The sequence below is a fragment of the Juglans regia genome, chromosome 7 (assembly GCF_001411555.2).
Source record: "Juglans regia cultivar Chandler chromosome 7, Walnut 2.0, whole genome shotgun sequence".
Taxonomy (NCBI): Eukaryota; Viridiplantae; Streptophyta; class Magnoliopsida; order Fagales; family Juglandaceae; genus Juglans; species Juglans regia.
This window is the reverse complement of record NC_049907.1, coordinates 11,578,909-11,650,997: the sequence shown is the minus strand read 5'-3', so window position 1 is coordinate 11,650,997 and position 72,089 is coordinate 11,578,909. Positions and strand designations below refer to the sequence as shown.

Here is a 72,089-nt window from a genome sequence, read left to right as displayed (position 1 = left end):
GTCTCCAATCATCTAATGCCATATCATAGGATGATGTAGGGATGATGATGAGAATTAAGATGATGAGTCGCATTACTCATTACATATATAGATTGTCATGTCTAGGGTTCAACTCTCACAATAAGAGGGTTTGAAGATAATGAACATGGTTTTATTTTTGAAATTTTAGTGTGGGGTTAAAGCAAAAGTCGTATATAAAAAATATTTAGAGTTGCTTCAGTTGACCTCAAAATCATGTAACAATGTTCTTATTCCATGTACAGTACTGGCCTCTGAGTCAATGATTTGATTTATGAACATTAATCTCTATATAATTTGATGTTATAATCTTCTTCGATGGAAATCAAAGAGTTGATGTACACCACTGAGCAATGCCAATGAATAACTAATATGCCTTTTTTTTTTTTTACAAAGAAATGTTCTTCTTTGTCCTAATTTAATCGCTTTTCTTTTGTCCAAGTTTAAATGCTCTACACAAGGATGATGAATGTATATGGATGCCATTGTAATCAATCCATGGCATTGTAATGAATGAAATCATTTGTAGTCTTTAAAAGAAAAGGTTTGCTTTTGTAGAATGTTCAAGAATAAATATTTTGGCTTTATAAAGACAAAAGTGCAAGTAAACAATTTAACATATTCTCAAACTATCCAATCTTTAAGAGAAATTAAGCAAGAATCTTGTTTAGGTCGTTACCATTCTGATATGATATTTCGCATAATCTATTACATGCACTTCATATTTGCTAATAATATACTTCTTAATCAATTTTTCATTAGTAATTATAATAGTATAAGAAATGTTATTCATAAGTCTTTTAATCATTTTTCCTTAACATTCCATGATGTCTAATTAAGTGATTGAAAGATAAGTGAAAAATAAGAATTATTTTTAAATCATTTGATCCTATCTCAACCGATGCTAAAAAAGATTCTTGTATGTAATGATTCTATTTTCTTACTGAAAAGCTACACCATAAAAGATTATTTTTCACATTCTAACTTCTTAAAAAAAGCTAATTTAAAATCCTAAAATATAAACCCTAAACTCTAAAATCCAAAACCCTGAACTATTTTCAAGATCACCAGTCAGCATTTTGACTGTCCCACATGGTGGCAGCATCCATGCATCGACTATTGGATGATGGTGACTGCTAGTTTAAAAGTGATCAGAGACCAAACCTTAAAATCCATCACTCCGGTCGTTCCTCAAGGTGGTAGCCACCACCAACCACCCTAACTAGTGGTGGCCGCCTCCCTAAGAGGTGGTCAGATATCCACCCCAACGTGAGTGGGCTAGAGACCCACCATGATTCCATTGCTTCTTGCCACCCTAACAAAGATCCATGCCGGCCTGAGGTGAGATCAGTGTAGGTGTTTATTTTACCCTTAATGTTAACTCTCTATTAAAGGGTTTAAAAGACCTAGTTTACACAAGGTCCTAGTTTTATATTTTCTTTTGGGTTAAATACTAGAATGGCTTGCAAGTTTTCAACTTTTTTAGAAGCTCCTCCTGATTTCTAAATCACGAAACAATGCATAGGTTTGCCCGGCCGCATTATCCAAAATGGTCCCTCTATTCATATTCCATTAAAAAAGTTAGTAGAAAGCACAATGCGTATCGTAGGAATTGGTTCCAATTAGTGTCCAAAATTGGCTAGGTGAGCCTTCAAGTTATCTAATAAATAAATAATCATAAAAAAAAAATAAAAATGAAAGAAAAGAAGAAATCAACATTCCATTTGTAGCATAGAGGGGTATGATGAGTGGTAGATATGGTAGTCTTCTTTCCTCCCCTCCTCTTGTGAAATGGGAGGAGGTGGAGGAAACCCTTTCCTCTATCCCTGATCGACACCCACAAAGGGGTAGAGGTGGTGATGAACCTGCTAAAGGTAGAGATTGGGAGAGCCTTGCTGGAGATCAATTCTCTCATTGAGATTGTGGAGAGTTAAAATTTAACTATTACTAATATATGTTTCAATTTATGAGTTGGTGTGTTGGCTAATAATGTTAAAGTCTTTTGAAACTATCGATGCTAAAGAATTTTTTTACTTCTCTCTTTTAAAGGATATTAATTTAGAGTAACATCCAGATGTTGATATTCAAAAGGAAACCTTTTGATATATTGTGTGACCCCTAGATTTTGCACCAACGGTCAACAATATTCGAATGGTCCGGAGAAAGTAACCACACAATCTCAAAGCAATATAAAGTAAAAGGGCCAATATTTAACGTGGTTTGGCACTAATGCCAACTCCACAAGTGTGTTTTTTTTTTAAAAAAAAAAAAATGGTGCCCCAATTTTATTAATTGTCCTTGCTTATGGTGGAAGAATACCGTGGTAACAAATCAGGACACATGGGATTTACAGATATTCAAAGAAAAACCATCGCATGCGTCAAAACTAATATAATAAAAAATAGCCTATACAATAAACTAAACCAATAAAACAACAAAACAATCTAAACAAGGCTATTATATAAATCAGAATCAACAGAACAAAAGACGAACAAAACAGAAAACCAACAAACACTAATAAAAATGTAATGAAGGTAATCCTGAATAATCCATACGAATTAAACTTCTCAACCTTCGAGGATATCTCCAAACCTATGCCATGCAAGATTTGACCTTGCCACCCCTTGTTTAGCCAACCAATTAGCCACTTGATTTCCTTCTCTGAAGATATGTTTTATGGAATAAGTCATCGAAGCCATGATTTCATTAATTTCCTCCAAGAAGTCCTCCAAGTACCACACTCCACATCTTCTTCGATTCCACCATGAAACTACAGTCAAAGAATCGAGTTCAATTTCAACAAAATTTATACCCAAAGAAATGCAAACCTTGAGACCATGAAGAAGGGCTAATAATTCAGCTTTATTGTTAGATCCAACGCCAACATGTGAAGCAAAAGCTTGAATCAGTTGGCCACGATCATCTCTAATGATACCACCAACACCAGAAGAGCCTGGATTGCCAAGACTGCTACCATCTGTATTCAATTTGAACCAACCAGTAGGAGGTCTTGTCCAAGCAACTAGTCTGCACCCGCGAACTATAGAAGTCACAGTAGAAATATGCAACCATTGAAGCACCTGCAAATCAAAATTAGACAATCTAGAAATTTTATGTGAGTCATGACATAATAAACCAATCTAATGTCTAATAGAGTGTAATAAATCAGATATTGATTCAGTAAGGCCCTCCATGCGTGCCAAACATCTTCTCTTTCGAAGTCTCTAAGTGATAATCACAGGAAGAATCCCCATAGTTAAACCCACTTGAGTGAAGGACTTAGCATGACGAAACCAAGAGGACACCGTCTCCTTCCATGTTCAGCCAATGGGAACACCGAACATAACTCCAAAAAACTCCCACACCATATATGGTATCTCACCTCCGAACAAAATATGATTTTGATCTTCATAATGCCCTACATTACAACAACAATCGCACCGTGAAACAATCGGATTACCAATTCAGGGAAGGCGATCATCAACACTTAAAGCCAAGTACCATGCCTTCCACATAACAATAGACATTTTTAGTGGAATCACTTTGTGCCACACCCAAGGATACCATTCGAATTTTGATCCCCTTATATGAATATAGTCCCAAGCCAACTTAGTAGAAAAACAACCATTATTAGATTTAGTCCAGATTAATACATCTAGACCATTCTTGCAACAAAATATCATCAATATTTTCCTAACCAACTATCCCCACAAAAAAATCAACATCCCAACTATCATTCAATTTGCACTCATTTACTCAAAGTAGAGAATGACCCACTAATTGCATATAGTCGATTAATGGCCCACGGTCTCGCCATTTATCATGCCAGAAAAAAACATTTCCTTCCTTAATCCTCCACTTTGCATTATTCATGACTACAAGAATACTTCTAACAATCATTTTTCAAAATCTAGAACCCTTAGTAGGATCAATAAGAGTCCAAGGCTTAGCTCCCATATATTTTTCTTTAAAGAAAGTTGCCCATAGAGTTACCTTGAATTAAATTCCAAGCAAACCTCATATGCAGAGCTTTTTGCATGTCATCAAGGTATCTCAAACCAAGACATCCTTCCTCTATTGGCATGCAAATGGTACGCCAAGATATCCATTTTTTTTTCCTTTACCATTTGCCTCCCCCCCAAAAAAGGTACTCATCAAACGGTGTAATTCATTGATGGTGGATTGAGGAACCTGCAAAACAACAAATAAATGGAAAGCGATACTAGATAACACATGCCTTATTTTCTTGCGCACTTTAGTCAACATTTCCTCCATGTGAATATGCTTGAGTCTACCCAATATAATAGGGAACCCCAAATATTTGAAGGGGAAAGATCCCTCTAAAAAGCTTGTTCTTCGAATAACTCCCTCTTTCGAGGCAAAGAAATATGGTTAGAAAAAAACATAGTCGTTTTTTCTTTATTGATACTTTGTCCTGACCATCTCTCATATGGATTCAGCACCACTAAAAGCTCCTGAATAGATCTCATGCTACCATTAGTGAATAAAACCACATCATTAGCATACATTAAATGTGATATAATGGTCGTACCTCTGGCCTGTGAAAATTGTTCAAACCGTTTAGCCCCTACACTCTGCTTGATTAGCCTAGAAAGCACCTTTTGTAAAATGATAAACAGGTAAGGTGAGAGAGGATTCCCCTATCGCAATCCACAACCACCATGAAAGAAGCCTTTTGTTGTACCATTCATCATAATTGAATACCATAGAGTAGATATGCATACCCGGTTAAAATTGAGGAGAGAAGCCAAAACATCGAAGAACCTCCAGCAAAAAATTCCAATCAACCCGGTCATATGCTTTAGCCATGTCAACTTTGAGCATAATATTCCCACCATGAGACTTTTTATTAATGAAATTTACCATTTCCTGAATGAGACTGATGTTCTCAAAGATACTCCTACCTAGAATAAAAGCACCTTGTTCCAACGAGATCATCCTTGGAAAAAAACCTAACAAACGGTTAACAATAATTTTGGAGCATAATTGGTAGAAAACTGAATAGAGGCTAATAGGCCCGAACTTATCAAAACCCGTTGGGGCATCTACCTTCGGGATTAAAACAAGGTATGAAGTAGAAAAAAATCTCGGAAGATGTTTATAGTTGTAGAATTCAAAAATATCATCCAAGACCTCAAATTTCACTATCTCCCAATAGCTCTTAAAAAAATCTGAACCAAAACCATCAGCCCCCAGAGCACTATTAGGCGGGATTGAGGACAATGCATCCAAAATTTCCTCCATAGTTGGAACTGAACAAGAACGGCCACATTCTTCCTCCAAAATTATCGGTGAAATTAAGTGAGACAAATTAGGAGACTCTCTGGGCGAATCCCCTTGAAGGAAATTAATAAAGAAGTCAATAACACCTTGGTGAATCTGTTTAGGCGACTCAAAAACAATCCTGGTGGGAGACCTCATTTCTAGAACTCTTTTACGCCTTTTATTTGCTAAACCTGCATAAAAATATTTGGAGTTACGATCCCCATCCACTTGCCATTTCAATTTAGCCATTTGATCTAGTCGGATTTCCTCTCTCTGTCTCCAAGATGCCAACTGAATCAATGAACTTGAAAGCTCCCTATCCGCCTCCTCATCCCAACCCATTTGATTTCATCTCATCTATGAATCGTAAAGTCTTCTCCATAGTCTCGAGATTATCATAAATAAATATCAAATAGAGTACACAAAGTCTCTATTTGGAGGAATATAAATCACATCTGATTGAAGCTGCCTACAATTGATGACTAGTGAGTCTCATGGTACTGAACAAAGCACCAAAGGACTTGACCGAAGAGCCACGCAATAATTGACGAGGCACCTAAACTTGTAGCATAAGGCCTTAACTAGAAACCCCATGTAGCTTGGAATGCATTTGCAATCTTGATTGGCAGTACATGGTACAGTTGGCTACTCATGTAAAATCTTGACTTGGAGCCTCATGTTAGGCAGAAAGGCACCTAGACTTCCATCATAAGACCTTGACAAGCAATTATAGATAATGGGCAAGGTCTTAACTTTATAGGATACAACCTTGACTAAATACCACTTGAACAAGGTGCCAATGAAAAGATCCTATTCATCAGAGAATATTGTGTTCGTGGTCTTCGAGTATACAAATAGATCCTAGCAATCAAGTACAAAGGTAAGTTTGCCATAAATTTGAAGACAAGGAAATTTGTCCCTTTGACTTTCAACACTTATATACATTGATTTATACTTGCAAATGAAAACTTTATAAGGAAAGTAGGTCTTAGGAGGTTCCCCCTACCGTGTTAACTCGAGACTAGGTCTCGTTTGGAACTTGGAATGAACTAAGATTAACTCAATTCAATCTAATTTTAAGCTGAGTCTAACATCCAAACACCCAACTCTCAAATCACTAAACTCATCTCAACTCAAAACCTCTTTACATGTGGCTCGCACAACCTTTTTCAACTCAACACTTCTTTACACGCGGGACCCACAACCTTTTTCAGCTTTCCATAAATATATTTAAACTCATCTTAAGTGGGCTCCACAAAACTCACTCCACCATCTCAACTCACTACTATTCATAAAGAACTCAACTCATCTCGACTCAGCTTAACATCCAAACAAGGCCGCCTCTAAAGCTACCTTGGCTTCATCCTTGACGCTTTCTTATTCCATTAGCTGCTGCTTACCATTTGACAATTGTTTACAATGACCTCTTTGACTACATAGCCTTCATACTTGGCCAATCAAGAGACACCTACTTAGCATCCTAAAAAAACATACAAGGTAGAATGATTCCAATTAGATCATAACCCTCAATGTTGACGATAAACATAAGGTAACCAAATAAGCTAGTAGTCCACCCTTTACACAACACATGAAAATCTTCAATAACCTACTACACAATGTGGCAACTGTTATACCTAGAAAATACCTTCTCTATCACACCAAAAAATAGCTCCTTGGATACTTGCATAAATAAATGCATGGCTTCCATCTACTACACTCAAGCTTATGCCTTACAAAAAGAAAAGGACGATAGATGATGACTATTACAATACTTACACCTTTCAATAATGAAGGAGATGAGAACAAGCAAGAGGAAGACTTTCATGATAAAGGAGGGACAAATACACAAGAGGAGAGGAGAGAGAAAATTGTAATACTTTGGAAACTTGGGGAGACCATTGCTAATAGTAGAGGTGGTGAACTCTATAAAGCTCTATATATATATTGTAATTTCCTACTTTTATAGTGAATTTATCCTCGCTTGACTTGTTATGGATTTAGGTCTTAACCTTAAACCACGCTAAATATTGTCCCCCTTATATTTGTAGCTTGAGTTTATGTGGTTTTCGCTCTCTTGTCGAATCAGACCAAACAACCACCCAGTATATAAAAGTCTACAATGTCTAAGAATGCGTAAATATTAGTGTAAATATACTTCAATATCCAAGATCAAAATAATTAAAAAAAAAAAACAATATGCTTCCTCAATTTCATCTTGTATAAAGTTGTGAATATATATATTCTTTGAATTAGAAGACGTGGTTTGTTTCTCTACAAGTGTATCGTGGACATTTCAATTTTTGGTTAAGCATCTTTGATACGTCATGGTTTAACAATATTAAGTTGAATTTCAAATATCAAAACTGATATCTTCTAAAATCAAGATGAAAATGTGAAATAATTTCCAGGGTTAAGTAAAATTTTCTAAAAATAAAATTCTTACTAGTTATAATTGTGTTAACGTTGTATTTTGTACGCCTAGACAAGGTCTTAGCAACTCGAGCTGGGGTCTTCACCTATGAACACAAGGGAGAAAATGGGCTCGGGGTGGTCTGAGGAACCTCCGATGCCTAAGTTAGTCCGTTCGTGTGTACAGTAAGGGCTGGAGCATCATTGAAATCAGAGAGTATTTTGTACTTGGGATGTAGCTTTTATACAAATCTCAAATGGAACATTTTGTCCTTTGGGTCAGGGTCAAGCCATGTTGCTTGCATTTATTTTGACAGGGGTTTTGATAAATTTATTTCATAAGTAATCCTACGAGTTTTGATAAATTCAGGTCGATCAGTCTTTGCTCTATTTTTTTATAAGATTTGTTCAAAAATATTGGTGAATCGTCTTTCACCTATTCTACATAAGATTATATCTCCAGAGCAAGGTGCGTTCGTCGCAAGACGTAGCATCTATGAAAATATTAGTTTGACTCAAGAATTAATTCATGGAATACATAAGCCATGTCATGGAGGTAATATTGTGTTGAAAATTGACATGGCAAAAGCATATGATAGTGTTTCTTGGAATTTTTTGCTGAATGTGTTGAAGGCCTTTGGTTTCTCTGATTTTTTATTATGGATTATACGGCAATGTATATCGTCATCGTGGTATTCTGTAGTGCTTAATGGAATCCCTAAAGGTTTCTTTAAAGGAGGGAGAGGATTGCGTCAAGGGGATCCAATTTCTCCTTATCTATTCATTTTGATGGAAGAGGTCTTGACAAGGTTGATAAAGCAGCAGATTGAAGTTGGTAAGATCGTTCCTTTTTCTCATCCAAGAGGCACTCCTATTATTTCTCATCTTCTTTATGCGGATGATATTGTTTTGTTTTCAAATGGAGGAAAGGCATCATTTAGGGCAATTTCAAATGTCTTTAAAGTATATGAAGGGTGGTCAGGTCAGGTTGTAAGTAAAAGTAAATCCTCTATCTTTTTTTCGAAACATATTAATGCACATTAAAAAAGAGAAGCTTGCTTAGAATCTTGGGATTCTCGGAAGGTAATTTTCCTTTTGTGTACTTGGGAGCTCTGATTGTTTCAGGAAGATTATTGGTCAGGCATTTTGATTTTATGGCTCAAAAGATCCGAGGAAGGCTGGAAGGTTGGAAGGAAAAAATGCTTTCAAGTGGGGCTAGATTACTACTTATTAAACATGTTATTCAAAGTATGCCAATTCATTTGCTTTCGATTTTGAACACTCCAAAACAGGTCATTAATAAGATTCACTCCATAATGAGCACAATTTTTTGGGGTAGCATTGACGGCAAGCCAAAGAGGAAATGGTTTGCTTGGAGGGAAATGCGTAAACCAGAATTGTTAGGAGGTTTAGGCATCCGGAATTTACATGATGTCCAACAATCTTTACATATCAAATTGGCATGGAATTTGATGTCTCAAGAATCTCTTTGGGCGGTTTTTTTTTTTTTTTTTTTAAATATGTTGCAGGTAGGCATATAACTAAAATTGATTTGAATAAAGGAACGAATTTTTGGAGAATGATTATGAGATGCATTCCATTGGTTTTGGATAAGTCTAGATGGAAGGTAAGAGATGGCAAGATCTCATTTTGGAGGGATAATTGGTCGGGTTTGGGTGCTCTGGCTGATACACAAGAAAGCTTGGAACTACCGAATTTTCAGTTGGAAGCTTGTAAGGATGAAAGAGGATGGAATATAGAATTGTTTTCCAGGTTGTTGGGAAATGAACAAGCTGCAGTGATGGTTGAGAGGCTTGGTAGAATTAAACCAGGTGTTGATGTACTTATTTGGCTCCCAAATAGATGGTAATGGTAAGTTCTCTACTAGTAGTGCATTGGAGTGCATTCATGCTCGGGTCCCAAAATTTGCATGGGCAAAATGGATTTTGCATCTGACATTACCAAAGAAAATTTCAATTTCAATGTGGAGAGCTTGGCATAATTGTTTGCCAGTTGATGAGGAGGTTCGGCGGTTAAATATCCCCATGGTATCGAAATGTAACTGTTGTGTAAATGGGCATGAGGAAAGTCTGGATCATATATTAGCTAAAGGTGAGCTGGCTGAACAGGTGTGGGCGAGTTTTGCTTCAGTTGTGGGTCTGCCTCCCATGTAAGGAAAGCTCTGGTAGGAGAGAGTTGAGTTTTTCCACAGAAGGGAGAAAATGGCTGTAAAGGGGGGTCAACTAATTGGTATTTTGCCTACCATCATTTCTTGGAGACTGTGGTGGAGAAGATGTCAAGAAAGAATGGAGAATAGAAGAGTTTCTGTTGGTTCAGTTATTGCTGCGATTAAATATTGGCTGGTTTGGGTGGCATTGAAGATTAAAGATTCTAAGAAAATAAGTGCATGTGATGAACTGGTTTTAAGGAAATTGCAAATTCCTTTTAAACCACCAACTAATAACATAGTAAAACTTGTTCAATGGAGGAGACCGGCAATAGATTTTGTGAAATTAAATATTGATGGCTATTCTATGGGGAATCTGCGTGAGGCTGGTGCTGGTGGGGTGATACAGAACTCCAATGGTAAGTTTATTTGTGGTTTTTCAAATTTCCTGGGAGAACAATCCAATAATGCTGCAGAGGTGTTAAGTATTTTGAATGGTCTTCGAACCGTTTATCTTATGGGGTTTAGAAAGGTGGAAATAGAAATGGATTCAAAATTGGTGGTGGACTAGTTGAAGAGGAAATGGTGTAGTTTATGGTATTTGGAAGATTTTTGGGAAGAGATAATGGAGAGATTGGAGGGGATTCAGTTTTCTATTAACCATATTTTCAGAGAGTCTAATGCTATCGCAGATGTGTTAGCAAAAATGGGTGCTAGAGGTTTAAATAAGTTATGGGCTGGGAATGGATTCCAGCTTCAATCAAGGGATTAATTAGACTAGACATAGGAAGTGTTCCTTATATCCGTGTTAGTTCATAATGATTCTTGTAATTTATTTCATTGGTTGTCATTGTTTATTTTTAGTAGTAATAAGTTTCAGCTAGGTTAATGGGTTTTTGTTGTTCTTATTTGTAAATTCCTAGCTTAGATGATTTTTGTATAAGGTTTTCCTTAGCCATAATTAAGGTTTTTGTTTTTAATAAACTTGGGCGGTAATCACTCATGGACATGTGGTCACTCTCTCTTAAAAAAAAAAAAAAGGGGCATTCAATGTGATGTGGTGTTTTGAGGTAGAGCTCTTAATGCGGTGTAGCCCCTGAAGTGGTACATTTAATGTGACGTGGCTTCCAGGGCGTGTCCCGATGGTGGGTGGTTGGCGTAGTCACTTCTGGTCCCCCCATCAGAGAATGGAAGGTTGCCCATGTCTTCTATTTGCCTGCTGAAATAAGTCTTTCAACACTAGGTGTAACAGGGGATGTCAAAGTCAGCACATGTGACGACCAAGACATTCTAGGCTTTTTGTGTAAATGATTTTTTTTTTAAACAGCCCATGAGAGTTTTGACCTTCATAGGGAATTAGGGTTTGAACCCCAATGGAACTAGGGCTCACGCCCAACTCAAGTTCTTGCATGGCACTAGTCATCTAATAGAGCTATGTCTAGGACTTGATGAATCGAGATGGAAATAAGGGAAGAGAGGTGAGAAGGATCTAGGGTTTGCCTTACACGCCTACCATAGGAGATCAGCTATTTTTCATGCCATGTGTCACGCATGCATAGAGGTTTGCTTGTAGGAAGAAGCTTTGTGACACTTGTCGCTATGGGAAATAGATTCTAAAAGGAAATAATTAGGTTATGGAAAAGCGAAGCCTAGGGAAGGCCAAGAGGCCTTGCACGACAACCATGGAGAAGGAAGAGTTTTTTTTTGCCATGTGTCGTACATGCAGAAAGTAGGTAAAAAGTTTGTCTTGGGAAAGAGCAAAATAAAGCTTGGGAAGAAAGGCTACACACCTAGGGTTTCTAGAAGAAAATCTTATGTAAGACACCTTAAGATGGACGGCTAGGACAAGGGATTTTGTGCAAATTTGGACCAATCACATGCTTGTCCAAAAGTTTGGTGAAATAAGATCTTCTAGGGAAGAAAGAGGTTTCGGCAGCCCGTGCACACACACACACACTCCTCAAATGCCACTTAGCAGTCATGCACATATGTAAGAGATTGAGGAAGATTTGAACTTGATAAAAGACCTTTTAGCCATGAGATTCATTGAACTAAGACATGAAATGAAGGGGCAAAAGAGGAAAGAGGCTTCGGTTTTGAGGAAGGAGGCGCCAATTGTCCAAAAGAGAATCCCATTGTGTTTCCAACACAATCAAATGATGAGATAGGGAAGGAGCCTTAGGAAGGGACACCACTTGGCATCCATGCAAGGAACATTGGCTTGTGCAGGAAGTTTTTGTGTCTATAAAAAGGAGATGAGCCGAAAACCCTAGGACTTTTAAGGCAGGTTTGGGGGTGGGATAAGATACAAAATTCTCATCTAATCTCATCTCATCATTACACCTTTTTCAAATTCTCATACAAAATATAATAAACAATTCAACTTTTTCAAATCCCAATTCAACTTTTTCAAATCCCAATACAATAATAATACTAAAACATAATATTTTAAATACTAAAAAAAAACACAAAATTCTCATCTCACCCCCCAAATCTGCCCTTAGTCACTTTGTGAATTGCTCTTGATGTATTCAACCATCACTTTCTCTCCAACTTTCTATCACTTTCTCACCGTCCAAACACTCTCCACAATACTTTCTTCTCATACAAACATCATTTGGAGGGTAATCAAAGTAAGAAACTTCCAAGAGGAGAATCATAGAATGTATGAAGCCAACATCACCATTCTAAAACACACACACGGTTTCAAGGGGATGAAGTTTCAGTTTTTAGTGAGTTCGTCTAGAACTCATGCTCACACATACACACACTTGAGCTAGAAGAGTTAGCTCATAATTTGAGAAATTTTTCATATAAACCTACGTTTTTATGCACATGGTTAGATTAGGGTTTTCAAGGAAGATGTAACCCTGTTTGCTTAAGCCTATAAGCAAGATGTTTTGAAGATAGAGGTCACGGCTCTAGTGTCTCTACGAGCTAGGGTTTTGTTGTAGTTAAGTTTCGGATTCAAGAAAGGAGGGACCTAATGTTTGCAGTCTTTTCTTGGAAAAAGATGTTAAGAGCACAACACTTAATCACATGGGTTAGGGTTTTCCTTGAATGATGAACCTAGCAAGTACTATATGTATTTTCAGCTTGCTTGCTATATATATTATAGATTTTTGTAAGTACACTTCAAACTTGTACTTAGATATTTTATGTATATGTCTTGTGAACTTGTTGGTTGCTTAGTTTTATGTGATTGTTCATGATATTGATGTTTCTTCCACGTGATATCATCTCTTCTTAACATGATTATCTAATGTATGAATAGAACAGCCAAAGGAATGTATGCATGCTATGAAAATGAAATAAGATGTCACCTTAGGGTTCGGGTTGTGCAATCTTTGTTTTGTATGTGAATATTTGTTACTTGACCGAATCTTTGTATTGGACTAAGTTCAAGAAAATGTTTGTCTATGACCACTAGAATGTTTCAACCACCCATGAGTATTCATTGAAAAAGGTTTTGTTTAACACATTAGAAGATTCTAAGTTCATGAAAGTTGGAATGCATGTTTTCAAATGTGGCACTGTACCCTGATATGTTTACCAATGGGTTGCAGCTACCTTTCTGTAGGCCAATTCACGAGATTCTTGACTTTCTTTGCTTGGCTCCTACGCAACTTCACCCCTACGTGTGGAGGATCTTGATTCCAGAATGGGAAAGTAATAGCATACGCTTCTCGGCAACTGAAGACATGTGAACAAAATTACCCAACACATGATTTGGAGTTGGCCGCCGTTGTCTTTGCACTTAAAATCTAGAGGCATTATTTATATAGTGAAAGGTGCGAAATCTACACGGATCACAAGAGTTTGAAATATTTCTTCACTCAGAAAGAACTGAATATGAGACAGAGGAGATGGCTCGAACTAGTCAAGGACTATGACTGCAACATTAACTACCATCCAGGCAAAGCTAATGTTGTAGCTGATGCACTTAGCAGGAAGCCAGTGGGACTAGTAATTGCAACTCTTACCGCTCAACCCCACTTATTAATGGACTTGGAAAGAGCCAGTATTGAAGTAGTCGTGGGTGACCAGCAGGCATTAATAGCCAGTTTAGTAGTTCAACCAGCTTTGATAGACAGAATCAGGCTCGCCCAAAAAGAAGATTCTAAGTTGGCGAGATTAATTGAAGAAGTAGAAAAAGGCGAAAAACCTGAGTTTAATGTTTCTGAAGATGGAGTATTAAGGTTTGGAAATAGATGTTGTGTGCCGGACAATGTTGTAATAAAAAGACTTATCCTTGAAGAAGCGCACCGATCCCCTTACACAGTTCACCCGGATAGTACGAAAATGTATCGAGACTTGAAAGAGTCTTTTTGGTGGGAGGGCATGAAGAGAGAGATTGCTCAATTTGTGGCTCAGTGCTTAACATGTCAACAGGTGAAAGTAGAACACCAACGACCAGCAGGGTTATTGCAACCACTCCAGATTCCAGAATGGAAATGGGAGCATATTTCTATGGACTTTGTTACAGGCCTTCCACGGGCACCGACCGGACAAGATGCAATTTGGGTGATAATAGACCGTTTGACAAAGACAGCTCATTTTGTACCTACCAAAGTTTCTTATAAGTTGGAGAAATTAACCGAGCTTTATATACAGGAAATAGTGAGGTTGCATGGGGTACCTGTGTCCATTGTGTCGGATAGGGATCCGCGTTTCACTTCGAAATTTTGGCGAAGCTTACAAGAGGCCATGGGCACTAAGTTAAATTTCAGCACGGCGTTTCACCCACAGACAGATGGTCAGTCGGAAAGGACCATTCAAATTTTGGAAGACATGTTGAGAGCTTGTATGCTGGATTTTAAGGGATCTTGGATTCGACACTTGCCTTTGGTCGAGTTTGCTTATAATAACAGTTATCAGGCTAGTATTGAGATGGCACCTTATGAAGCACTTTACGGTAGGAAGTGTATATCTCCTTTATATTGGGACGAAGTGGGTGAAAGACAAATTTTGGGTCCAGAAATCATACAAAAGACAACAGAGAAGATTGAGACCATTCGAGCTAGAATGAGAGCAGCTCAGAGTCGACAGAAGAGCTATGCAGATAACCGTCGTCGCCAATTAGAGTTTGAGGTCAGGGATAAGGTATTCTTGAGGATTGCACCCATGAGAGGGGTTATGAGGTTTGGAAAGAAGGGTAAGTTGAGCCCTAGGTACATCGGACCATTTGAGATTCTTGATCGGATTGGACCAGTGGCTTACAGAGTAGCCCTACCACCCGCACTCTCAGGTGTACACAATGTATTTCATGTATCTATGCTGAGGAAGTATGTTCCTGACCCCACTCACGTTATTGATTACGAGCCTCTTCAATTTCAGGAAGATCTGACTTATACAGAAGAGCCATTGTGGATTGTAGAGAGAAAAGAACAAGTGTTACGTAATCAGACTATTCCATTGGTTAAGGTGGTATGGAATAATCATGCTATCAGTGAAACCTCTTGGAAATTAAAAGAGGAAATGCAAGTCAAGTACCCACAGTTGTTCGACGACGATCCTAATAGCTTGTGGCAAATTCCGAGGACAGAATTTTTTTTAAGGGGGGAAGAATGTAATAACCGGGCTTAGGCCCAGCCCGTTGGAGAAGCCCAGCCGTTGGAGAAGCCCAGCTCATGAGCGGTTTTAGTGAGACCGAACGGCGTCGTTTGGGTGAAGGGATTAATTCCCTTGCACTGTTTTTCTTCTTCGCGTTGCCTTCCCCTCTGCTCTGCATTTCTGGATCTCTCTCACCCGTGCGCACCAACCCACGACTCCAGCGGTTGTTTTTCATCTCCTTTCACACTCAAGGTTCGGTTTTTACTCATTTCTTTACAGATTTCTCAATCGGGTTCTCACTGTTTTCTTCTTCTTCCGCTGATTTCCTTCGTTTTGCATTTCGGTCTGCAGTTCCTTGATATTTTCCATCTCCGTGGGTCTCGGATTTCTCTGGTTCTTCGAAGTAGTCCGTGGGCATCAAGTCTGGGCGCCGTGTTGCCTCCGTTTGAATTTATTTTTTCGGTAACTAATTTTTTTTTTTTTCCTTCCCTTCGTTTTGTCTATTTCGTGCACGCACTGGTTGGTTGACCGTGCATCACACTTAGACATTTTTCCTCTATGCGCAGACCATTAGTAATTTCAGTAGAAGAATTTTTGAGCGTTTATTTTTTTTAGTTGTTGTTTTAATTGTTGAAACAGTGAAGTGTGTTAAAATTATGGAGGTTGAGGAGTGTAATTTTGGGTGTTTTGTGAGTTGGTTTTTGAAGTATTACTTGAGACTTTTTGGTGTGAAATGACGGGTGTTTTGGAACTAGTGGTATTGAACTTTTCTGCAAGTTTTAATTGTTGAATGAGTAGAGTATTGATGCGTGCACCGAAATTGTTTTATTCGAAATTTGGAAGCGAAGTTTGGATTGGATTATGTTTTAATTATTGGAGTTGCTGTGGTTGGTTTTGGAAATGATTATAGTCGGTTGGTATTATTAGAAGGTGTGGATGTTTTGGGTTTGAATTGCGAATGGTTTGAAGAGAGTTGTTCGGATTTAATTGTTAGATAGTTATGGAGCTGTGAAGGGACTGTTTGATTTTTTTATTCATTAAATAGCAGGCTACTAGATTGGTTATTAAATATTGGATATATGTTCTTTTGTTTAGGTGGTGTTATTTTTAGAGTTCCGGTTCAAGGTGTTGATAATTCGAAGAAGTCAGGTAAGCGGGGTTTATATACTAGTTTTACATAAAATAAATTAAAGGAGGTTGGCTTTGAGAATAAATGTGTTTATTTTTTGAAAGAGATGATTTGAAAACAACCTCAAATGTTTATTCTGCATATGCATAAATTCTATATAAGGGAAAATGTTTTTCTGTCATGACTAGTGTAGACATGAGCAAGTTTTGTGTACTTTATTTCTGAACTATGTAAAAGAGCGAATATGAAAATCTGGAAGTTTTGTTATGAACAAATGAGAATATTTTGTTTATGTTTATCTCGAACATGTGAAATGATCTGAAGCCTTTCAGTGTTTTGTTTTGATATGATGTGTCATCTGAGAATCTTGGCATGATGTTCTGATTCTGTATATGATTGTAACCGGATTTTCGATGAAATCCGTTCTGTTTCTGTTAAGGCCCAGCCACGGGTATAATGGTGGTTTATAACCCTACCACGGGGGTGAAACATGGAAAATGGCCCAGCCACGGGTATAATGGTGGTTTATAACCCTACCACGGGGGTGAAACATGGAATATGGCCCAGCCACGGGTATAATGGTGGTTTATAACCCTACCACGGGGGTTAAACATGGTATTGTCCCGATGTGATATTAAATGAAGATAAGAATATAATGTTTCAGTTTAGAAATGCCAACGGATTCTATTTTTGGAATAAGTTTATTTTTCTGAAAACTTCGCTCTAATGTTTTTTGTAAAAGTTTTGTTTCTGCATTCTGAAAGTAAATGTTTTGTTCGGTTTATCAAATGTTATAAATGCTCATGTTTACATGCTAGTATATGCTCTTTGCTTGCTAAGTTGTTGATAACTCACCCCGTTAATCTTCATAATATTTCAGATGACATCGATGGTTCAGCTGAGAATCAGTATTAGAGTCTATGGAGAAGATTAGCACTGATTTGTGGTTGGGTATCTCATGTTACTAGTGTTGGTGTTAGAGACTAATTATTTTTCTTAAGTTGCTTCAATGGATTTAGACGGTTTATGGAGATTTATGTTAATGTTTTATTATTTCTAGTTGTTAATTGAGACATGAAGAAGAGTTGATGTTTTGGGTTATTTGGATTGAATATTGGATAAATGAACTTATTTGATTTATTTAATTGAAGTATTTACGTTCGATTTGAGTTTTGGGAAAATGGATATATTATTGATTTTGGGAGTACTCTTGCCTTGTTAGAGCTGATTATCAGGTTTTATGAGTTAACTCTCGGGACCCTCGGGGTCGGGGCGTTACACAAGCGGCCCTCGAACCAACCACTGGAAGGGAAAGGGAAGAAACCTGGGGTTGAGGAGCCTGCAGATAGTAGTTCCGAGTCCACTCTGTCGCCTCCTCCTGGACAACCGTCCATCCCCATCTTAGTCACTCATCCAAAGCGTTGCATCCATATTGAAGGTTGCCACTCCGGTGTTGTTGCCTTCAGTTTCTATGACCATACCACTTCCCACCCAGCCGAGGAAGGCGAGGGCTACTGATGTGCCCCAAAAATCCCATCTGGCTCCCGAGATGGCCAAGGTCCCTCAGGTCGCGGTCCCCCCTTAGGCTTATGAAGTTATGTCTTCTTCCATCCTGCTGAGGGTTTTGAGGGTAGTCGAGACCCTTAGGTAGGCCCAGGAAAGGCTTTCGCTGCACTTCTATGGGGCTCTCTTGAAACTCGCCCTGAGAGAGTCCACGGTTTGCATCTTGCTGCCTAAAGTCAACATAGAGATGGTTCCCTGCCTAGGAGTCATTGGGGTGGACGACAAGGGGTCCCCAGTTCTCAAGGAACAAGTGCAACTTAGCGAAGGTGAGGGGGTCTCAGACAACGGGGTGGGAAGAGTCTTATCCCCAGGTCCACCTTCGTGTACTCCTCAGAGCACGAAACTGCCTCAGTGGAAGTTCTCCTGGAGGGTGAAGCGAGTCGTGCTGCGGGACTTGAACCTGAAGCCTTAGTTGTTAAGTGGGGGGAAGTTTAACAGAAGGGGGGAGCTGAAGCTGAGATGGTGTCGGTGAGGGAACGAGAGCATTTGATCATCTCACCTGAGCCCTGGGCAGGGTTAATGCCAATCGGAGTCGAAGTCTTGCCTACCTTGCCAGAGGCTGAGGCTGAGATGGCCCCAGTGGCAACCAAGGAGGATTTGGTGGTTGCACCTGAGTCCGAAGCTTAGATGGGGTTAGTGGAGGTTTTCGCCCATCTCGCCAAAGATTGAGGCTGTGATGTCAGGCTCAAGCAGGAAGAAATCTCCTGCTTATGAGGACTTGGGGCGAGTGCCAATGCAAGTCCCATCTGTTAGCCTAATGGAAAAGTGAGCCTATAAGGAGCCAGCGTCTAAAGGGGCTAGGGACCAAGCCGATGAGCCTAGGCTGGAACATGGATGCGGTGTCATGGTCCTCCCTCACCCTGAAGAGTAGGGGGTTCGGTCTTGGATTCCCTTTCACCTCCCTATCAGTTTGGATTAGGGAGGGCGCGTGAAGAGTCCATCCAAGATATGGCTAGGTTACTTAGGGACCTCTTTTCTAGGTATGTTTTGTTGTGCTACTTTCTCTTTTTCTTTCTCCTTAGTACACCTTAAAAGCTCTGACTTCATTTTGCTTTGGTGATAAGCGGCAAAGCAACTAGCAACTTTCATTGTGGATGATCGAGGAGCTTTAGAGGAAGAGAGTTGGGCGCTTTGCTCTATGGCTAGCTTTGCCTTATGGCACGCCAAGTGAGAGAGGGAGGAAAATGGCATAATTTGAACGTCGGTAGAGACGGATGAGGATGGCCCAGCTTCGCCTAACAAAAGGCCTTTGCTCAAGTCCGACCTCTCTAAGTCGCGGGAAGAAGTCGGGCAACACATACTCAAGGCTACACTTCAAGGAAAGGCCCGAGACACCTTGTAAGAGTTGCTGGATGCTCGGATAGTGGAGCTAGGGAAGCTGGAGGAGGTAGTTAAGGGACTTCAGGTGGAGAACTTGAAGTTAAAGGAGTAGCGCGACTCCAGCACCCAATCATACAACTAGCTCAACAAAGCGTATGGGTCCCTCTATGACTCTTTAAAGAAGAAAAAGGAGTCCCTCAAGTCTAAGTCGCAGCAGGTAAAGGACTTAGAGCTCGAGGTCTCCCTTGCCAGCACTATAGAACTTGAACAGAAGTCCCGGGCAAATGAGGCGGTAACCAAGTTGGCTGAGGTGGAATGGCAGTTGGCCAACAACAAAGTTCTCATCAAGGATCTGAAGAGCGACTTGGGGGATGTGAATGATGTGGTTCCTCGCATGGATGCCTAAATAAAGAAGGCAACATTCGTTCGAGATCAAGCCTGGGTGTACAGTTACATCGAGGGCCTGAAGAGGATGTGGGACCATGTGCTGGAGAGCCCCTAGGGTGACTTGAGGTCCCTTGACCTAGTGAAGTTACGTCTAGACCCACAGGTGCTGAAGCACGGGACTTCCATAGGCCTATAATGGAGGCTAGACGCCTTCTTGGATGATCGTACATGCTTACTTCCCATTTTTTTTAGGTCGCGTGCTTTATATCGCATATATTCATTAATAACATACTTTTTCTTCTTCTCGAAATCTTTCTTCCTCTTTACTAGTGATCCTTTTTCTGTACTTTCTCTGTTTGGGAGTGTAAATGTGTTGAAAGTAACTTAGATCAATCGACATGAACAACCGAGCCCTAGATGCAAGATGATTAAACATCATTACGGAGGTTGAGCAGTTCGTAAGACTGGACTCACCTCATAGACTCCACCCAATAAACTAGTAAGTTTGCAGGCTTGATGGTTAGATTCTTAAGACTTGAGAAGTTTGTAGGATTTGTAAATTTGATGGCTTTGCCTTGCAAACTTGAGGTTAAGTAGTTTGTTAGACTGGAGTTACCTAGTTGACCCTAACAAGTGCGAGAGGGGTTGAGCAGTACGTTACACTGGACTCACTTTATGCCTTGTGAACTAGATGGAGGTCAAGTAGTACAACAAACTGGACTCGCCTCCTTGACCCTCGCAGGTGTGAGGAGGGTTGAGTAGTATGTTAAACAAGACTCGCCCTGTAAACTTGATCGAGGTCAAGCAGTACGATAGATTAGACTAGCCTCATTAACCCTCGCAGGCACGATGAGGTCGAGCAGTACATTAGACTGGACTCGCCTTATAAACTTGTAAACTAGATGAAGGTTGTGCAGTACGTTAGACTGGACCCACCTTATTGACCCTCGCAAGTGCGAGGGGGGTCGAGTAGTATGTTGGACTGGACTCGCCATATTCCTTTTAAATTGGATGGAGGCCGAGCAATACGTTAGATTGGACTCGCCTTGTTGACGCTCGTAGGCACGAGGGGGGTCGAGCAGTATGTTAGATTGGACTTAACTCGTTGAACCCTGCAGGCGTGAGGAGGTCAGGTAAGACATTATACTTGACTTGCCTTGTAAACTCGTAAATTGGATAGAGATCGAGCAATACGTCAGATTGGACTCCTCGTTGACCCTTATAGGTGTGAGTGGGGTCGAGCAGTACGTTAGATTGGACTCACCCTGTAAACTTGTAAACCAGATTGGACTCACCCTGTCAGACTAGAATCACTTTGTTGACCCTAGCAGGCGTGAGGGGGGTCAAGCAGTACGTTAGACTAGACTTGCCCTATGCCTAGTAAACTGGATGGAGGTCGAGTAGTATGTCAGATTGGACTCATCTGGTTGACCTTCGTTAGACTGGACCCGCCTTGTTGACCCTCGTAGGCGTGAGGGGGTCAAGTAATACGTTATACTTGACTTGCCCTGTAAACTTGTAAACTGGATAGAAGTCGAGTAGTAGGTCAGATTGGACACGCCTCGTTGACCCTCACAGGCGCGAGTGGGGTCGAGCAGTATGTTAGACTTGACACACCGTGTAAACTGGATGGAGGTCGAGCCATATGTCAAACTAGACTCACCTGGTTGACCCTAGAGGTGCGAGGAGGATCGAGTAGTACTTAGACTGGACTAGCCCTGTAAACTTGTAAACTGGATGGAGGTCGAGCAGTACATCAGACTGGACTCACCTCGTTGGTTTGGATGAGAATAAACATACTCCTAGGAGACACACAATTTCATTTATTGCTTTGACGTTATTGATCTAAAGTACATCTTACACTTTTAGCAAAAGAATTTTTGCAGGTGTTCAGCATTCCGTGTGTGGTAGGTCCTTTCCTTGTGAATCTTCGAGCCTATACGAGCCTAGGCGATTGTTGGTCGTGACTATGTAGGGACCCTCTCATCTCATCCCCAACTTTCTTTCGTCCTGAGTGGTTGTCCTTGTTTGTCTTAGCACCAAGTCTCCAACTTTGAAGGATCTCGGTCTGACTCTCTGGTTCGACCATTTCTTTTATTGATCATCATCCTTACCTCTGCTTACAACCTTCTTTCTTCCAACAAGTGAAGCTCTTCTTCCAATCTCACACTATTGGTATCTTGATTGAAGTGTTGGGTTCTGTAGGGTGGCATCCCTTCTTCAACCAGTGCCACTACCTAATATCCGTGGGTGAGGGCGAAGGGAGTTTCACCCTCTTGACCGTGGTCTGGTAAGCCCACAGAACCCCTGGGATTTCTTCCACCTATGTTCCCTTCCTGTCATCGAGCCTTTTTCATAAGGATCTCGAGTAGTATCTTGTTGTTTGCCTCAACTTGCCCATTAGACTACAGGTGTCCTAGGGAGGAATACTTAAACTTGGTCTCTAGATCCCTACACCAATCACGATAATGCTCCGAGTCAAACTGTGTTCCATTGTCCGATATGATAAGATAAGGGATACCGAATCTGGACATGACCGCCTTCCACAGGAACTGGTAAGTCACGGTAATGGTCCGAGTCATGGTAATGATCCGAGTCGCGAGGGCCTCCGCTTCAACCCTTTTAGTGAAGTAGTCTACAACCACCACTACAAATTTAACCCCTCCTTTGGCCGGAAGAAGGGGGGCCAACTAGGTTAATGCCCCATTGTACCAAGGGCCATGGTGAAGTGAATGAAGTCAACTGCTCTGGTGGGCAATGAGGTACCAGGGAGAATTTCTGGAACTTCTGACATTTCTGGATGAACACCTTTGTGTCTTTTAGAGCATGTGGCTAGTAGTATCCTGCCCTCATTACTTTGCCCACCAATGCTTTTCCTCTCGGGTGGTTACCACACACTCCTCAGTGTACCTCGACAAGACATACTGTGCTTGCTCAAGCAAAACACACCTGAGGAAGGGCATGGAATAACCCCGTTTATATAGGACCCCGTCAGTCAGGATGAAACAAGCCACCCTATTCTTGATTTTCTTCGCTTCCCACTTATCATCAAGTAACTTCTTGGCATCGAGGTACTTGATTATATCTATGGCCCATTCCAGCGCTCCCGACCTCACCTCCTAGATCTCGACCCCTATCGCGGGCATCTCTACTATCCTGACCATAGTGTACTTTGGTAGAGGTGAGTCTTCCTGCCAAGACGCATCTCGCGCCGGCTTATCGGCCTTTTGGTTCTCGACTCTTGGTATTTGCTAAATCTAAAAATATCTAAAGTGGCCGCACTTGTCTCCTACCAACACCAAGTATTTTTTCAATTTTTTGCTATTCATGATGAACTCCCCTTGGACTTGGTTGACGATTACCTGGAAGTCTCATTAGCGCCCAACGACTCAACGACCACTAAGTCGGCCAGCAGCACTTCGTACTCTGCTTCGTTGTTGGTAGTTTTGAACACCAATCTGGTAGTGTAGTTATATTCTTCTCCTCCATTAGTAACGATATGCATTCTTGCTCCCCCTTTAGCCCAACATGATGAACCATCGACGAAGACCTGCCAGGGATTCACAGGAGGTGCATCTTGAATCTCTTCTAGGAAGCCAGTAAACTCTGTGATGAAGTCTGCCAATACTTGCCCTTTGACAGAGCTTTTAGGGACATATTCGATGTCAAATTCACTCAGTTCTACTGCCCAGTTCATCAACCTCCCCGAGACGTTAGGTCCCTGTAAAATCTTCTTTAGAGGGGCTTCAGTTAGGACTCGTATCGAGTGTGCTTGGAAGTACATTCTGAGTCGGCGGGCAGTCATTATAAGGGAAAAGGCAAGTTGGTCCATGCAAGGGTATCTTGCTTCTGCTCCCTGGAAAGCACAGCTAGTGTAGTACATCAGTTTCTAGGAGTCCTTAAAATCCCACACTAGAGCAGCAAAGATTGCATATAGGGAGACTGACAAATACAGGCTCAAGATTTCTCCCGAGTCGGTTTGACTAAGTAGGGGAAGGTTGGTAAGCTATTGCTTAAGGTTCTCGAATGCCTGATCACATTCATCATTTAGAGACTGCGCCTTTCGTAGCACTTGAAAAATGGCAGGCACTTGTCCGTTGATCGGGACACAAATCAATTAAAAGCTGCCACTCGGCCGGCAAGCCTTTGCACATTATTAATGCTTCGAGGTGGGGCCATGTTGAGTATGGCCTCCACTTTTTTTTGGGTTGGCCTCTATTTCTCGTTCTGAGACTATGAAATCCAAGAACTTCTCAGACTTTGCCTTGTTAACTTTCATCTAGTAGTACCTTAGCACCATGAAGGCCTCATGCAGATTGACTAAGTGTTGTTTAGGGGCGTTGCTCTTCACAAGCAGGTCGTCCACATAACCCTCCATGCTCCCCCCTATTTGTTCCTTGAACATGCGGTTGACCAACCGCTGGTACGTGGCCCTCGTGATTTTCAAGCTGAAGGGCATGACCATGTAGCAATATAGCCCTCTATTCGTGATGAACGATGCTTTCTCCTCATGTGGATCTGGTTGTACCCTGAGTAAGCATCCATGAAACTGAGCATGCGATGTCCCGCGGTGGAGTCCACTATTAGGTCGATCTGGGGGAGAAGGAAGTTGTCTTTGGGGTAGGCCTTATTTAGATCCATGAAATCAAAGCACATTCTCCACTTACCATTGGCCTTCTTCACAAGCACAACATTGGATAGCCAGTCCGAGTTGTGTGCCTCGCGTAGGAATCCCACCGCTAAGAGGTAGTTGACCTCCTCCATGATGGGCGTGCACTTATCGACGCTAAAGCTCTGGCTTTTCTGCCTGACCTTCTGGCTTTTATGTTTAGACACAGGTGATGTTGAATGATGTCCGGGTCAATCACGGACATGTCTTTGTGGCTCCAAGCAAACACATCCTAATGCTCTGTGAGGAGTTGCATCATAACTTGCCACATGTTGGGTGCCATTCTACTGCCTAGTCTAATCATGGCCTCGGGACAGTTCGGGTCCATGGGAGCTAGCTCAAGCGGCTCATTTGGCTTTGCTTGTTGCACTTGGGATGTAGCTTTTATACAAAGCTTAGAGGGAACATTCTATCCTTCGTGTCAGGGTCAAGCCGTTCCGCCCGCATCTATTTTAATAGGGGCATTCAATGTGACATGGTGTTTTTAGGCAGAGCTTTTAATGCGACATAGCCTTGAAACAGTGCATTTAATGTGGCATGGCTTCCAAGGTGTCTTGAGGGTGGGTGGACGGCGCGGTCCTTTTTGGTCCCCCCGATTAGAAAATGGAGGGTCGCCTGCGTCTTCTGTTTGCCTGCTGACGTAAGTTTTTCAACACATGGTGTAGTGGGGGATGTTAGAGTCAACACGTCACAATTGTTCCCTTTAGGCCGGTTTCCCATACTAAGCACTTTTTGATACTATGCAACTTATGGGCGACTTTTAGGGCATTGGAGGGCAAAGCTTGGTAGAGATGGGCCTCACTACCTGGCCCAAGCTCGGCTAACATGGGTTGTGTGTAGTATAGGGATGGAAAAAAAAAAAACCGGTAAACAGACCGAACAGTGAGTTTCGGTTCTAAATCAGTTTGATTCGGTACTAGTTCTAATTTTTTCAAAACCAGTCGAAATCGATCCGGTTTTGATTTTCCTTTTTCTAACGACCGGACCGAACCAGTTCATGTAATTATACATATATTTTAATTTTTATATTATTTAAAATTTTTTTATATGATTTTTTATATTATGTATAATTTTTATATCTAATATATATAAAATAATCTTGTATTATGTGCTAAATTACTCATTAAAATAACATTAATTTTAAAATCCTATATAAATAGCTATAATTATCATTATATTTTATAGTATTAATAATTATACTAATACAATATCACTATATTATATATTATAATATATCACTATAGTCTATAATATACTACAATATATTATCACTATATTAATATACTATACTATATAGTATAACATATTATATATACTATGTATATATATATAATAATATACCGGAAAAACCATATCGAGAGTTGTAAAACTTGAAGTACCGATTTAACTTGAAGTACCGATTTATGAATGTAATCGGTGCGGTATCAGTTTTCTAAATCTCAAAATTGATGTATACCAATTTAGTTTTAAAATATATCCAAAACTAGACCGATTAAAATCCCTAATTGCGTGGGAACAGCCCTCCCAAATTGCTTAAGACAATTTTCAGGCAGAATAATTCCCAAATCCCAGTGAATAAATTCAATGCCCCTGCAAATGACACCCCTAGTTACATGCTGACGTTCACATTAGTTCAATATTGTTAATTTGTAGTCAAGTAACTTGTTGATTGGTAGACGTGTGTTTGGTTTGCGACATTCGTGGAAGTGGCCACCATACTCTGTCCTCGACATTAATGTGAACGTCAGCATGTAACTATGTAAAAGCATATGATCCCAAGTGACTAGAACTTGCTAGCTTGCTTCCTACACTTCCCAATATTTTTCAACTTTATTATTATTTTTTGAGTAATATTAGAGAGGTCACTATAACAATATATACTTTATATTCACTATATAGTTACTTTTAGTTGATTATTCCTAACACTCACTTAGAAAGATGTATAGTCTAGATGATGTTACATCATATGTACAAAATAGATACTCTCAATAATAATTTTTATCTATATTTATTCTTATTTTTTTCACAGTATGCCATGAAGAGAAATGATACTTGCAGTCGTGAGCGTGCAGTCGCCGTGCAGTCGCTTTAAAAAAAGTGAATAAATAAGGGACCCGCCTGAAAAGAAATTAATTTTTTAATAGTAGACCCCACTCTTTTTCAAAGCGACTGTACGGCATTTGCGCATTTCACGACTGTATGTAGCATTACTCATGCCATGAATCCATGGCGGCGCACCTATAAAAATGTAAAATTCAACCATACTGAATTTATGTAAACTATATATTTTTTTTCTGAAGCCACGGTTCAAGCTTTTCCCTATATATACAGAAACCCACCCCAATTGTTTTTGCCCCAAAGTAAAGCAAAAGCAACTCTCCTTTCTACGTGCTCTCTTTCTGCTACCAATCTTAAATTCCCCTATCTACCATGAAAACAGAAGTAGAGAGCCTCTGGCTGTTTGCTCTGATCACCTCCAAATGCCAAGCCTTGACACAAGCAAGCATTGCATGGCAAATTCTAGTCATGTGTATGCTGACTTGGCTAGCCATGACCCTTATTTTCTGGGCTCACCCTGGTGGCCCGGCATGGGGTAGCTACGTTTGGAGGAATGGAAAATCTGAATCAGCGGTCAAAAAGCCAATAATTCCAGGTCCGAGAGGGTTGCCTCTAGTTGGCAGCATGAGCCTGATGGCCTCCCTCGCCCACCACAGGATTGCTGCGGCGGCGGAGGCATGTGGCGCCAAGCGCCTCATGGCCTTTAGCCTCGGCAATACTCGCGTCATCGTCACGTGTAACCCGGACGTGGCAAGAGAAATCCTGAACAGCTCTGTGTTTGCTGATCGTCCCGTAAAGGAGTCCGCCTACAGCTTGATGTTCAACAGAGCAATCGGGTTCGCTCCTTTCGGGGTATATTGGCGAACACTTCGTAGAATCGCGGCCACGCACCTTTTCTCCCCAAAACAAATCAAAGCTTCTGAGGCGCAGAGGTTTGAAATCGCTTCTCAAATGGTGGCAATATTTGGGGACAAAGGAAAGAGCTCCTTCAGTGTGCGTGAAGTGCTTAAACGTGCTTCGCTAAACAACATGATGTGCTCGGTGTTTGGATGCAAATACAGATTGGATACCTCAAACAGGGAAGTGGAAGAGCTACAGAGGATGGTGGGTGAAGGGTACGAGCTTTTGGGTCTGCTGAATTGGTCCGACCACCTGCCATGGCTAGCCGATTTTGATTGCCAAAGAATCCGCCTCAGATGCTCCAAGCTCGTGCCGGAAGTGAACCAGTTTGTCAGCCGATTCATCGCCGAACACCAGACTCGAAACAGCGAAAGTGAAGGTGACAGCAGCAGGGATTTTGTTGACGTTTTGCTCTCTCTTCATGGCCCGGAAAGGCTATCGGACTCCGACATGATCGCCGTTCTTTGGGTAAAAAAACATTCTTCTAGTCTGTCAGTATTTGTTTAATCTATTTCGTATATGCAATGAATCTAATTATCCATCTGTCTATTTTTCGTCTGTGATCAAAATACAATGCATCCGAAAGGATCGATAGCCGTACATGCATGACATCATAAACGAAAGTTCAATCCTGAACTATGGCGGAATGGCAGTCACATCTGGAATTAAAGATGCTTGATGTTTAATTATTGCGTATATTAATTAAGAGTAATTATTTGATTTAGTAAACTGATTGAGTATTTAATATCAAGATAAAAAAAAAATGTTTATATTTATTGATTGGTTTGCTTGGTTCCGTCCCCTCGACACTTCAGTTTTAGAGGCAAACGATCTATGTCAAGAATCATCAAATAATTTGAAAATTACTATCTATATTTACAACTCTTCCATCCATTATTTTATTTTTTAAATGAGTTTTTTTTGTCATAAATAATTATTTTTATCATAAATAATTTATCACAAATATTTTTATTTTTTTATAGTGATATATATTTATATATATATATATTAATGTGTGTGGGGGGTTTTGATATTACCTTGAAAGTACGGTAGAAGCTTGGTAAAAATGAATTATCGAAAGAATAATTATTTTGTTGACTTTTGGTGTAGGAAATGATTTTCAGAGGTACAGACACGGTGGCAGTTCTAATGGAGTGGATACTCGCGAGGATGGTGCTTCACCCAGATATCCAATCAAAGGTCCACGAGGAGCTCGATAAGGTTGTTGGAAGAACACGAGCCGTAGTCCAAGCTGACATGGCGATGTTGGGGTATCTAACGGCTGTTGTGAAGGAGGTGCTAAGGCTACACCCACCGGGCCCACTTTTATCATGGGCACGCTTAGCCAACGATGACACGATCATCGATGGGTATCACGTGCCCAAAGGGACCACAGCAATGGTAAACATGTGGGCCATAACAAGGGATCCGCAAGTGTGGAGGGAACCACTGGAATTTATGCCCGAGAGGTTTCTTACTAATGAGAATGAGACTGAGGTGGAATTCTCGGTGTTCGGGTCGGATCTTAGGCTAGCACCATTTGGGTCAGGAAGGCGGATTTGCCCGGGCAAGACCCTAGGCTTGACCACGGTAAGCTTTTGGGTAGCCTCACTTTTACACGTGTATGAGTGGCTACCATCCGATAATAATAAGGTTGACCTATCAGAGGTACTGAAGCTCTCTTGCGAGATGGCTAATCCTCTGACAGTTACGTTGCGCCCTAGACGTAGACTGAACCTATCTTAAGTAATTCTAATATGATAATAAAATAGTAATAATAAAAAAATAAAAAAAAACAAAGACAAGTGTGTTAGTGTGGCTCTGAAATAAGCATCCCTTTTCTTCCACTTTATGACAAACATAAGGTTAAAGGTGATGTCTAGTTTTATTTCATTAGCTGTTTTTCCTTTCAAAATTGTATATATTGGAGAAAATAGTGAAGAAGTGTTTGTTTTCGTATCTCTCTTTCTTTTTGGAAATATATTAATATAAATATATATATATATATATAATATATTTACAATCGTAAATTGTGTAAAAATCATATAATCGTTTTGAAAAAAGTAAATAATATGAAAAAATATTAATTTTTTAATAGTAAATCATTATCTTTTTTAAAACGATTACGCGACGTTTACGTACTTCACGGTTATATGTAAAATTATTCATATATATGTATATTAAGAGAAATGCTTCATCCACATAAAGATCTCACTAAAATAAACTTATACGTTGATGTAACTTAATTTGATAGGTCAGATCTACTATACAGACAAAAGAGCCTTATAATTCAACGTATCATATTAAATTACGTCAATTTATAAATTTACTTTTATGATATCTTTTTATAGATATTACACTCAATGTCTATAAACATTCCACAACAATCATTACAGTAGTGCAAGGAAAATAATTCTCTTTCTTGGTATTAAAAATAATGTGATGTCTCTCTTCAATAAATTAAATAGGGTTTATCCATCAATTATTTATCAAAAGTTAAAATAAAATAATTTGTGTTTTAACAGAATTAATCTATAGCTCTTCTGCCCCTTGATTTTGGAAGAAGGAAGTACTATATATAATCCTAATCTTTCCTATTAAAAAAAATACGAGTTGACTTTTAAGAATAAGAAAATCAAATGAAAAATTAAAATAATAGTAATAATAAAACTGAACAAAGCCCACGTCTAAATGGCAAGAGGTTTCTAAATGGCAAGCTCTACTTGTGTGTTTTCTCAAGGTGAATATAGATTGTGTTGTGTTTGCTGATTTGAGAAGAGCAGGTGTTAGAATTGTCCTAAGAGATATGTGTGAAAGTATTATGATGGCTGCCTGTTTAAAGATGACGTTGATAGGGTAGCCACTATTGAGTCCATTGTTGTGTTGAGAGGCATGCAACTATGCCTCCCACTCGATATTCCTAAGTTACTTGAATGTGATTGTCTGAATGTAGTACGAGAGTTACAGTTAGCAGAGGATTCGTGGTCTAGTACTGGTAATTTGATTAACAAAGCCAAGTTGCTTATGGGGCATTTGCAAGATGTTCATGTTCAACATGTTAGTAGGATTGAGAATGAAGTTACCCATTCTTTAGCTAGACATGTTAGGAACGTTGTTGATATTAATATTTGGTGGGAAGAGATTCCTTCTTTTGTTAGTCATGCACTTTGGTTTGATACCAATTGATGTAATGTTGCTATTTCAATAAAGTTTCTTTATCAAAAAAAAAAAGGTACACATCTACGTTCCTTTGCAAGTATCATGTGTAGGGTGTGGGAACCAGATAGACGAATCTAGTCAGAACTGGAGTTATTTTAGAACTATATCACCTTGTGGATTTTCTCGATGACATTTCGTCACTGTCCAACCTTTTTTTGACACGTTTGAGAGACCAAATCAAACAAATTGAGAGCTTCGTTAATTTTTAATTTTTTTATCCAAATTAAACTACTTAATTTAAGGATAAAAAATATAACATTTAATAAATGTTCACGTAAAATTCATATAAATTTATAGAGATCGAGTCTCAATACTTTTTTTTTTTTTTTAAATCTCAAGTGATTATTCTGCCCCCATTCTCGAGTCTTTCTAGCCGTTCATCCATCCCCACCCCACTGTAGCACCTCACTCGGTGGGGAAGTTTTTGTAGATCAATTTTCTAATCGTTCTCTTTTATTTTTATTTTTATTTTTTATTTTTAGTTTTAAGGTTTACAAATTCTTCACATTCATTTAAAAAAAATACATAAATATAAAGTCCATCTAAAAATTATTTTTTTAACAATAGATTTTATTTCTTTTAAAAAAAGTGCAAAACTTATTATATTTAACATTACCTTTTTTATATTATTTGGCTGAATTGACAATAAACTATATTTTTAATTATTTATATTCGAGTAATTTTCACACAACTCTTGTATCAAATCGAACAATTTTAAGGGTTGATTTGAATAATGAGATGAGATGTAATAATTTTAGATAAAAGTTAAATAAAATATTATTTTTTAATATTATTATTATTTTAAAATTTTAAAATTTCTTATATTTTATATGAAAATTTAAAAAAATTATAATAATAAAATAAGATAAGATAAAATATTTTCTAAATCAAAACCATTCTTAAGTTAGCCTAATCGATAATAAGTTATATTTTTATTTATTTATATACGAGTCATTTTCAGCCTTTTAACACTCAATTTTAAGTGATAATATGATAATGCCAATGTAGGTCAGTACATCTTGTACTGCTGAACAAGATATGAAGCAAAATGGCATAACTAACTTCATATACTGATATTTCCCACCTCTCGCGCTCTCTCAAACCTCCGATTAAAACAACTCCAGACTCAGATTTAGCGAAAGGGGGTGGGAGCTTCGGCTCCTCCCTCCTCATCTCTTCTCCTTCCGATCCTTTTTCTTCCTGTCGTTTGTTGTTTTTTTGGTTAGTTTTTGTGTTTTTCAGGCCGAATAAAGGAGGTTTGTCGTTCGGGTCTCTCCGTCCGTCTCCTGTCAACACGCACCCCTCCGGGACGATGCCCAGCCGCCGATCTTCAACACCACCGAATCCAGCGTCCATCGGAGTGGAGCGTAGCCCGCACGCGCGGGAGTAAGTTTACGGATCGCGTCTGCGCGTGTCCATCACGTGCCACCAGGGAGCCTTTTTCCGACGCCACGCTCGGCTTCTCTGGACTCCTCGACTCCGGGACTTCCAAGATTGACTGCTGACTTTCCTCCCAGAGTGACCAGTGAGATGCACGCGCCACTGCCGACTTTATGTGCACTGTTCACTCGTTTTGTAGTCCAGTTTTTGTTTTTCTATTTTTGTTGTTCAGTTTGTTTGTTTTTTACCCGAGTGTGATGTTGAGCTTTGGATCGGACGCAATCCGGAGTAAGAGTTGTTCGAGAGAGGCGGACGATGTTACGGCCGGTGGTCGTACGGCCAGTGCTCGTGCGTAGGTGCTGCCTACGCAATGGAGGCTGTGTGTTCGTGCATGAAGCTGGGTGCTCGTGTCGTCGAGATTCGACTTGCCGATGCTTGCGGTAGGCGTGACGTCCGAGTTCACGCCATTGCTTGTGGATTTGTAGTTTGGCTATGTGTTTTTATTTGTAGTTTTTTTGTTGTTATTTTAGTTAGTATTATAATAGAAATAGGATTTTGGATTTAATATCCATAGCAGTGTACCGTACTCTTCCAGAAAGTGTAGTTCTGGAAGAGTACGGTACACATGTTCTGGAAGAGTACGGTACAGAGGGGGTCGTGTAGTTCTGTTCTTACAGAACGCTTTCTCTATTTGGAGAGAGTTCTTAGAAGTTAAGACAATGTCCGCCACAAAGGAATTTGTGTGTGGGGAAGCCCTAGAGCTAATGCGTAGTTTGACTTGTAGTCTGGATTTTCCATGTATAAGTCACATTTGTAACTTCGTTTTATTAATGAAACGAGTCTGTTTCCATAAAAAAAAAAAAAAAAAAGGATATGGAGCAAAATATTATCCTGTGTACGTTATCTGTTTTTTTATTCTGTCCGTATTGATCTTCTCAACTTTGAATTCTCGTTGGAGCACTGTTATTAGAGTAGTTAAAATTAAAAGATATTTTTTATGAATATAAAAAAATTTAATTTTTAACTATTTCATTCATATAAACTTCCACATTAAAATATCTATTTTTTTATTATATAATAATAAAATAATATAAGATGAATTTGATTTTAATTATTCACATCAAATCTCTACATTAGATTATAGATTTATTTATTATATAGTAATGAATAACTAATAATTTTAAAAATATTTAATTTTTTTAATTATTAATTTATTTTATTTTATCATATTTTACGATTCTACCTATTATATATTAATTAATAATCATATTCTTATTAAATTAATATATCACTAACTCAAATTAATATATCAGTTTCAAAAACATTTTAATTTTTTTAATTATGAAATTATTTTATTTTATCATATTTTACTATTCATAATATTATATATTAATTAGTAATCATATTCTAATTAAATTATGGATTAAAAATAGAAACTAGAAAGACATTGATGGAGACCTCGGGAGAGAGAAACAAATGATATAAAATGGATTTGATGAATAAATAATATCTTTCAAATTTGGAAATAACTTTAGAAGTTACTGTAGATATTTGGAATATAGCTATTCCACTGTGATACATTTTATAGTTTAATAGCTAAATTCTCATTGGATTTAACTTTTAGCTAATCCAATAAGAGTGCTTTTAGGAGTGAGGACCTGACATCCTTAATCCGACTCCCACGAATCCGATTACTACAATCTTAAGATAATTTCGATTCGGACTCCGACTGTTTTAAAACATTATATTATTTCAGAGCTGACATTGACAAAGTTTGGGACGACAAGTCGAATTCGAAATCAGAGTTTATATTATTTCAAAAATAGTTATTTGAGACAAAAATTATATTTGGTTTCAAAATATGGAAACAATTTTTTATACATTCAAACAGATAAATATCTGTTTGAATTAGAGTTTTTGGAATAAAATATAGTATCTTTTAAAAGAAAACCGTTCGAACGTTCCCAAATACGTTCAAACAGTATGGTATTTCACATTTGAATGTTATTTAAATAATAGTCGTGGCGGGAAAGTATATACAATTGTGGCATGAGAAAGTTAGGAACCATTCGAACGTGAGATACAATCATTCGAACAAATTTTTTGGTAGAAATTTATAAATAAGTCTGACAGGGATGATTGCTATCCTGTTCAAACAAATTTATAAACCTTTCGAATGCTCATAGGAGTTGTTCAAATGGTGGTATAGACAATCGAAATAAATTTAATTAATAAAATTTATTGAAAGACACTCAAATATTTTAAAAATAAATATTATTTTTGAGTCTATTAATTATCATTTTCAAAAGATAAAAAATCTACCTATACAGATTAATTATTATTTATGGTAAATTAAAATATATAATATATGGCATCCTAGAAAATTTATATAATTAATTTAAAAATTAACTAAAGGTTTTTGTTTTGGTAAATAAGAATTCGTAATTAGAAAAAAAAAATCCTTCTAAGAAATGTCATTTTTTATATTTCCAAATGGTAAGTAAAATAACAAAATTAATTTTTGATAACAAACAAACTAGGTATATATAACAAATAAAAATTATATAGTAGTTAAAGTGACAACATTCGATACAAAACAAAAAGATCAATACAAAATAACATTATTGCATAAGATTATCTAAGTCCTTTTGCATCATAGTAATGCGTCCCTAAATCTCTTACAGGGGAACCATGATGGGCGCAATGATACTCTCCACAATCCTCTCCATGTCCTGGATCAAAAGTGTGCGATGCTCCTCAAGTAAGGATTGCATCTCCCTAATAGTAGTCCCTGTAGCCTCTGTATCAGCACCGACATCCATAAAAACTGGATCAAAGTCTGTGCCACTACCTTGTGCTGCTGCAACATTAATGCGAGCCTCTTACTAAAAGTGATATTGTTAAGGGGCTCGATCTGTGGTTGACTACGCTTTGTCATTAGCACTTCAGCCCCTGAACTAACTAGGAGGTTAAAGATCATCAATGCATATAGTAGACTACATCTAGTCAAATTTTGTGACTTAGATTGGATGAAGAAGTATAAAGGTTGATCAATTGGCTCTCCTCGTGCTATTTGTAACATAAATCGAGCTCGTCCTATGCCAAAATCAGTCTTGTGTTTTCTCAGATCAATATTGAGTGAGACAATCAAATTCAGCATGAGAAAAAATGTTCGACAATTAACCTGTTTGATCACCTTGCTGCCATCATATGAAGGAGTTGAATATACTGGACACTCTAATGTCAATAGAAGGAAAGACCAAAGATACAACTAACTCATGTAAAGATTTAAAGGAGTTGGGGATAAGGAGTGAGTTGCATTTGCATGAAAATGGGTCATCAGCTTATATGCCCCTTGATTGTTATACACTACCAAATGATGAGAAAAAAAATTTCTCTGAATAGTTCATGGCAATCAAATTACTTGATGGTTATGTCTTGAATATGTCAAGATGTGTGCGAACTTATGATTGGAAGATAACTGGTTTTAAAAGTCACAATTGTCGAGTATTTTTACAGCATTTGTTGCCAGTTGGGGTGAGTGAAAAGCTGACTCGAGATGTCCATGCAGCACTAATAGAATTAGGGGGATTCTTCAGGGACATTTGCAATAGAATGTTGAAACTTGATGCTTTAGTAAGGATGGAAGCTGATATTGCAGTTATATTGTGCAAGTTGAAAAGTTTGTATCTACCATTATTCTTTGATGTAATGGTTCACTTGGCTATGCACCTACGCTATGAGGCTTTAGTTGCAGGTCCAGTTCGGTATAGATGGATGTATCCTATTGAACTGTTTTTAGAAAAATTTAAGCGATCCGTGGGAAATAAAGCTCGTCCGGAAGGTTCAATTGTAGAGTCATACATTGATAATGAATGACATACATTTTGTTCTATGTATTTCCCTTGGGATTGATACCAGATTCTTGTGACAGGACCAAAATTATGAAGGTGGACATTTGGGAGTTACATCATCATTCTCCTTGTTTCTCAAAGCGTACATTCCATAGGTGCACAATGGGGCTATGACTTATGTGGACGAGAGTTTGATAGAGCCCGATGGTATGTATTGAATAACTTTACAGAGATTGACAAATACTTGAGGTAAGTGATCTGTGCGTATAAAAATAACTTAGAGTCGCGGAATTTAATGTAACTGATATGGATTATTCATTAATTTTAAAATGTACAGCGAACATATTCAATTACTTCGAAGGGATGGTGTAACTGACGTAGAAAATAAGCACAAATAAGAGTTTGCCATTTGGTTTGAACAGACGATATTACTAAACAATGTTTTACTCAATACAAACTGCATACCACTAAAATAGATTTTTTCCAATTTGACGTTAATATAATTTATTATAAAATTTATTAATGTAGGTTGTATCAAGATATGGTGATAATTCAAAAGACATCTCAAGTGAACTGTATGATTTGGCAAGTGGTCCATCCATGTGGGCCTTTCAATACTTATTATGTTTGGTTTGTGGATATAGATTTTACACGGTTGACAGATAACGATATAGAAAAACTTAATCGTTGTCGAAGAAAGCCACGGGGAGGAGAATATTGACTTTTACGGAGTTGTCCAAGATATTATTGGGTTAAAGTATTTAGAGGAACATATGGTCTAGTTGTTTAAGTGTAGTTGGTGGAATGTGTCAAATCTTAGGTTGGGAGTGTGAAATGATGAATATTTTTTGAGTGTCAATACATCTCGCACATGGAATGAGGAGGATCCATTTGTTCTCGCTTGCCAAACAAATCAAGTTATTTACTTAGACGATCCAGAGTATGAAAATCCATGGTGAATAGTACAAACTTTTGCACTAAGAAATGTATATGATTACATTCCAGTGGCGGATGGACAATAGGAAGAATTCGATGGTCCAATAAATGAAAAAATATATCAAGAAAATGAATCAGACATCAATTTATTGGTTGATTTCAACCAATATAACATGGTTCTATTGCGTATAGAATATATTGAACCCGAAGTAATTGATGGTGGCTTGTTAGAAGAACATGAGTCAATTGAAGTTTCTGGTGAGGATGAGGGTGACTGGTCAAATAAAATTGATAGTGAATGATTGTTATTTATGTATAAGTATGGTTATTGTAAAAATAAGAATAATTTTGTGAATAATTTCTTATTATAGTTTTAAATAGCTATGCCTCCTAAACGCAAAGTAACTCGTTTGTCATCTCCATCCATTACTGACTCACTAATTGGTTCACTTGCCATGAATAGTGGGCCAATATCACCAGACCCAGAACAATGTATGTTATATAGAAATTTGAATTTATGTGATGATTTAAGTAATATTGCTTTAAAAATAAAATAATTTTTTGACATTATATGCTTTAACTATTGTATAGCTATTGTAAGCCATGGCCAAGGTTAATGTATTACTAGAGGTGTTTGCATAGAGAATGTGCAGAAAGCGGGAAAAATTAAAATTGATATTCCTTATGATCACATTAGTGGCTCTGGAGATCTGACAGCTTGGCTTGCTTCCTATGTTGGTACCCTTACCTGCACATATGCACCAATGGGTACATCCTCCTGAGCTAAGGCACCCAAAGATGTGAAAGACCACATAAAAAATTGTTGCCTGGTAATAAGTTATATAAAAAATAATTTTATTTAATTTATAATTAATTTGTATTTGGACTAATCGTTCATAATTATTTCAAAGATGAATTTGAACTTAATTTTGGCCGACGAGATAATCAAGTAACAGTTGATGAGCTAATGAACAATACATTTCAAAGGTACAAAGGTAAATGTCATTCACACTGTCAAAAGTTCAATAGTGCAACAGAGAAGCGTCAAAATCCTTTCCAAAACATGTCACTAAACGAATGAGAGAATGTTTATGATATATTTGAAAATCCTGCATATTAAGTAATTTCGCTACTATATTTCTTTATACTATATTTAGATGCATTAAACAACATGTAGTAACAATGTTGTTTCTTTTCTTGTAGCAATGAAGTATTTTCAACAAAGTAAATTAAGGGTGAAAACTGACGCTATCGGTACGGTTTTTGACCAAAACCGGTGCCGACCGATGGAGGGAATTTGCATGGAACAATCGATTGTACCGGTTGATTGGGAGGAGAAATACCGGCCGTATCAACTCTAGCGATTCTCAACCCCCTAGTGGCGAGGTTTGTCTGAGAGAGTAGAGAGAGTGTGTGTTGCATAGGAGAGAGAGAGAGAGAGAGAGAGAGAGAGAGAGAGAGAAACTGACAATCAGAGAAAAGGAAGGGAGAGGAAGAATATGGTCTCAAATCGAAATGATTCCATTTGATTTAAAATCAAACGGCTTTGTTTCACTCATATTCATTTTTAATATGTTATGTATAAAACAACGCCATTTGGTTTAAGACCAAACGACGTCCTTTCACTTGTGTTTTTTTGTACACTTTAGGTATAAAACGACGCCATTTCACTTAAACTTAAGCGGAATAGCGTCGTTTTAACTACGGTTCTTTACTCTGGTAGCGGTCTCTATCAACGTAGGTCGGTTCGGCTAGTTCTTGTTCGTCCTATAGAAAATAGAGCAAATTTAACGATACACCATCATGCAGGTTCTATATCTTTTCATCAACTGTAAAAAAAATTGACAACATTATACTAGTTCTCATTAGATATTAACATATCAATATTTGTGATTGAAGTTATAGTATAGATTTTCCTTTTACATGAATAAGATAGTTCTACTGACTATAATTTGACTCAATTGTATGTTAAATCGCATATAAACTGCTAATGGTATTTGGACTAGCCCCGAAATAGAAGGAAATCATGTAGGTTTAATTTTTTATTTGTATTTCCTAATAATATTTGTATTTATTTATACTATCTCTAATGATTTTTTTTTCTTTTTTCTAGAAGAAGATGTTTTCACTTCGGGAAAATGCTGTTGCTGCATCTAATCTAATGAATCCTCTGTGAACAGGTCTTTTCCCATGTTCTTGGACCCTGTTCTGGATATTTGAGGGGTTAAGGACATTGCGTGAAACCTTCCTCAACATCATCATCTTCTCAAGTCAAATCGAATAACAATTCTCGGGACTTAGAGGAAGCAAGACTCGAGATTGAATCGTTGAGGTCCAAGCAACGAGAGTTGGTGGCTCAATTATATTAGGTAGCAGACATTGAGGCACGGTTAGAACAAAATATGCAGAATAAACTGGAAATTCAATCTCAAAAAATGTTCGAACAGACACAGTTAATAATTTCCCAGAACTCTGTGCCACCACCATCTTAAAACTTATTTTCTTAAGTTGTCTTTTGATTTATTTTGACTTGATGTAACATTTGAACAATTGTGATGTTTTAATTATATATATATTTTTAATTTTTTATAAACAGCCTTCCATTAGAAAAACATTACAAAGAGTTCTTATCAAACCATAAGGCATGATAAACAAAAGCAGGAACATGCTCCCACCAAACGTTAATATTAGTTACATTTCAAGCATGCCTGGCCAATGTGTGAGCCACACCATTTCCCCATCTGGATTCATGTGCAACTCATGCTTGTTGGAACCATGCTAACAATTGCCTAGCCTCTATGATCAAATTTACATCTAGTGCAAGAGACTCTTCCATAGCATCACTGGCTTGGAGTTCCTGAACTAACAGAAAACAATCGGATTCCACCCCTCAAAACTGCAATTAACTCAATTGTAGCAGGCTCCTCTACCTTAGATTCAATTTTTGGAGCTGCCATCACTATCTCACAACAATCATTCCTCAACACTACGCCAACACCAGCCCTTCTCATTTCACTAAAAATAGCACCATCAACATTGAGCTTAAACTGTATCATGATTATCGTTCGAACGTAACATATTCAGTTCGAATGGTAAATTACGAATTATTATCCTTCAAACACATTTTCGCCGCCATTGAAATGATCAATCAAAAACCATTTGAATGAAATTAAGAATTGTCACTCCGGTTTGAATAGATTAATAATCGCTTCGAACACAGTACATGTTTGATGAGTCGAACACATAATATTATGTTCAAACCAATTTGTCATCATTCGAATGAACAATAAACCGTTTGAACAAAGATTATCAGACTAAACATTCGAATCAATTTTTTGAATTCGAACATTTGTCAAGGATGTTCGATCAGATTCTTTTTGTTCTAACACAAATAAAAGGTTCGAACATTGGCTTCATTAGAACATGATCAAATAAATTCGTGTCGTTCAAATTAAATTTCTATAACATTCGAACAACTACCCGACTGTTCGAATAGTATTTGTTCGGTTCGGACAATATGTTGGGATGAAAACGTTTCGTCCCAAAAAACAATTTTCGTTCAAATGGGTTTGCCAGATTTCATCCCTGAAAGTATTTTTGGGATGAAAAAAAATTTGTATGCAAAAACTTTTTGAGACAGATCTTTTGAGATGAATTAGAGATGGAGAAATTTTGTCTTTGAAACTCTTTTGGGATAAAAATTTTTGTCCCAAAAAATCCATTCTCTTGTAATATATAATCCTAATGATCTCTCATATTAAAAAAAATACGAGTTGACTTTTAAGAATAAGAAAACCAAATGAAAAATTTAAATAATAGTAATAATAAAACTGAACAAAACCCCTTAAGCTATGGTTGGGTCTACGCGCGTCAACAGTTGGGAGCTCTTTCTGAGGCTCTTGCTAATGTACTTATGTGTTTTTTATTTTTTTACATGATTTTTTTTATTTTTTTTATTTTTAAAAATTTATAATATTATTAAAAAAAATTTATTTAATCACTACGTTAAAAAAAAATTACCAACGGGAGCTCAGCGGGAGCTTTCAACAGTAAGAATAGTATTGTACCTGATCTCGCTTCCTGTCATAAATATTATTTCTACGTTCCTTCGTGAGTTTGTGTTTGGTGTGGGAGTCAGACAGACGAATCTAGTCAGAATTTTGAGTACGTTAGCCCAATTGATAATAAGTTATATTTTTATTTATTTATATTTGAGTCATTTTCAGCCTCTTAACACTCTCTTTTAAGTAATAATGTTAATGCCAGTGTACTGAAGAAATACTGGTCAGTACATCCTGTACTGCTGATCAACAAGATATATGGAGCAAAAATATTATCATGTGTACGGTATCTGGTTTTTTATTCTGCCCTTCGCATTCAACTTTGAATTCTGGTCGATGCAAATGGGCACCATTGAAAATTTACATATTTTTTAATCTAAGTTTTATTTTTAAAACTTTTTTAGCTCTATACAAGAGTTTTACCCAAAGTAATTTACATATTAACGTGAATTAATCGTTAAATTTATTTTATAATAAAAAAAATTTTATAATCTGACAAATTACATTAATAATGTTAGTATGTATATATATATATAAGATTTACGTATAGACCAAATATTTTTTTATTTTTATTTCTTTTTTCCCATTATTTTTCCATCATTTGAATGTTTAAGGGTTATCTTTCTAGTGAAAAGTAGAACTCCCGTATTTATTACTGCAAGGAGAGGGCAATATTCTAGTTAACAAGATGAATATAAGAAGGAATTTCCTCCAATAAGATGCTCTCCTCATAGAGTTCAAGAACATTCTTTGCTAAAACAAGAGCCACTTCATTCAAGTTCCTCAGGACATGACTAACTGACCAGTGAGCAATCTTCCCCATCAAATTTTTAACATCTCTAATGACCATCCCCCCTGTACCCCACTTCTCTATAGGGATGTTAATCTCGTTTACCACAGACAATGCATCACCCTCCATAATTACATGTTGTAGGCCTAACTCTTTACACAAAATAGAGGCTTTGAGTGCTTCATATGCTTCACCCAATTGAGCATCGGGAAATAAATCCCTAGATGATCTCATAGTAGCCAAAACTCTACCATCCCTGTTTCTAACTATCACCCCAATTCCCACCTTACAGTGAACTTTATCAATAGCAACATCTCAATTAATTTTGCAAGTGTTAGGAGGAGGAGGATCCCATTGGTGAACTACTTTGGCTGGCGTGTCTGCTGTTGAGATAGGCTTCATCATAGCTTTCTTGTAGTCCTCAAGAGCCTGGTGTGAAAGGTGCACCAAATTGCTTGGAGGCAGAAACCCTTCTTTAAAGACAAAACTATTTCTTCTTCTCCATATTTGGTAAGCTATAATTTCCGTCTCTTCAAAATCCTATTTATTCAAGTGGGAGTAGAAATTTAAAAGCAGATCCTTAAAAGCCTTATCCTCTACCAATCCTTTTTGAAGTCTTTTTGAACATAAGCCCCATATATCTTGTGCTGATCTACAACTCGATCCACAATGCATGGGTTATAGTATCAGCTTACTCTCTACAAATAGGGCAATTTGGAGAATCCAAGACCTTTCTTTTGAACAAATTAAGCTTAGTAGGTACGTAACGATTCATGGCTTGCTCTCCAGAGAAAACATTTTACAATATTTGGGACAAGCAACTTCCATATCTTTGACCAAACATCTATATATGAGTTACTGCTCTAAGTCTGACCCTTCCTTCTATCCAATATGTCTCCTTGAAGATGATAGGCACTTTTGACTAAAAATTTGCCATTAGCAGTAAACCTCCAAGCCAACTTATCAATGCTATTACAAGGACTAATTGGTATTCTGTAGATGCATTTTGCCCTTGACTCAGAGAATAGTTCTTTAATCAAAGCATTATTCCATTGGTTGGTATCAGAGTCTATTAAGTCCCTCACCAATGCATTTCCTTCCAAAATCCTCACTGGGGATTGGATTTTGAAGGAGGTGGGTTTGAGTATCCACTTATCATGCCATATATTCACTGATTCCCCATTACCAATCTTCCAAATCAGGCCTTCTTGTAAAAGAAACCTGGCTGCCAAAAAACTTTTCCAAATAAAAGAAGCCTTACTTCCCATTGTAGAATTCAAAAAAATTGTTATTGGGAAGTATTTTGCCTTTAAAACCCTTGTTGCCAATGACTGTGGATTCTGAATAAGCCGTTAGCCTTGCTTAGTTAATAAAGCAAGATTAAAGTTTTCAAAGTCACGAAATCTCACCCTCCTACAATTTTAGCATTACTCAACTGCTGCCAGTTCAACCAATGGATCTTTGAATTAGCTTCCTTTTGTCCCCACCAAAATTGCTGCATTCTCCTACTAATCTCCTTCAAAATGGCTTTTAGAATCTTAAATATGCCCATACTATAAGTAGGAATGGCCTGAATGACGGCTTTAAAGAGGATCCCTTTGCCTGTTTGTGATAACAATTTCACCTTCCAATTACTGATCTTACTCCTGATCTTGTCAATTATTAAATTGAAGGCTTTTGATTTGTGTTTGCCAACATAGGAAGGTAACCCTAGATATTTCTCATAAGATTTTGTAGCTCTAATCCCTGCAGTAGGTAAGATAATGTCCTCTACTTCTTGGCATGTATTGCTACTGAAGAAAATATAAGTTTTTTCTAGGTTCAATATTTGGCAAGAAGCCTATTTATATGACTCTAACAGTTTAAAAAGCCTACTCCACTCTAAGGGATTAGCTTTACAAAAGAGAAGTCTATCATCTGCAAAAAATAAATGGTTAACCTCCAAAGAGCAAAAGGTATGCAAAAAATATGGCCTTTGGTTTCTGCATTGTTTAAGATAGAGCTTAACACTTGTGAACATAGAATGAAAAGATAATGGGAAAGTGGATCCCTTGTCCAAGGCCTCTTGAGGGTCTGAATCTGCTTTAAGATAGACATGGTACTCATGCATTGCATTATGAGATCAGTCCATTGCCTATCAAAACCCATTTTTTGCAAAGCAGCTAGAGCCATATAGCCCACTTTCCTGCCTCTCATTCTGTATTGCATGGAATGCATAGCTTCATATGCCACAATAATATTATCTGAGATTATTCTTCCAAGAACAAAAGCACTTTGAGGTAGAGAAATTAACCCACATAAGATGTTCTTCAGCCTATTAACTAACAATTTCTATAATCAATTTCCTTGATTAGATCTTCTATTAATGTAAATTGAATCCCTCGATTTTCAGGATGGACAAGATTGGTCTTCCTAATCTTAGATTCTAATTTCTGGTTTGTTGTAGGTTTATTTACAGTAAGTTTGTCTAGTTGGTTTTGGTTTATTTGTTTAGTTTATACGTTGGGTTATAGTTTTGGTCTTATGATGCTTGAGATGGTTTTTTATTTGTTTTGATTGTAATTCCCAAGTGTCCGGCTTGTTACTATGGTTTTCCTCCGCTATAAGTGATGGTTTATCAATAAATTTGGGATGGAGTCACTACATGTGTGGCTACCAGCTCTTTGGAAAAAAAAAAAAAATCCCTCGATTTTCATTCTTATAATAAAGTTGTCTGAGTTTACAATTTTTCATCTACCTCTTAAGTTTTTCAAAATATAGAATTAAACCCTTTTTATGTTATTTCCACGCCATTAGAAGTTCTAAAAACCATAAATAAAGAAAATAATACATGAGAATTAAAAATTCAGAAAGGCTTTTGCAAACAAATGTAAACTCAAAAACAGATTTAGTGTTTACAAACTTCTACTTGTTGGCAGGGGCATAACTAGGGGTTTGAACGGTCGGTCCGGACCTGAGAAACCGACTGGACCGACCGGTTCCGTCCAGACTAGACTGGACCGAAAAAATGTATGGTCGGTCTGGTCCCGGGGTGGAGATTTCTCAGATCGGACCGACTGAATAAAAAATAAAAATAAAAATATATTTTATATATATTATTTATATAATAATTGTACAATTAACAATATAAAATTTTAAATATGTTATTAATACTTGTTAATATTCTATAAATTAAAAATATTTTTTATATATCTTCATCCAACCTATCACTATTAACAATATAAAATTTTAAATATGTTATTAACACTGGTTAATATTCTATGAATTAACTAATATATAATATCAATTAGTTAATTATATAGTAATTATATAAATTAATAATATAATTTTCATCTAATTTATTATCATTGACCATATAAAATATTTTTTTATTGAGTTTGTTACATAATTTACATTAATAAGTCACTTAATTTAATTTAATATTTTAAATAATTTTTTATTAATTGATCTAAAATAATAAAATAAAAAAATTAGGCCGGATCGATAACTACCGATCTGGTCCGGTCCCTATGGGGTGTTCGGTCTGGTCCAGACCGGACCATTTGCACCCCTAGGCATAACAATAGATCACTCCAAATTTAAAAACTTCTTAGAAATATTTATATTATACGATTTTTATATTAAAAGGAAAATCCTAATTATACAAAACTCATTTAAAACTATTTTACCAACTTTTTTTACTATGAAGTGCTACTGACACAAAGAGATTTTACAAAAGTAAAGTTAGAAACTAATGTGGCTTCATGTGACATGTTGGATTTATTTTACGATAAAAGTAACTTTACAATCTAACGTACTAGATCAAAACATGTAATTTTGTAAGTTTCTTTTTATGGAATTGTTTTGGGACTAAACTATTTCTCTTTCTCAAAACAATATGAAGGATAGAAACGAAGGATAGTAATTTTATTTTTTTAATTATTCAAGTTTTATTTTTGAAAAGCTTGTTAGAATTATTCAAAAAATACATAAATTATTTTAAAAAATCAAAACATCTCTTCTTAGGTTGTAAAATATGTAAAATACTTCACATAAAGCCTCTCGAAACGCTAAAGAAACACTTCAACTTTTCATGTCCCCAAAAATAATCATTAAGCATGCATATCAGTTATTTATCCAAAATAAAAATCTTTAATTAAAAATACTCAAGTTTTTGGATGTTTGTTTTACAATAGTATAAAAAATTATTTTTTATATGATTTCCTTTTTAGACTGTTTTGTTCAAGTAAATATTTAGAAAATGAATGTTTGATTCTTCTGTTTTCGGTTCTTGGTTATGTTTTTGATTTTATAAGGTACTAAAACATCCAATCAATCGTGAGCTTCAATACATCAGCAGGTGCGAAGAAAATTTGTTTCATCGTGCGTCAGTGATAATATATAATAAAGAGCTTATAACTACTAATGTATTATATGTGATGGTCCCTTCAATTTTCTTATGTCTATTGTGCACGTAGTTTTGCTTTCAAAGTCATCGCTCAAAACCACTAAGAAAATAAACATTAAATTCCTAATCTACCAGATTTCTCCACCTTCGCGTCAAATCATTCCACGGGTTTTCTTTGCCATTTAGTGAAGAAAATATAAAAGAGAGTACCATACTCAAATTTCAACACCAAACACTAACATTAATTGATGTCATTCGGGACTACTGAGTCAAAATTGATTCCATTCTTGTAGCAGCCGAACAATCTTTATTAACTTGGTCGTTATTCACTGTGTTGGATATAAAATCAACTAGCTAGGTTCGATCGGGCCAATAGAGATTAATTATCATGCGTATATTTTATACACGTGTCATATTGATTATTTTGTACATACGATAAATACTTTGTTCATACTTTACCTTTGTAGTTGTACAGTTGGTTTCAGATCAATAAGAGATCATTTTTACTTTTTCTCCCAAATTCAAAAGTCTTCTTCTCCTAGGGTTCCGGCTTACACTTCTCCTAAGGTTTCAGCTTTACATGGTATCAGAAGAATTTCTCCATGGCGTCGTCTCACAAATCTGTCTTTGAGGATGCTACGAGTCCCTTTTTTCTTCATCCTAGTGACAATCCTGGTGTTCTTCTTGTTACTCAGGCTCTTGTCGGCGATAAGTACCATACCTGGTGTCGCTCCATGACCATGGCTCTTTTGGCGAAGAACAATTTACATTTTGTCGATGGTTCTATTCCCAAGCCTTCAAAATTGACTGACCCTCTTCTTTCTCCAAGGCTTCGCTACAACAATATGGTGATCTCTTGGCTTTTAAACTCTGTTTCCTCTGATATCTCTGCTAGTATTTTGTACATAACTACTGAGCATGAGATTTGGCTAGATCTTAAGGAACGTTTTTCTCAAAAAAATGGTCCTTGTATTTTTCAACTATAGAAACCTATCTATGCTCACTCTCAAGGGCATCTTTCATTGAGTACCTATTTTACTCGACTGAAGTCTCTTTGGGATGAGTTAGCAAATCACAAGCCTGTTCCTGCTTGTTCTTGTGGAGCTGTATGTACGTTGAACTATTATGTTCAATAGGAGCCTGTTTTACAGTTTTTAATGGGATTCAATGAGTCATTCTCCTCTGCTCGTGCTCAGATCCTTCTTATGGAACCTTTGCCCACTCTTAACAAAGTATTCTCTCTTGTTTTACAAGAAGAACAACAAGGAGAAATTTCTGTCGTTTCTCTTCCATCTATTGATTCACATGTATTTGTTTCCAAGAGTAATGGAACCAGATCTATTAAATCATTCTCCAAGAAGGAAAGACCTATGTGTAAATATTGTGGAATCACTGATCATGTGATTGAGAAATATTATAAGTTGCATAGATTCCCACCAGGTTATAAACCAAAGCCGAAGCAACAGTCTGTGGCCAATCAAGTTGCTCTTCATGACAACTATTCCCCGGCTGCTTCTCCTTTCTCTTTAATTGAGGCTCAGTATAAACAGCTCTTGTCCATGCTTCATCCTTCAAACAGTTCTAATGAATCTTCTCATGCTGTTAATGTAGTAACTTTGAATTCCTCACTTTCTAGATACGGGAGCCACAAATCATATGGTCTCTTCTAACGATTGCTTTTCTTGATACGGGAGCCACATATCATATGGTCTCTTCTGACGATTGCTTTTCTTCTGTTACTAGTACTGTACATTCTTCTGTTAAGCTTCCTAATGGTTAATCTGCGTCTCTTACACATATTGGCTCTGTTCATATTTATGAACATCTTGTTTTGCATGGGGTTTTATGTGTACCTTCTTTCACATTCAAATTAATTTCTATTAGCAAACTTACTTAGTCACTCATTTGCTGTTTTTTGTTTTCATCTGACCTTTAGTTCATTTAGGACCTGACCCATTAGAGGCTGATTGGAGTGGGTAGACAACAATGAGAACTTTATATACTTTAGCAACTAGGCTCTTCTCTTTCTAAACCTCATTTTTTTCACTACTTCATATAATGCATGTTTGCTTAATAATCTGTTTTCACATGCTTGAACTATATCACCCAAATGCTCACTTTTTATGCTTTGGCATAATAGACTGGATCATCCTTCAACCTCGAGGATGCTGTTTGTAAATAAATTTGTTCCAAATTTGATTGTTCCTAGCACTCCTTGTATGGTTTGCCCATTAGCTTAACAAAAAAAATTACATTTTCCTAATAATGTTCATCTATCTGATGCTCCTTTTGATCTTGTTCATTATGATGTTTGGAGACCATATTCTGTTTCTATTGTTGAAGGTTACGTATATTTTTTGACTATTGTTGATGATTCAACTAGTGCCACATGGTTTTATCTTCTTAAACATAAATCTGAGGTGACACTTTTTACTAATTTTTTTTTTAAATGATCAAAACTCAATTTCATTTTAAAATAAAAAAAACTCGCACTGATCATGGTGTAGAATTTTCACTTTCCCAATCTCTCAATTCTAAAGGTATTTTACATCAACACAAGTTGTGTTGAAACTCCACAACATAATTATGTTGTGGTGAGAAAGTATCAGCACATACTTAATATAGCCCGAGCCTTGATGTTTCAATCTCACTTACCTATTAAATTTTCGAGTGATGTTGTTTTAACATCCATCTACATTATTAATAGGTTACCTACTCCTCTCTTAAATCACAAGTCTCCTTTTGAACTTTTGTTTAAGTCATCTCCATTATATGATCATTTAAGGACATTTGGTTGCTTATGCTTTGTCTCCACTCTACAAAGATCTGGCACCAAGTTTGATCCTAAAGCTCGTACTTGTGTTTTTCTTAGATATCCTTTTGGAATCAAAGGATATAAACTTCTTAATCTTAAAACAAATTAGTGTTTTGTTTCTATTCATGTTGTTTTTCATGAACATGTTTTTCCTTTTAGTTCTCAAAATTTTTCCTTAGCTTTATCTCTTCCCTCTACCAGCTTTCCTTATGTATCTTCAACACTAGATTTATTACCTGTGCCTTCGACAATGTCTTCTTCTAATAATTTATCTAATGATCATTCATTATTAGATCATTCATTTTCTACTCATTCTTCTACTGTTCACCTTGAAACTCAATCTACTGAAATTCAACCTGCCACCTTACCAATACCATCTGAAATTCCTAGAAGATCCACTCGAATCAGAAGATTACCTAGTTATTTGCAGCATTTTTACTGCAATTTTTCTTCTTCTGCTCACTCTACATCATATCCTCCAGCACGTTCCTCTTTTTCTCCTCTCTCACACACCAAGTATGATATTTCCAATTTTCTCTCATATGCTCGTCTATCTTCTGCTCATAAATCTTTTGCCTTGTCCATTATTGCTAATATTGAACTTGAGTTCTATCATCAAGCAGTCAAGCACTCTCATTGGAGAGATGCTATGACAACTGAGATTACAGCGTTGGAAAACAATAATACATGGATTATTACTTCCTTACCTCCTGACAAAAAACCCTTAGGCTATAAATGAGTTTACAAAATTAAGTATCGTGCTAATGGTTCCATAGAGCGTTACAAGGCAAGGTTGATTGCTAAGGGTTATACCCAAAATGAAGGTTTTGATTATTCTGAGACATTTTCTCCAGTAGCTAAAATGGCTACTGTTAGAACATTACTAGCTATTGCTACTATAAAAAATTGGCATCTTACACAACTTGATGTTAATAATGCCTTTTTATATGATGATTTATCTGAAGAAGTATATATGACATTGCCTCATGGATTCCTTGTTAAAGGGGGTCCAATGTTTGTAAGTTGAACAAATCACTTCATAGTCTGAAACAAGTTTCAGGCCAATGGTTTTCCAAGTTTTCAGTTTCTATTCTTGACTTGGGGTTTGTGCAATCCAAAGCTGATTATTCACTTTTTACCAAGTCCAAGGGTTTCTCTTTCATTGCACTTCTCATTTATGTTGATGATATTGTCATAGCTAGTAATGATTTGAAATCTATGGAACACTTGAAGTCCTTGCTTGATGATAAGTTCAAGCTTAAGGACCTTGGTAAGCTCAAATATTTTCTTGAGTTGGAAGTGGCTCAATCTCCAGCTGGCATTTCTCTATGTCAAAGAAAATATTTTTTAGAGATTCTTCAAGATGCTAATTTTCTTGTATTTAAACCTGTTTCTTTTCCCATGGAGTAGAATGTAAAGTTGAGTAAAGAAGAAGGGATTTTCTACCAAATCCTATTGTATATTGTAGACTTGTTGGTAGACTTCTTTACCTTACATTGACAATGGCCAAACTTGTCTTACTCTGTGCATAAGCTTAATCAGTATATGGCTCAGTCAAGACAACCTCATCTAACAACAGCTTATAGAAGTTTATAATATATAAAGAGTACTCCATATAGTCTCTTCTTTCCAGCTGCCAATTCTTTATCCTTGAAGGCTTTTACAGATTCAGATTGGGTTTCTTGCCATAACAATCATTGTTCTACAAGTGGATATTGTGTTTTTCTTAAGGATTCTTTGGTTTTCTGAAAAACAAAGAAGCAACCAATTGTTTCTTGATCTTTAGTAGAAGTTGAATATCATTCGATGGCATATACTACCTATGAAATTATCTGGTTCCTTACTCTTCTATCTGATTTTGATATATCACATACTAATAGTGCTCAATTGTTCGGTGATAGTTAGGCTACTTTGCACATCGCAACCAATCCAGTTTTTCATGAAATGACAAAGCATATTGAGCTGAATTGCCATTTCATCAGTGACAAAATTCAAGCTAGGATCATCACGAGGTTTCATTTGGCTTCTCATCACCAAGTTGCTGATGTTCTAACTAAGCCTCTTGGTCATCAATAGTTTCACCACTTAATCACCAAGATGAGATTACATTCTATTTACTCTCCATCTTGAAGGGGGTATCATGCGTATATTTTATACACGTGTCATATTGATTATTTTGTACATAATATAAATACTCTGTTTATATTTTACCTTTGTAGTTGTATAGTTGGTTTCATATCAATAAAAGATCATTTTTACTTTTTCTCCCAAATTCGAGAGTCTTCTTCTCCTAGGGTTTCGTCTTACACTTCTCCTAGGGTTTTATATTTATAGAGATAAAATTAAAAGAGGTTGACTGATATACAAAAAGGTGAAAGTGATATAAGTCAAGTAGGGGTCACTATTTCAAAAAAATAAGTAAACCCCTATAAAATGTAACGCCCATCCTTGTGGTGGGACTGTAGAAAATAATTTAAGAAAATGAGACAGGAATTACTTACCATTTTAAAACTTTTTCCCTTTCCTTCACAAGATATAAAAGATTCTATGTTTTAAAATTAAAACATGCTCTATAAATTAAAAGAGAGTTTATAGCGAAAATCATTAAATTAATTAAAAGTCTTTTTATAAAAATTAAGTTTGATACATTGCATAAAAACATGCCTAGGCTACCGTCACTCTTTCCTTGGGCCATGTCTGTCCTGACACTTCTTACTCATTTTTTTTTTTTGAGAGGGGGAGGGATATACATAAAAACAAAATGAGTCGAATACTCAGTAAGCATTACTTCATATTGTAAAAATATACTGATATAGATTTCCATTCATGCATTCATCATTCCTTTACATACTTTACATAAGACATTCACTTCCTTTGAAAACATTACTAGGTGGGGTTTTTCTTTAAAAATGTTTTCATTTCTCATAAAACATTCCTCACACCTTGTACATCTTTTATTAAGAGTTAAATGATTACACAACATTCAATTTAACTGTTATCACTTTTCTTCTGGCTGGTATACACTGTTACGCTTCGTGTGTTAAGATTATCGATCTTTTGGAGCCGGATTCCAGTCGTGGCCACAGGTTGGGAATCTCTTTCAGTCAGTGGGTAGCAGTAGATGCACTACCAATACTACTTACCTGGCATTACAATTTGCCCAGTCCATTGGTACCATCATTCATTCAATTAGTCATGACCGTTATATATTTTCATACATTAAAACATTCATTCATTTCCTTTCAGTCATTTCCTTTTCACTTCTTTTCATTTATCAGTCCATTCATTTCATAAACATCATTTAAAAGCATAAGCGTAAACATCATTAGTAACCATCATTTCATAGCATTCTTTTAACATCCCTTCATAGCATTATTTAAAATTCATTTCATAGCCTCTTTTAAATAAGCTTTCATAGCGTCATTTAAATACATTTTCATCGCATCATTTAAACATCATTTAAAAGCATCAAACATAAACCTTAACATTTCATTTCATTATAAATAAGGACATTAGCTATGGCGTATAACATTCATTCACATGTCTACAACTATTACTTTGGGTTCATAAATAGAGGTTGCCCAAGAAGGCCTTTACTTACATATACCTTTAAACATTTGCATACTTTCACAGAACTTCATTTCATTTTCATAAAGCATCATAAAGAAAAACATTTATTTTCATTCATATCATTTAGAAAACTCTATAAGAGTATGAATATAATACTTACTTGGATTCCATGCCATTCTCATTTCATGCAGTCCATTCATGTGCATGTCAGATGACAACATACATGCATACATAACCTTAACATCATTCCCTTCCTCAAGTGCATAAGTAACTAAAACTTAGAAAATACATAAACTATTCTTGACTTGGACGTCTTTCACATAAACACACTCTACTATCCAATTTCATCCTCTATGCTTTCCTTTATCACGTTTTTCAAAATTCTTGAACCCAAAGCTTGAGACCCACTTTAGGTCACCTTTCAAACACAATATTCTACTTTAAGTGCTTATCCTTTAAAGTGAACCTCCATGATCCACTTTAAAGTTAAGCCACACTATCACCTTCATCATACTCTTTCTATCAAACCTCCATACTGATGTATGACTTGAATCGATCAAGTTGTACATCTCAACCCTAGTCAATACGCATTTCCTTTCCTTCATCCATACACAATAACCAACACTTCATCGTAATCTAAACTAAGCATAATACACAATTTTAAACTAACCTAATGGCTTAAACGTTGTGTACTCATGCTTAAGACAAATTATCCATTACATATAGTAAATCTGTCTGGCACATGCGTCCTACAAAATTACACATGTTCCCTGCCCTTTTTATCACTTAAGATTAACATATAATCCTCTAGAACGCCCGCTTGTATAAACAAGCTTCATACACCAAACACTAACCTCCAACTCAAACCCATACAATCATCACGCTTCAAAGTCTTCCCCAACTTTCACAATCCCAATACTTCACCTGACATCATGCCACTTCACAAACTACACAATTGTCCCAACACTTTACACAATTTCCAACTACTTCCAAACTGCACTGTAATCCCATCACTTCATATGGCATCCGACCACTGCACAACTACCCAATCACTCCATTCTTCTCACAGCACAACTCTACATTTAACCCTTGTCACTTCATAGCACACTGCCATAACACCAACTACGTTACACCTGCATAACAAGGCTGTCGCTTCAAACTACTCAATCACATCACAAACTACTCCACAACACCGTTCACAGTAATCCCAACACTTCACACCACCTATCCATATAACACTCCACAACTGGCGCTCATCGCGAGGCTCAATGGCAAGCATATGGGGCTACCCATGGTGGCGACTGGTGGCTCCGTGGAGAGAAACCGAGGGAGGAGGGAGAGAGGGGCTATGGCATGGGCTTCGGGGAAGAGATAGGGAGATCTATGGGATAAGGGGTGATCGGAGGTAGAGGGGGTGGCCAGTGACGTTGGGAGGTGGTTGACGACTGTAAGGGTGGGTGGCTATGGTGGAGGCATGAGGGAGAAGAGGAATCGTGGGGAGATGGGTGCGGCTGGAGGGAGGGGAGGAGAGAGAGGGAAGAGGGAAAATGGGGGGGAGGGGGAATTAGGGTTTCTAGGGATTTAATCCTAGCCCTAAATCTAGGAGTCCCCAGATTGACTTAACAGTGAGAATTAAACACTGAAAATATACTAACTAATAATGGGAATTAAAATAGAAATACCATAGAATTAATTTAAAATCCAACTTTGATTCTTTTTTTTTTTACGGAAACAGACTTCATTTCATTCAATAAATTGAAGTTACAACTGTGACTTATCAATACAGGAAAATCTAGACTATAAGCCAACTAACGCATCTGCTTTGGGGCATTCCCGCACACATTATTGTGGACATTGTCTTAACTTCTCAATAACTCTCTCTTAAAAGAGAAAGCGCTCTGTAAAACAAAGCTGGAAACTCCCTTCCATCCTCCCAGGGAGGAGGAGTATGAGACACTACTGCTACGGAAACTAAGTCCAATAGTCTATTTCATCTTTATTAATAACTAAACAACACAAAGACTACAAGACAAAGCACAACTAAAATAACAGAACCACAAGCACTGGCATAAACCTAGATGGCACGCCCACCGCAAGCATCGGCTTCATGAGCTCAGATAGCACGATGGACCACATAGTTCGGCCGTACGACCTCTGGCCATGACATCGCCAGCCATGCTCGACCAACTCTTGCCCCAGATTACGTCCAATCTAACAGCTCAAACACCTCACTTGAGAGAAAATGAAGAAAAAAACAAAAACACTAAAAAAAAAGGGATTGACAATGCCCTAAACACATGGGCTGAAGAAACACATGCCCATCCCAAACAAAAAACCCAGCCTGTCTGCAAATAGTGGGGTGACAGTAGGGTTTCATCTCTTTCAACCGCCGCCCCCCACCCTTTTTCTTGTTTTCCTTTTTATTTTCCTTCCTCCTTCACTCGTGCACCAGGAAGCAATGGCCTTTGCTACTGCCGCCAACCACGAGCAGCGGAACTACCACCACCGTCCCTCTCGCATGAGCTTCGCCTAGAGGAGCATCGCCCAACTTCCCTCTCGCCCAGCTTCCCATCATCGACCCTCTCACCCATTCCCCACCATAGGCCACCTCTAGGTTTCGAAAATCCCTTCCCCGCACAAGCACTGGCCACCTAACTCTTTCACCAGCCCGTGGCTTAGCGCGATCTTCACCCGTGCACCCCTCGTGGCTCGTCACCGGCTCGAGTTTTTGCAACCACGAGGGAGAAGCCGGAAATCAGAGATTAGAAGGAGAAAACAGAGAGGAAAAAATTGTTTGGACTAGAGCAACTGGTTCCTTCTTTATTATACCTGAAAACCGCTACAAACAACCTAAAAACAAGCTTAGAAAATGGCAGGAAAAGGGGTGAGGGGGGTGGAACTCCACCCCCCCTCAAGCTAGATTTAGATAGAGAGAAAAAACTATAGAGAGAAGTTAGAGCTTCTCTCTCAAATCAAACTGGTTATCTTGTCCGCGGCACACCAATCAAACTATAATTGAATCATACATGATAAATCCAACTTTGATTCTAAACATATAATCTTTCATCATAAAATAAAATGATGAAGTTTACTAAATATTTTTAAGAGAAATAAAATCATCGAAATAAGTAGAGTTTTTAACATAAATAAAATGATGAATATTAAATAATATTCTCAAAGAAATAAAATCATTTAAATAAAATGATTTGCTAAAACTATATATTTTCGGAGCTCCAAAAATATGAAGAGGCTTACTTTAAAAATTAGGTTTGGTTCAATAACACTAAAAATAACCCATTTAAAATAAGTTTTTTGGACATTTAAAATATTTCGAGGATTTTAAAATGCTCGACTCGCTTTAAAAAATCACCTAGTAATTTTAAAACACAACTTCGAGATTCAAAACACAAAAGTGAGACTCGTGACCAATCGAGAGAAAAATGAGCGGTTGGTCACATAAAAAGGAGGGAACTACTACAAACATGGGGATATCTAACAACTCTACAAGGAAGAACTTTCTGTTGATTCTCTACAACTCGTGGGACTCTCTCTCTCTCTCTCTCTCTCTCTTCAGAATGAAAGTGTCATTTTCAAACTTCCTTCAACCCTATTTTTTCTATTGTATTGAGAGCTACGGGAGGCCATGAGCAATTATACAATCATCAAACCAATTGGATTTTGTCTCTAAACGACCCGTGAACGTAAACTTTTGTGTTGAACTATGTAAATATTTGTATCTCTCTTTATTTACACTTTATATGCTTTATTTAATATTTATTCCATAGATGAACATCATCGTGGGCCATTAGACAATATTATTAATTGGGCTCTAGTCATGTCGGAAAAATGCATTAGCACACTTTGTTTTTGCCCTTTAGAGTTCTTAACTTTGTTATTGTGATACCCCATATTGACTGGTGAGTGCATGTAGTGTTTGAAATCACATATTACTTGGGTGAGAGAAGTTTATACTCTTTATGAAGATTTTAAGAAGGCTCCAATTGTATTATTGATTAGTTCTTTTGGAGTATGAATTTAATGTCGCTTGAGCCGTACCGCTTATGATGGAATGACCTGAAGAGGATTTATTGAGATATATTGACTAATGATTGTGGTTGGTGTATAAAATCTCACATTCCTTAGGAATATTCTTTAGGAATGAGAAGTTCTTGTTCTTTATAATGACTTCAATACGACTCTAGTTATATCATTTATGACTAATACTTTCAGAGTATGAGCCTAGATGAAACGGACCCTACTTGAAGCATTACAGTTAATTTATTATATTTCTTAGTACATATAAAGGCTTGAAATTTGGATCGGCCGCTACCCCTCCGATACGAAAATAATTATGCATCATTCTCATATGAGTGTCAGTTTCGAATATATATACAAATTCTCTTTCTTTGAAAATATAGAAGAAAGGTGTTTGTGCACCAATATCTACCATAAATGGGCCGAGCCATAACAAATGAAAAGCTATACGACTCAATTCCAACGTAATTACTCTGATATAACTAGCTTTTTTAGGTACTTGAATATTTCCTAACTGTTCTAGCCCATTTACAGTTATTGCTTCTGTGAACATAGAAGCTAAATAATCCCAACAAATTACATGAGGAAGATATTGTATAATTGTTCGGTTTTCTGTAATTTTTCCATCCCCTGTGTAAATAACCCAATATTGGTTGGAATTGAGTATTTCGTTTTTTTTTTTTTTTGGTTGTAGAAGAGAAAGGATGGAAGATTAGAGGTTAGCTATATCGGTATCCCATAGCCATTGAGGAGTCTCCTCTCCATAAGAGAGGCATAGATGGCGAAGAACAACACGTACGTGCGGACGTCATTAAGAAAAACTCGAGTTGTAGTTTGAAGGATAGAGTTGTATGAAACAAGTAGGTAGGCATGGATAATGGGCGTGAATCTCATCTTTTAATCATTCATATTGTTCATAATAACTTTGAGTTCATAAATTTTTGTCTTTCAAATCACGAGAATAAGCCTCTTACCATCAACACAACACACTGGACTCTAGAACCACATTTACACAAAACCCTAATCATAATGTTATACTCCATATTCCTCCACCTTGATCAAGGGAAGGTATCATTATATTATGATATATCACATGTTAAGTATTGGGAGTGTTCTATCCTATTCCAACTACCAGAAACAAAATTTCAACCCCAAAGAAAACAAATTAAAAAAAAAAAAAACTAGGGCGTACGTGTACAATGGCGATAAGTTGTTTTTACTCATTTGGCTTATTACAAGCAATTCGGCTGTAAAAAAGAGTGACATATGCATATATGTAACCAATCGGAATTATGGAAGAAACACGCATGCAGTGACCCAATCGGAATTATCAAAAGAGTTATCTTTATCTGAAGACTACATGAATTTGACAAAGACTCCTCACCAACATTCATTCACGTAAGTATCAGTATATATAGAGATGGCTTTGATCGATATTATATATATATATATATATATATATATATATATATATATAGCAGCTAGACCCTCTCAAAACCAGACATCTCGACAGAGGGTGACAGGAAAAAGACACCTAAAACGCAACAATCAAAAGGAGGGACGACTTCCTATGTTCGGATAAGGAGAAAGTTTCGGAAAACAATATGACTATTTAATTCAATGTCAGGATCCATGTTTTCCAAGATAAGTTGATTTTGATTCAAGAAAAATGAGCAACATATTTATGTCATTATCTCCATGTTATAGATTCTGATGGCTAATCGATCGTAATGTGACAACCCTCTGACGTCCGTGCATAGGATTAGTCAATCATTTTTAAAAGATCATTGACTAAAATTGCAATAATTTCGGCCATCAACAGATAGATGACGTCTATTTCATGTTTACATCATTACGTATTTTCCTTCCACCATATTATGTCTCATAATTTCATTGGAGCTAATTAAAAATAATATCGAAAATATAATTTACTACAATATAAAATTACAGATCACGCCCTAACATAGTACTTGAAATAGTTTGTAAAATCTCATTGGTCTGTTTTTATTCAGTGCGCATTTTCTATATGAAATTTAACTGGATGCAGTGCTATCTCTCCAAGAGATAGGTTAGTTTCTTGCTGAAATTTTATATATTTTATTACATATCGTTGTTGGAGATGAATAATAAATTGTGATAGAATTAACCACCCCTTAATAATAGTGTTCATTCCTTAAGGTGTTCTTTGATTGGCTATTGAAGGTGAGGGTCTCAATGACAAAGTAAACAGTTCTGTTGGGAGCAGCTGTTAGATATTAAAATGTAGTGTAAAATCCCCTTTTTGCACCTAGTTTTACATCTCCAATCATAAACCATCGTCACAATATTATTATATTTTTACAATGAGCTCAGCCACAGTACCGGATTATGTATATTTTTAGAAAAAGTCTAGAACCTAAAATATAAATCTTAAACTCTTGAAAATTCTAATGCTAGTTATTTTTAAGACAACCTCTATACATAGTTTTAGCAGCCACTGAATGAAACTGTCGTAATAATCACAAAATCAATTAATTTAGCCATTGCTCAAGGTGGTAGCCACTCGTAGGTGGCAACCACCACCCTGAGGGGTAATCGGTGACTGTTGAAAAATCTCCAGTGTCGAATACGACAAATGCAACTGAATCTAGCCAAATCAAGCACTACGTTGATGCCGAAGACGATGAATCCAACTGGATCCATCCCCACCTATGGTGTGGATGGAGCTTTGTTATATAGAGGGCCAAGAGTAGTTCCGTCTAATTTGAAAATCTTGGAAAGGATACTAGTCGAAGCTCATTCATCACCATATTCGGTACATTCTAAAGCAACAAATATGTATCAGGAGCTCAAGAAGGTTTCTAGCGGGAAGGAATGAAACGAGATATTGCCCATTTCATCAAGAAATGTGCCACTTGTAGGAGAGTAAAGGCCGAAACCGACTGAGAATTTACAGTGGGGGTGTTACATACAACCCTTACCCATTCCAAAGTGGAAGTGGGAGGACATAGTTCTGGACTTTGTGGTCAGATTATCCTGAAGCCCAAGTGGTAAAGATGCGATTTGGGTAATCGTGAATAGACTAACCAAGAGTGCCTTGCCCACTTGTTATCGGTTACAAGCACCGATACGTTGACCAAGCTAACTCGGTTGTATATAAGGGAGATAGTGAGACTCCACAGAGTACCCAAGACCATAGTGTCCGATCAAGACCTAGTGTTTACGTCTCATTTTTGGAATAGTTCACAAATGGCGATGTGCACTAAACTAAGATTCAGTAGTGCATACCATCCTAGACGAACGGATGGTGGAAAGGACAATCTAGACATTGGAAGACATGCTAAGCTCGTGTGTGTTGGAAATTAAGAGTTCTTGAAAAATTCATGTCCCACTCATTGAGTTTGCCTACAACAATAGTTACCAGGCAACCATTTAGATGGCCCCTTGCGAGGCTCTATAAGGGAGAAAACGTAGATTGCCTTTATGTTGAGATGAAATGGGGGAGGCTAGAATGATTGGCCCAGAGATCGTACAAGAGATGAATGAGCAAGTCAAGTGTCATACCCCCACTAGAATACAAGATCCAAAGGATTCTTGTGACAAGATCTTGGACCAAAGGACAAGGGTAATATGAATTAGGTAAAAATATGAAGGCTTATGATCTTTAAGAGAACCAAACTTATTGGATATAATTGAGTCACATAGGATCATAATTCTACAAAATGACTTCTACCATTGCTCTAATTAGAATTTTTGGAGATTTACAGAGCAATAAAAAATTCTTTGTGAAAATGTGATGCCAAGTGGCCAATGAGATGATGACACGTGGCATGATGAGGACTTGCCACCTCATGGGCATGTTATTGGTTCTGACCAATTTATGGAGGCTAGATGGGTAAGGTAAGGGCACAAATCTAGTTGAACTTGGAAGTTCCAGCTTATTAAGAAAAGGCAAAATGTGAGGCCCAACTTAGTAAGCATTAGAGGCCCAAGGTGAGGCCCAACATATTGGAACTTGAAGCCCAAAGTAAGGCCCACCTTTAGGCTCAACTTCAAGGGAACTTGGGGCCAAGATTAGCAAAACTTGGAGACCAGGCTTGCTTTAGATTCTTGTCTTATCTTTGCTAATCTAAGATAACAGATCACACTAGCACATGGAGTTGTTGAGCTCCTAGTACCACGCGCCCCTAGTGTTTATTTTTTCTGCCAAGTTTCACCCCATCATGAGATTAGAACACGTTTACAGCCCTAAGAATCTTAGAGAAACATCTCATTAAGCCGTGTCAAGCATCTCATTAAGCCGTGTCACTTATCATTCACTTTTGTCACCGTGAAAACACAACAAGATACGGACTTGGGCTGCCAACCACTCCATGTAATATTTTCCTTAAAAAACATAGATCTCTCTCACCAATCCAGATCAGCACATTTCAGACCTATTAGGTGTAGCTCATCCATGATCATTTAATAGTCAAGCAAGTGCATCTAGGTAAGGGTACATGAGCAGTCGAGTATAGGGCTGTAAATCAGTCCAGTCCCTCAATGGACCCATCATTTTCTTTGGACCGGACCAGACCAAACATCCATAGAGACTAGACAAGATCAGTAGCTATCGGTCCGGTTCGGTCTAGTCAGTCTGTTTGGTCCCGTCTAATTATTTTATTATTATTTTAAATAAATTAAAAAAATATTTAAATGACTAAATTAAAATTAAGTAAATTATGGAACTAACTCATTAAAAAAATATTTGACTATAATTATATTTATGATATTGATAGTCAATACTTACTAACATAGACTTTACTTTTTAGTATGCATAATTATTAATAATGTCATACATTTTATATATGGTTAATGAATATCAAATTATTTTAGTGTACATAGATTATTCATGTTTTTTTTTTTAAGAAGAGCAGGAAGTAACATGTCCAATAGTGACCCCTCCCAACATTTATTAAAAAAGCCCTCACTTATGGTGGAGGAATACCATAGTGACAAGAAAGAACCATGGAACCGACCCACAACCAAGAAAAGAACCAAAACTATAACTATACCCACCAGAAACCCAAACAAAAACAAGTTTTACAAACATCTCAACGAAGGAAAACCCAAAAAATCCAAACGAAACAGACCTCTAAGAAGCCGAGGCAAATTATAACTACTAAAAAAATCCCAATCAGAACCTGAAGCCCCCACCTTAGCTAACCAATCCGCTACCCTATTACCTTCACGGAAGACATGCTGAAACCGACATTGAACCATGCAAGCTAAATCAACAATTTCCTCCCAGAAATCCTCAAGGTACCACACTCCACATCTCCCTCTAAGCCACCAAGAGATAACTACCATAGAATCCATTTCAACTATCACATTTGAGATATTCAACGATTTACATCTTCTCAACCCATGAAGGAGAGCTATAAGCTCCACCTTATTATTAGAACCAAAACCAATATGAGAAGTATAAGCCTGAACCATCCTACCAGAAGCATACCGAATAACCCCGCCAATGCCACAAGAACCAGGATTACCAATACTACTACCATCTGTATTCAATTTAAACCACCCAAATGGGGGTTTATCCCACCTCACCACTCTACAACATGGAGCTTTCGGAACCACCAGAATTATCCACAAGGCTTCCAGTATCAAGCCATCACGACAAGATAAATTCTTCTTTTGCTTAGCCACCTGTGAGAGAGACCCTAACCACCCACAAATAGAATGAACAACAGAATTATGCAATTCCAAAATACCTTCCATTCTAGCAAGACATCTCCACTTGCAAGTAACAATAATGGGAATGATGCCAACAATAAAGCCCACCTGTGAGGAAGAGCTAGCACGCCTAAACCAAATCTCAACATTCTGTTTTCAAGTTCTACCAAGAGGTATGCCAATAAGAGTTCCAAAAAAAGACCACACTCTGTGTGGAAATTCACCCTTAAAAAGCACATGATTAATATCTTCAATATGACCAGGATTGCAACAATCACATTTAGATACAAGCAGAATACCAATGCGACGTAATCTATCATCCACACTCAAGGCCATAAACCATGACCTCCAAAAATGGATAGACATTTTTAAAGGGAGATTCTTATGCCAAATCCATGCATGCCAATCCATAGAATTACCTCTAATACGAATACAATTCCATGCAGATTTTGTAGAGAACATACCTGTATCCGTAGGAGTTCAAATTAGAACATCATTCCCATTCTTCGGTCCAGCTAAAGCAATTACTATCTCATCCACCTTATCTTGCCCTACCAACTCCTCCAATAACTCCACATCCCAAATATCCAATAACCTACAATCTTTAACTATCAAAAGGGGAGAACCCATAACAATCATCTCATTAATCAATGGACCATTATCCCTCCATTTGTCATACCAGAAAAAAAGATCACCCTCTCTAATCTTTCATTTAGAATTATTTAGAAACAACGGAATACAATTAGCAACCATTCTCCAAAATCGAGAACCTTTTTTATTATCTATATGCGACCACGGTCGGGTTCCAACATATTTGGCTTTGAAAAAATTAGCCCATAAAGAATTACCTTGAAAAAGGTTCCAAGCAAAACGCATATGCAAGGCTTTCTGAACGTCTTCAAGGCTTCGTAACCCAAGTCCTCCTTCTTCCACAGGCTTACAAATCTTATTCCAAACCAACCATTTTTTTTTTTGTTCCGCCCATCAGTTTCACCCAAAAAAAAAGAGCTCATCAATCTATGAATCTTGGCAATAGTAACTTGAGGTACCTGTAAAACAGCAAGTAGATGGATATTCATACTAGAAATAACATGCCTCAAAAGAACAAGTTTTCCTCCCGAAGAAAGAAGCCTCATCTTCCATCCACTAATCTTTTGCCTTACTTTATTCACCATGTCTTCTAGATGAGCCTGTTTCAACCGCCCTCGAATTATTGGCACACTTAGATATTTGAAAGGGAAAGTCCCTTCCATAAAGCCCGTCTGACGTAAAATCCACTGCTTATGCTGATTTGGAATTTTATTAGAACAATACAAAGCAGATTTCTGAACATTAATAGTTTGTCCTGACCACCTCTCATATTTAATCAAAATTTGTTGAAGAACCTGCACCGATCTTTGACTTCCATTAATAAAAACCATGACATCATCAGCATACATCAAATGAGAGATAATAGGCGTACCTCAGGCCTGAGAGAAAAGGCCAAACTCATTCTCTTGCACACTCCTATGGATCAAACGGGAAAGGACCTCTTGTTGAATGATAAACAAATAAGGAGATAGAGGATCACCTTGACGGAGACCTCGACCACCCGGAAAGAAACCCTTAACAGTGTCATTCATCATGACAGAATACCAAGGGCTAGATATACATGAATAAATCAACTCACAAAATTGAGATGAGAAGCCAAACCTTCGCAAAACAGTTATCAAGAATCCTCAATCCACCCGATCATAAGCTTTCGCCATATCCACTTTTAACAGAATATTACCCCCATGTATTCTTTTATTGATAGACTGCACCGACTCCTGAGTGAGGTAATGTTCTCAAAAATACTCCTTCCAGGAATAAAGGCACCTTGCTCAGAAGAAATCAAGCGAGGTAAAATACCAGTTAATCGAGAGACAATAATCTTGGAGAAAATTTTATAAAACACTGAACAAATACTGATAGGACGAAACTTATCAAAACCTGTCGGTGACTCCATCTTTGGTATAAGAACCAAATATGAGGCCATGAAAAATTTGGGAAGATCCTTGGTCATAAAGAATTCCACAACTGCCTTCCAAACATCAACCATAACCACCTCCCAACAATTTTTATAGAAACCCGATCCAAACCCATCAGGACCCGGAGAGCTTTGATTAGGAATGGAAGATAAGGCATCATACACTTCCTCTAAAGTAGGCGGCCTAAGCAAAAAAACATTTTCCTCCTCTAGTATGACCGGATCAATGAGTCCTTCCAGACTAGATTGCTCTATGGGTGGCTCTCCTCGAAGTGAATTATGAAAAAATTCCACTGCCCCTTGGTGTATACTCTCTGGGCTCTCATAAGTTACCCCATTCGATCTCATTTCCAGCACCCTCTTCCTTCTCTTATTGGCAAGACAAGCATGAAAAAATTTTGAGTTACTATCACCCTCCAACTTCCATTTAAGCTTAGCCATTTGAGCCAATCTCATCTCTTCCCGATGTCTCCAACCAGCTAGATTTGAGACTGCCTCATGAAGATCTCTCTCCAAGTTAACCTCCCAATTTGATTGAAGCTGTAGCTCAATCACCTCAACCTGTTTTTCAAGGGCCTCAATACGCCCTTGAGTGTGGCCAAATACTCTTTTATTCCATTCCCGAAGCATCACCTTAGTATGTTTTAATTTCTTACTTAAACACAAGATTGGAGAACCTACCATCTGTAAACTCCAAGCATCTCGAACACAATCCAGGAAACCAGGATGATCCACTCACATTTGTTGAAAACGAAATGGAGATGGCCCATAGGAAAACGGATCTTTCTTGAACTCAATGACCATGGGGGCATGATCTGAAGTAGATCTAGACAAATAAGAGCAAATAGTGTTAGGGAACAAATTACTGAATGAACTATCCATTAGAGCACGATCAAGCCGAGCCCACGAACGGGCCAAACCCGACTGCCCATTACACCAAGAGAAACTACCCCCTTTCATAGCCATTTCCATAAGACCCCCTTGATGAATCCAATCATTAAAATCATCCATAGCAACATTAGGCCGAGGTCTTCCTCTTCTCATTTCCGAATCATTCTAGATAATATTAAAATCCCCCACAACAGCACAAGGATCTAAACCCAACTGATTAATGTTGAGTTCTTCCCATAGGTAGCATCTCTTCGCCCAGGAACATTTGGCATAAATCACACGAATCAAAAATTTCTCCGCACCATTCTCTACAACAACTGAAATAAATTGCATACCCATCCTGACAACTTGCACCTTATAAATACTACTCCACAAAATCCATCTTTTCCCCCCTTCCACCTCATTAGAAATAACCTTATCAAAATTTAGACTTCTAGCCAATTTACGAGCACCATCTAAATTTTGAAAAGGTTCTAAAAGAGCAACAATTTTCGGATTATATCTTCCCACTAACGTCTTTAATCTGTTTCTAGAGGTCCCAACCCCTCTAATATTCCATACCAAGATGGAATCAATCATTAAGCAATATTAGAATTTCGGGCTAGAAACCGAGAAGAACTACGCATTTTAATAAACTTCTTTTTGTTGTACCTCTTTTTACCTTCATTCACCTCAGATTCAGTAAAATACACTTTCGCTTGTGAAAAAACCTCTGGCTGCTGTTCTAGTTCCTGTTCCGAAAAATAATTCTCATCCAACAGAATTTCTTCATCAACTTCCTCATGAGATTTCTCTTCCACCACTGAATGTTTCTTCTCTATTATTAGACCATTAACAGCAATCTGTTCTGCAGGCAAATTCTAGTTCACATCCATAGAAAGCTCCACATGACACGCACCCGTAACATTCCTAGCACAATCTGGGTCATCAACATTTTACACTAATTCTGTATCAGCCTCTGTTTCATCAAGAGACATCAATTGCACCACATTATTAATCACGGGAGGAATTAATTCTATCCTCTGCATCGGTTGTTCATCCTTCTCAGATACCAACTGCACCATTTGATCTACCAACTGCATTGACAAATCTTCATTCTCAGAAACCAACTGCACCTGATCTACAACTGCTATTTCCGTTACCTTTTCCACCCCAGCATCCTCTGTTTCGTGTTCCATCCTTATAAAATTTTCAACAACAGCAGTATTTTCCACAATAACCAACGGGGGTATTTCCACATTATCATCATTTTGTTCTACCCCCTGATCATTTATCAGCATCTTTGTCTCTAAATGACCTTTTTATTCACTTTTCTTCCCACAATCTTACCAACTTTCCCAGGATTACAAGTCTGTGCGTTATGACCCTGCATATTACAAGAAGAGCAGTATGCCGGGAGCGTTTCATAGATAATTTCCTGCTTTCGACTGGAAGGTAGCCCAAGCGCTCCAATCGAGAAATGAGACAGCGGAGGTTTTGCAGCATCAACTTCCACACATAATCTTGCACCATCCGTTCTTGTTGCGCACCGAGTTGGATTATCACGATGGATGAAAGTTCCAATGGGTGCCATCAGTATATTCAAGAAAGCTTCTTGATAAAAGTTTGGAGGGAGACCCGGCAAAGAAACCCATACCCGGACCCTAGAAGGCTCTCCATCCTCATTAAAATCTGGTGACCAACTGAATGCATGGTAAAAGATCCCATGAATCTCACAAACCTCCCGCGATAATGCCTTGATAATTACATTATCAACTTATATAATTACTGTATAAAAATAATATATTAAATTATTAAAAATATTTAAAAAAATATTTTGGGACCCCGGGATTGAACTGAATTTCATCGATCCACATATTTTGGGACCGAATTCGGTCGGTTTTGCTGGTCGGGACCAAAATCTTTGCAGCCCTAGCCGAGTATATCATTGCTTTCTCATCTTTTCTGCATCAACTCAGTCTCTCTCCCACGCCTCTTGAGCTAACCCTTAGGTTTGGAAATGATTTCCAAGACACTGTTATGATAACCAAATCTAACACCCTACACTTGTCCAAATTGATTAAGGTGATGGAGGTCATGTGCTCTTCTTGGTTGAAGTACCCCACTCAAACTCTCTCTTTATTTTCCTGCAAACGATCACCATGTATCCACCATTCACTCACTTCCCTTCATATTGGGAAGTCACTATGACAACACCATATGACAACACCAGAAAGAGCACAAAGTTCATAGAATGAAAGGGTCAAAATTGAGAATGGTTGGACATGGTTTGGAGCCAAAATCGGCCAATTGAATCTGGTTTTATCTGGGAAATTGAAATCCCATCTGACTCCACATGTGAATCTAAAGCTTCTACACCGCTTCCACTCACTTGGTCATTGTCCTTAGGGTAATAATTAATCATACACACAGCTGCACACCTACTTGAAATGATGCAAACACTTCAAGTCACCGAGAACATCTCCAAGTCCATCTTCATTTTACTTCTGCAAACCAGCCTTATAACCTCACACTCCCTTCCTCTCTTCATCCCACGACATCACCAAGTATAATACAAGTTCTTGTGAGCAAAGTGTCCATAGATCCTTTGAGAAAGAGTGAAACCGAGAAGTTAACCTAAGCACCCATGGAGATTCGGTTCCTGTGTGCATCAAAAATTTGGTTTGGTGAGTAGATCGCTCGTAATATTTTTATTGGAAGTGAAATCAACATGTTAAGCATTGATTTTAAGCATTAAACTGAAGTTGAATTGAGTTTTATGAAGTATATTCTTGAAAGCATGATTTTGGTACAAGCTTGAGGTTTTTGGTTATTGATTTGTATTGATCTTGAAATATGGTAATGACATGAGTTAATATGGTGGTATGGACTTAGCTGAAGTCTGATTATGATGATCAGGAGTATATATCTCAGAAGAAACAACATATTATTTTAATGCCACCTATTAATATGAGGCAGAGAAGATGGCTAGAATTGATTAGCGACTATTAGTGCTACATCAAGTACTACCCTGGAAAGGCCAACATCGTAGCCGATGCTTTGAGTCGCAAGAGTAGATCAGAAGATTGTTCTGTTCCATCATTAGAAGTAAGTTCCCTCTTACACAGTATGAGAAAATTGTTGATCGTGAAGCGTAGTCAAGAAGTCGTTATAACTGCAGTTCAAGAGCTCATTTCATTGGATTGGGAAGAATTGAAAGACCATCAAAAGAAAGACAATATGCTTTCGGAAGTCATTAGGAAAATCGAGAAGTCAGAAGGACCAAATGACTTTAGTATCAGAGAAGATGGGACTCTATATTACAAGAATCGAAGAGTAATCCTAGTAGATCAAGAGTTAAAGGAAAAGGTGTTGAAGGAAGCTTATAACACACCTTACACTACTCAACCCAGTGGTACGAAGATGTACCAGGATTTGAAGCAGCATTTCTGGTGGGAAGGAATGAAGAAGGATATAGCAGAATTTGTGAACAAGTGTTCTGTCTGCAGATTAGTTAAAGCGGAACACTAGAAGCCTGCAAGTGAATTGCAGTCACTACCAATCCTGTAATGGAAGTGGGAAGATATCTTGATGCATTTTGTAGGTGGGTTTTCCAAGAACCTCAGCCGGAAATATTACTATTTGGGTGATAGTTGATCGTCTGATGAAAAGTGCTCACTTCATACCCATCAAGAATACAAATTTTCTAGAGAGATTGAAGAGAATTTATATAGCAGAGATTGTCAGATTGCATGGAGTGCCTAAGACGATTGTGATGGATAGAGACCCAGTTTTACATCATGATTCTAGCAAAGTTTGCTGAATTCGATGGGCACTAGTTTGAAGTTCAGTAATGCATACCATCCTTAAACAGATGGGCAAACAGAAAGGATGATTCAAATTTTGGAAGATATGTTAAGAGCTTGTGTATTAGAATATGAGGGAATTGGGAGAAGGAAATTGATATGCAAATCAATTCCATGGCATGAGAGCTCAAGACTGCCCAAAAATCAACCCTTTTTGCACAGCAAGTGCGCGAGATGCGAGAAGAACATTGTAGGAGGCAACTTGTCGAGCTAAATAGGCAGTTAACTGCCTATTGGCAGAAGATGGAACGCCAAGAGCACCACTGCATGCACATATTAGATATCGATAGTAATGATGTGAGATACAAGAGGAAGGCGTTACTCATGAAGAACGTTACTAGCCTTTGCACCAGACTACGTGGTTAGACCGGGACAATTTAAAGGCACAGATGGCATGGGACCAAGCTGAGTCCAGCGAAGTAGTAGAGGAGCGCGCCGCAGCTACTAATGCTGAGCTCATAACGTCAAGCTCATCTAGGTCATTGACTCACTGTGGATGTTGCTGGTAAAAGGTCGAGTGCCAGATAGTGACGATGATGAAGAGGTCAAGCAACACCTTGGCCCAGTGCATAACGTGATGTATGATCCAGACGACAATTGTATTCTACTTCTTACCCAAGCACGACATGTCGATGGACATCGACGCTCCACCACCAGCACCGACCAACGATGATACGTCCAGTGATGGATATAGGTTTGGTAAGCAGCGTCTTCTCCTTAGTATTATTGATTGTTAGTACTTACATCAATTTCGGGGGCAAAATATTTTTTTAGCAGGGGAGGATGTAACATCCCGCTAGAAATTCAATGGTGAAATTTCTTTAGGTTTTAGAAACCTCGTGAAATTCCATAAGTTTTCACGAATTGACCAATCGCTCAGGTTTTAGTCTGTCAGCATAGTTAGTGTTGCCACTCACTATGGTGTTAGAAGCGCGATTTTATTTATTTGAGATAGTAAGACTTGTCAGGATGTCATATGGTCTGCGCCATTAGACTCACTTGATTATTTAGGATTTATGGAACAATAATCTCATTTTCAGCTTTAAGATGAAACGCTTGTTCGAAAACACATTTTGTTTATTCTGAGGCATTTCGGGGTTGAATTTTGATACAAGAATTTCAAAGTTAGTTTAGTATCTATGTTTAGGATTTTTCAGTGTAAAATTTATTTTTGACTTTTCTGGAGTGAATAGTAACCTAGATAGTTGTACCTAGTGCAGTGTTTTTAGAATCATAGTGTGGAGTGTCAAAATTAGGTTCGAGAAGTTTTATTTGGACACTTGGTAAGATCTTAGCTACACTTGGTGAATAGTATTGGACACTTGGCACTAAGAAGAACCATGAGATAAATTGTGAAGTAAATCAAGGTGTGAGATCATGCCACTTAAGCAAAACCCTATTCCATCCAATCATCCAAATTGTGCCAAACCAAAGAGGGTTTCAACACTTGTAAAATCCTAAATGGTTGGAATCTATTTGAATCCCCAAAATTTTGGTTGAAACCGACACCCTAAACGGTTTCCTTAAGCCCTAGTTGGCCTCCAAACCCTATTTGATCTGATTTCTAGTATTGTGTTTAATCACTTGATAAAATCACTTTCACATGCTATTAATTCCTCAAATGCATGTTATGAAGTCATTATCCAACCCTTTAAACCCTGAAATTTTAATTGGGCCAAGAAAAATTAGATTTGGGCTCAATAGAATCTCAAACCCTAACCAAACTCTCATAAAACCTCAAATGAAACCCACTTTTTTAAGGCCCACCAATTCTGGCCACCTTGGCAATGTTTCTTGAGGAAGTTTCCCCCCACCCATGGCAGACCAACCTCTAACCATGGCAACCCCAAATATCCCTTGATGTGAGACGAAAATTCACCTCACTACCTGCCTTCTACACCGCAGCAACAACAACCCATTGCCCCTCACTATTTGCACCTTTCTGTGACCTAATCACCATCCATCAAGGTGTCACTCAAGCCCATACTTCCCCTTTTAGATGTGTATTAGGCATGCAAGTCATCGTTTCACTCCACCCTTTTTCATTTCCGTTCTTGGAGAGAACACTTAGAAGCTCTCTCAAGCAGTTTTCTGAGTCTTTTGGAGTGCCATTTTTCGAACCATTGTAAGTAGTTTCTCACAAAGATTCCTTCATTACAGTTGTTTTTATTTAAGTCTAGTTTCCTTGCGTACCTTTTTTGTTGGAGATTAGTTGCATGATTAAAGCATTTGATGAAATATTCTCTTAGATCTAAAAGGTTAGAAACTATAAGAGGAAAAATAGTTACTATCTTAAGAAAGTTTGGATCTTTTGTGGTCTATTCTTACTCCAATGGCTTTGATATATTTATTTGATGTTATTTTCAAAGATATGAATTTTTATGCATTTTGAATTTTTTTGACTAGATCCATATTTTGGTTTAGTTTTATCCATGTGATTTTAAGTTTAATGCTTAGACTTACTTTAGGACACATTTTTAAACCACATGATGTTTTGGTTTGAAGATCTCATCATGGTATGCCTCGGATCATGTGTTTGATCAAAGCAAGTGTTGGACCCGAGTACTTCAAGTGAGTTTTTGTGCTTTTTGGTGACTTTTATGTGTTGATTCAAAGCATGTTAATGTGTTATGATCATGTTAGAAGAAAGTTTTAGATTTTTGGGAGTTCTTGGAAATTTTTCGAAAGAGGTCAAATCTTGAGATTCAAGAGTCTGTATTTTAGTCAAAAAGTTTGGATCTTTTTACTAAAAAGTTTTTTGTTTTTGAGAATTATATTTTTGTTGAATGTTTTATGCATGTTTTGAAACTTAGGATATAAGGATCTTTGCTGCAATATTTCGGTTTGATCAAGAGTTTTGGAGTTGGAAGAAATTGCAAAAAAAAAAAAACAAGGAGATATGGCTTTTGGAAGTTTCGGCCCTATGATTTTCATAGCTGTGTTTGGTCTTATTTTTTTCTAAGTTGATATTTCAATTTTGGTAATTTTTGGAGTTAGGATGTGAAATCCTTATTTTATGGGTAAAATGATAAATTTTTCACATTTAGATGGTAAAATAATAATTTTACTCTAATTGTTAGTGATAAAGTTTCTACTTTTAGAATTTCAGCTTACAGTTTCTCGTATTTCGTGCTTAATCTCC

At 37.4% G+C, this 72,089-nt stretch overlaps 2 protein-coding genes across 2 annotated transcripts; both read left to right on the top strand.

Moving 5' to 3' along the window:
- Positions 1-26,858: 26,858 nt before the first annotated feature.
- LOC108986599 (cytochrome P450 78A3-like) lies at positions 26,859-29,418 on the top strand. Its single transcript, XM_018959270.2, has 2 exons — positions 26,859-27,927; positions 28,570-29,418. Exons 1-2 carry the CDS (start codon positions 26,932-26,934, stop codon positions 29,203-29,205), a joined length of 1,632 nt encoding a protein of 543 aa, XP_018814815.1. The 5' UTR covers positions 26,859-26,931; the 3' UTR covers positions 29,206-29,418.
- A 38,792-nt stretch (positions 29,419-68,210) lies between these two features.
- On the top strand, positions 68,211-68,904 carry LOC108986602. Its single transcript, XM_018959274.1, has 2 exons — positions 68,211-68,582; positions 68,686-68,904. The coding sequence occupies exons 1-2, from the start codon at positions 68,211-68,213 to the stop codon at positions 68,902-68,904; spliced, it is 591 nt and encodes a 196-aa protein (XP_018814819.1).
- Positions 68,905-72,089: the final 3,185 nt, after the last annotated feature.

What these genes read in the sequence shown, in the direction of transcription:
- LOC108986602 (XM_018959274.1), top strand. Translation starts at nt 68,211, where the DNA reads ATGAGAAAATTGTTGATCGTGAAGCGTAGTCAAGAAGTCGTTATAACT. An exon ending in AATTTGTGAACAAGTGTTCT is followed by an intron (nt 68,583 to 68,685) that starts GTCTGCAGATTA and finishes TGCATTTTGTAG; the next exon opens with GTGGGTTTTCCAAGAACCTC.
- LOC108986599 (XM_018959270.2), top strand. Translation starts at nt 26,932, where the DNA reads ATGAAAACAGAAGTAGAGAGCCTCTGGCTGTTTGCTCTGATCACCTCC. An exon ending in ACATGATCGCCGTTCTTTGG is followed by an intron (nt 27,928 to 28,569) that starts GTAAAAAAACAT and finishes CTTTTGGTGTAG; the next exon opens with GAAATGATTTTCAGAGGTAC.